This window comes from Emys orbicularis, chromosome 1 (genome assembly GCF_028017835.1).
Source record: "Emys orbicularis isolate rEmyOrb1 chromosome 1, rEmyOrb1.hap1, whole genome shotgun sequence".
NCBI classification, from domain to species: domain Eukaryota; kingdom Metazoa; phylum Chordata; order Testudines; family Emydidae; genus Emys; species Emys orbicularis.
In genome coordinates, this window is record NC_088683.1 from 166,060,467 (window position 1) to 166,123,205 (window position 62,739).

At 44.9% G+C, this 62,739-nt stretch overlaps 1 long non-coding RNA gene across 2 annotated transcripts; it reads right to left on the bottom strand.

The window, feature by feature from the left end:
- Nucleotides 1-46,775: 46,775 nt before the first annotated feature.
- Nucleotides 46,776-57,104, bottom strand: LOC135882224 (uncharacterized). 2 transcript variants are annotated; one of them, XR_010561592.1, is made up of 2 exons: nt 56,909-57,104; nt 46,776-47,679 (listed from the first exon to the last, which is right to left on the bottom strand). It is a non-coding gene; the product is annotated as an uncharacterized LOC135882224 (long non-coding RNA). The 2 variants fall into 2 exon arrangements; XR_010561591.1 differs by lacking the exon at nt 46,776-47,679 and adding an exon at nt 52,190-54,511.
- Nucleotides 57,105-62,739: the final 5,635 nt, after the last annotated feature.

Sequence of the window (62,739 nt, forward strand, 5' to 3'; positions counted from 1 at the left end):
CAGAGGGAAGCATGTCTGTACCTTGAAACCTGCCAGTGCATGACACCAGCTCTAAAATGTTCAAGGGGCCCAAGCTCTTATAGCTTTTTCAGCCTCTGTAGCTGTGCAGATTATCTACAACATGTGTCCACATGAAAGTCCAACTAACATGCACAAAACACTTCTGCTGGCATCCCCTCCCTGGATTGTAGTACTTTGTGCTTGAACTAAAGGATCAATTCAGTTAGCTCACAGGCAGTAGCAGATTCATAAACCTCTCTACATGGTCTAGCCCCTAGGGTAACAGCCATATGGGGCTAGCAAGGGTACACACTCCCCCTGCTTAGGGAAGTTTGTACTGAGCTTGAGGTCCCCAGCATTTGAACTCCCACTATACAGCTGCAGGGATTGAACCTCAGTCACACCTATAGATCCAAGTGTCAGGCTGTACTATTTGAGCTACAGCAGTGTTTCTCAATGGAGGGGTTGTGATCCCTTTGGGTGGGGGTGGGGTGTCATGAAAGGTAACTGGGGGTTGTGAAGCATTAGATTTTCTTGTTCCCCTCCTATCTGTTCCTATCAAAGTCAAGTATTCTGTCAGCCTTCTGATGATTTGTAAGTGAGTTTCCAGACTTCATAAATGTAAGGGGGGGAGGGCTGCGAAAATCTTACTTTGACTAAGGGGTTGCCAACTTGAAAAGTTTCAGAATAGCAGCCGTGTTAGTCTGTATCCGCAAAAAGAACAGGAGTACTTGTGGCACTGGCACCTTAGAGACTAACAAATTTATTTGAGCATAAGCTTTCGTGGGCTACATCCGATGAAGTACTCCTGTTCAACTTGAAAAGGTTGAGAAACACTGAATGAAAGGATCAGATCAGAGGCAGGAAGAGGTTACTAAACCAGTATCTGTCTATCTCCCTGTAGGGAGACAGCCCTACGCTGATTGTGTGAGTTGCATCCTAAACACAGTAGAATGGTAGTAACCAAAATGCCTGTTACATTGTCTTCTCTCATTGTGTTGAGAACTGATCATAGGCGTGCGCATGGGGTGTGCCGGGTGCGCACGGGCACACCCTAATGCAGGGGTGGGCAAATGGCTCCACTCTCCCGGCGCAGCAAGCCCCGGCCCCTTGCTCAACTGCTGTCTGCTGCCCCAGGGTCCTAGTGCCCCCCATCCCGTAATGGCAGGGCAGGCTGCCCTTCCGCCCTAGCCCTGAGCCTCTCCAATGCCCCAAACCCCTCAACCCCAGCCCTCACCCCCCCGCACCCTAATCCCCTGCCCCAGCCCTGAGCCCCCTCTGCATCATGAACCCCTCAGCCCTAGCCCCAGCCCTCATCCCTCCACTCCCTAATCCCCTGCCCCTGCCCTGAGCCCCTCCCACACCCCAAACCCCTCATCCCCCCACACCCTAATCCTCTGCCCCAGCCCTGAGCTCCCCCTGCATCATGAACCCCTCATCCCCAGCCAGAGCCCTCATCCCCCCCGCACCCTAATCCCTTGCCCCAGCCCTGAGCCCCCTCCTGCATCATAGAATCATAGAATATCAGAGTTGGAAGGGACCTCAGGAGGTCATCTAGTCCAATCCCCTGCTCAAAGCAGGACCAATTCCCGACTAAATCATCCCAGCCAGGGCTTTGTCAAGCCGGGCCTTAAAAACCTCTAAGGAAGGAGATTCCACCACCTCCCTAGGTAACCCATTCCAGTGCTTCACCACCCTCCTAGTGAAAAAGTTTTTCCTAATATCCAACCTAAACCTCCGCAACTGCAACTTGAGACCATTACTCCTTGTTCTGTCATCAGGTACCACTGAGAACAGTGTAGATCCATCCTCTTTGGAACCCCCTTTCAGGTAGTTGAAAGCAGCTATCAAATCCCCCCTCATTCTTCTCTTCTGCAGGCTAAACAATCCCAGTTCCCTCCGCCTCTCCTCATAAGTCATGTGCTCCAGCCCCCTAATCATTTTTGTTGCCCTCCGCTGGACTCTTTCCAATTTTTCCACATTCTTCTTGTAGTGTGGGGCCCAAAACTGGACACAGTACTCCAGATGAGGCCTCACCAATGTCAAATAGAGGGGAATGATCACGTCCCTCGATCTGCTGGCAGTGCCCCTACTTATACAGCCCAAAATGTTGTTAGCCTTCTTGGAAACAAGGGCACACTGTTGACTCATATCCAGCTTCTCGTCCACTGTGACCCCTAGGTCCTTTTCTGCAGAACTGCTTCCTAGCCATTCGGTCCCTAGTCTGTAACAGTACATGGGATTCTTCCGTCCTAAGTACAGGACTCTGCACTTGTCCTTGTTGAACCTCATCAGGTTTCTTTTGGCCCAATCCTCTAATTCTAGGTCCCTCTGTATCCTATCCCTTCCCTCCAGCGTATCTACCACTCCTCCCAGTTTAGTGTCATCAGCAAACTTGCTGAGAGTGCAGTCCACACCATCCTCCAGATCATCAATGAAGATATTGAACAAAACCGGCCCCAGGACTGACCCTTGGGGCACTCCGCTTGAAACCAGCTGCCAACTAGACATGGAGCCGTTGATCACTATCCGTTGAGCCCAACGATCTAGCCAGCTTTCTATCCACCTTATAGTCCATTCATCCAGCCCATACTTCTTTAACTTGGTGGCAAGAATACTGTGGGAGACTGTATCAAAAGCTTTGCTAAAGTCAAGGAATAACACATCTACTGCTTTCCCCTCATCCACAGAGTCAGTTATCTCCTCATAGAAGGCAATTAGGTTAGTCAGGCATGACTTGCCCTTGGTGAATCCATGCTGACTGTTCCTGATCACTTTCCTCTCCTCTAAGTGCTTCAGAATTGATTCCTTGAGGACCTGCTCCATGATTTTTCCAGGGACTGAGGTGAGGCTGACTGGCCTGTAGTTCCCCGGATCCTCCTTCTTCCCTTTTTTAAAGATGAACCCCTCAGCCCCAGCCAGAGCCCTCATCCCCCCTGCACCCTAATCCTCTCCCCCAGCCCTGAGCTCCCCCTGCATCATGAACCCCTCATCCCCCCGCACCCTAATCCTCTGCCCCAGCCCTGAGCTCCCCCTGCATCATGAACCCCTCATCCCCCCGCACCCTAATCCTCTGCCCCAGCCCTGAGCCGCCTCCTGCATCATGAACCCCTCATCCGCAGCCAGAGCCCTCATCCCCCCCACACCCTAATCCTCTGCCCCAGCCCTGAGCCCCTTCCTGCATCATGAGCCCCTCCTCCTCAGCCCCACAGCCCTCACCCCTGCACCCCCTCTTATCCCCAAACTCCCACCCAGAGTGTGCACCTCCTCCCCTTCCCACACACCCCCTCCTGCCCCCAAACTCCCTCCCAGAGCCTGTACCCCTCACCCCCTTTTACGCCCCCACCCCCAGCCCAGAGCCTGCACCCCTCACCCCCTCCTGCACACCCACCCCCTACCCCAGCCCGGAGCCTGCACCCAGCACCCAAACTCCATCCCAGAGCCTGCACGCCAGACCCCCTCCCCCACCCAAACTCCATCCCAGAGCCTTAGGCAAGTGGGGGGCGGAGTTGCGGGGGGGCGGTTTCTGGGCGCCACCAAAATTTCTACAAACCTGCCATCCATGCGTGGGGCAGTGTGTTTGGCTCTGTGTGGGCAAAACATGCTGCTAGGAGCCTCATGGTAAGGTGTCCGGGGCCAGGGGGTTGGATAAGGGATAGGGGCAGTCAGGGGACAGGGATCAGGGTGGGTTGGATAAGGGAGTGTGATCCCGGGGGGGTGGTTAGGGATGGGGGGGTCTCTGGAGGGAGCAGGGAGGGTTGGATGGGGCATGGAGGGTGCGGGGGGTGGATAGTGGTCAGGGGACAGGGAGCAAGGAGGGTCCTGGGGGGGCAGTTAGGATGGGGGGGTCTCTGGAGGGGGTGGTCAGGGGACAAGGAGCTGGGGGGGTTGGATGAGTCAGGAGTTCGGGGGGGGCTTGTCAGGAGGTAAGGGTGTGGAGAGGGGTTGGGGCAGGCAGGGAACAGGGGGCGTTGTATGGCTCGGGAGTTCTGGGGATCCTGTCGGGGTGGTTGGATAGGCGTGGGAGTCCTGGGGGCCTATCTGGGGGCGGGGGTGTGGATAAGGTTTGGGGCAGTCAGGGGACAGGTAGGGGGGTAGGGTCCTGGGGGGCAGTTAGGGGAAGGGGTCCCAGGAGATGGTAGTCAGGGGACAAGGAGCAGGGGGGGTTGGGAGTTCTGAGGTGGGCAGTCGGGGGGGGGGGAAGTAGGAGGGAGTGGATGGGGGCAGGGTGGGGGCGGGGCTAGGGCAAGGCAGGGGCAGGGCTCCCTGGGTGCACACCCTAACGAAATGTGCTGCGCACGCCTATGGAACTGATACTATCATTTGTCTTCAGCAACATTGTGCTGACAATCTATACTGCCATTATAGCTTGTCATCAGTAACCATGCTGATCTCGATCAGTTATACTGCACCAATATTGTTCAAAACAGCCACTTTTTAAAATGTAAATAGTTACCTATGCAAAGCATGTGGCAACTTTTAACATGTTCAGGCTACTCATAGCAAAGAATCTCAAACATTTAACTTTGTAGATCTGATTGAATCTTTATTTTTTAAATGCAGCAAAGAAACATCAGACATTAGAAAATATGTAATCATGCCACCTTTCTAAAATGTCATTTACCATATATTTGTCCACTATTAAATGCTACAGAAAAGCCAAGCAATTTATTAAACTCCACTTAGAGGATCAATTTCAAATGCTTAACTCAAGACACACATTTTCATACACTTTATATATCTCACTCCTGTTAAAATGGAAATCCTCATGCAACCTTCATTCTAGTGGTGCTGCTACACTGAAGATCGTGTTTTTCATCAGACTGCACATTTAGTTCTTCTTGCACTTTAAGTTAGATGCATCACAAGTGGCTGTATTTAGTCATTCAGCATTATTTAGTGGAACACATTTGGCTTAAACTACAATTTGTCCAATCCCCAATATCGGGAAGGAAAACACTCATCAGCAGTAGATAGCACCTCTTGAAACAATCTTCTTGTTTCCATTTGACACATGACTTGTTGTTGGAACAGATTTTCCAGTAAAGACACTAGACAGCATGTTCATTATTTTAAATTACTTTATTGTGGGTGGCAGGGGGGAGGGATAGCTCAGTGGTTTGAGCATTAGCCTGCTAAACCCAGGGTTGTGAGTTCAATCTTTGAGGGGGCCACTTGGGGATCTGGGGCAAAATCAGTACTTGGTCCTGCTAGTGAAGGCAAGGGGTTGGACTCGATGACCTTTCAGGGTCCCTTCCAGTTCTAGGAGATAGGATATCTCTCTATATATTATATGTAGAGCAGTTCCTCAAAGTCTTTAAAGCTGAGCTCCCTCTTCCTCTTCAGGAAAATAATCCAATTGCAACCCCCACCCCTCCCTGAAATCCTGCCATGTGGTGTTGAAGGCCTACACATCTAAATTTATAGCTTTCAACTAGTCCTTAGATTCCCTCCTCACCATCCTCCCCCCCCACACACACACACTTTGAGGAATGCTTGCATAGCTCTTCACAAAATGGCACTTCCTTTCATTTATTAAATACTTTGAACAGTGAAATAGTTAACAGTGCTGACTTCTAAAGGATCATCAGTGGCCTCTGGGTCAGGACTCATGGACATGAATGAGCCATTGATGCAGACACCACAGCATGGAATTAAGTGGCAGGCTGCAACTTTTATTAAACTTTAACACAGGGCAGGGGCACTCTCCTATATCAAGTATCAGAGGGGTAGCTGTGTTAGTCTGGATCTGTAAAAAGCAACAGTGTCCTGTGGCACCTTTAAGACTAAGAGATGTATTGGAGCATAAGCTTTCGTGGGTGAATACCCACTTTGTCAGACGCATGTAATGGCCATTACATGCGTCTGACAAAGTGGGTATTCACCCACGAAAGCTTATGCCACAGGACTCTCTGTTGCTTTCTCCTATACCAGGCATTTAACTGGTTCCAGTGTGGCCTTACAGGCTCTTCACCATAAAAGGCATAACTAGGGCTAGCCTCTCCAGCCTACCCTCCCCTCCCCTGGACTCAGCTCCTTGAGTCCTAGCACTCCCTCCCGCAATGAGGGTGCAGCAGGGTGGGGACCGTCACAAGATCTGACCTCTGCCCATGAAGGTCACAAGGTTTCACCTTCTCCCATGAGCCCAAGGCCCATCACCAAAATCCCATGTCTTTTGCCTCTGGGAACTGTTTATTTTATTATCTTAACTGCACTGAAAACTGGCCATGGAGTGCCAGTGACTAGCTTGGTCATTCCCTGCCACCTCCTTTCTGCCCCACTCCAACCATGCTGCCTGGTATATCAATTCCTGCCAATCCATTCCCTCACATCCCATAGCCATATGTCAGTACCTCCATCCAACAAATGTATATCACCACCCCTGAAATCTCTGACTGATTGTACCGGATGCCCCTATACTGTATCACTGAACCCCGGTCACTGGGAATATCTTGGTGACCTCTCTATTTGCTGTCTTTCTAGCCTTGTCCATGCAGACTGGGTCTGCAGCTCCCCACCAGACCCACCTTGTGAGCATTTCTGACCATACCAACCTTACCTCCAGCCATGATTGCTTAACCAAGGTAACCTAAGAGGCAGAATCCAAAGGGATGTTAGCTTCTGTACAGCCCCTGAGATAATTGTCCTGGTTATTCACCTCAGGGCGGTGAGGTGGGTGTGCATTGCTGGTCAGTGAGCACAGACGTGCCATGAGCTCATCCCACTGCATGCCTCTTCTGTCAAACCACTGGATGCAAATGACTTTGGCCCTGAAGCCCAGCTCAGATCCAGCTGCCCTCTTGTGGGCTCAAGACAGTGTAGAATGCCTGCAATTCCAGATATTCCATGGGCACTGGGTAGCTTCTGAAACAACCACATGGGATGAGTTACATTTTGCCATTCCTTGTCATCTTTTCCTTCATGTGGACATAAGTTCTGGACTCCCTTGACTTCCTGGGCACTGTTGCCTGCGTCTGCCGTGGGTCAAAATGCCCTAAAGCTGCTGATGTCTCTGCCCTGATCCTGAAAGAATGAGTACCAAATTCTTTTGGGTCAAGACTGTAGTAAAACAAGGTTTTTTTGTTTCCCCCCCCACCACCTCTCTCAGTACTGCACCAAATTAGTACCTTAACAGAACTGAAAGAGGTTCCATAGGCCCCTTTACCAGGTTAAATCCTGGATGCTGGGGAATGCTGGCCAATCAGCACCACTCCCCCCAGCTGGCCAATGGGTGCCAGAGACTCCTGCAGGAAGGAGCTATGTAGTGTCTATTAGCAAGGGTCTCCCTCCCTCGCTGCTGGGACTGTCCCCCTTTACTGCTGGCCCCATCGAGTTCCACTACTTCTATGGAAAAAGTAATTTTCACATCATGAAGCCAATTGGAAGCATCCCTCAAAGCAGAAGTGGCCTAAAATGCCTCTTGTGATAAATGGGGGCGGGGAGGGGGAGGAAGAGGTAGCTCCCTTTCATGGACCCAGCCTATTAGCTATAAAATCCCTCTTAGTAGCTGTTCTTTACTTGTTTTACCTGTAAAGGGTTAAAGTCTGACTGCTATGCATAGGTAAAAGGAAGTGAGTGGTCACCTGGCCAAAAGAGCCAATGGGAAGGCCTGAACTCTTTAAAATTGAAACAAGACTCCCCCTTTTGTCTGTCTGTTCTCCCAGAGAGAAGGGAAAGAGCAGCTATGCTATAAGAAGCTTTGGGCCACGTATGAAAAATCATCAGATCATACTTAGAAACTACTCATTTGAAATCCCAGATATGTAAGTAGATCAAGAAATGCCTAGGAAGACACGATTAGGTTTTTCTTTATTTTATTATAGCTAGTGGAGTCCTCTGTGCTAACCCCAAATGCTTTGGTTTTGCTTGTAACCTGGATCTCAAGAAGGTTATTCTTGATACTTAATTATTGTAAGTGGGTTTTTTAAAATCTAGCAATAACCTGAGTTTTCAAATGTAAATTTTATTAAAAAAACAAAAATACCCTTTTTTAAGCACAGGATTGGATTTTGTGTCCTAAAAGGTTTGTGCACATGTTTAATTAGCTGGTGGCAACAGCTGATTTCCTTTTTTCTCAGCTCTTCCCTGGAGAGGGGTGGGGGTGTGTGGGGGTGTGAGAAAGGTGTCCCACAGGAAGGAATTCCCAAGTGCACCTTCCTGGGTTCTCAAAGGGGTTTTTGCACTTGGGTGGTGGCAGCATCTAACCATCCAAGTTCAGAGAAAAGCTGTAACCTTGGGAGTTTAATACCAGCCCGGAGTGGCCAGTATTAATTTTTAGAATCCTTGTGGGCCCCTGCCTTTTGCACTCGAAGTGCCAGAGTGGGGAATCAGCCTTAACACCTCTTCACTCAGATGACCTCAGTGTAATTCAACAGCTTGTCTCTTTCGCCAACAGAAGTTGGTCCAATAAAAGATGTTACCTCAGCCACCTTGTCTCTTTTCACTCAGCCTTGTTCTAACAGCTGTTTAAACTAGATACATTTTGGCAAATACGTTAGAGGGAGCCCTATTCTTAGAATTGCACTTGTACTATGATAGAGGACAGGACATCAGTCTGGAAAGAGAAGATAAGGTTACTGAAAAATGCAGTTTAATGCCTCATGGTAGCCAGTGATAACACCTGCTTATTCTATTAATCACTGTCTAGTGTGTCTCATTTCTTCTTAATGTCTCCTCGTGGCAGCATTTTAAAATATTTGTTTGTGTTGGAAATTGAATTCTTGGAGGTTGTCACACTTTCTCAATCAAGGAAAATTATCCCGTATTTAAAAAAAAAAAAAATTTAGGCTAAAACAAAGATTTCTCTAGAATTTATCATGTCAAATATAGTCTGATCTATAGATTATGTATTTAATAGATTGATTACTTAAGAATCCCCACTAATCACTCTGAGGTTTGACAGGTTCTTGGCCCAGTATTAAAATTACTGTTCAGTGGGGAACCCCGATGTGCACAGTTGCACCACTCACATTTTAGGAACCCTTCTGTATGTGCAATAGTTGATCTATTTAGCCAAGTCCCAAACACTCTAACCCAGCAAGGTAGATAGAAAGAATACAGCATTTGCATCTGAAAATCCATATACTCAGACTATCCTTTGCTGAAACACCTGAAATGTCAGGCATTATTTTCCTTATCACCAGTGGCCATTATTCTGGCACCTCCCAAGCGCTATATCTTTCTCTCTCTCTCCTCTCCCCCCCCCCCCCCCCTGCACACAGGCTGGGATACAGCTTTTATAACATGTTACACTGCCACTGTGCCTAATGCATATTCAGTAGGGGTTTCTCCCCTCTTCCTTATTTGTATTTCCTCACCCTACTAATGTTAGGGTGCCCTTCTCCTATAGGTTAATATATTAATGATCTCAACTTATCCTATGTCAATTTGTTGCCATGGCCCTCTTGTGGTCAGACATCTGCAGATGTTCTAGCCGAAAGCTGGTGTTGGCTCACATTTCTGTGGTTGTCTGGTGTCGTTATGAACAAACTTCCCCTTTCCACATGCTATTTCCAATTACCTAAAAATTAGAGGTGACCGTTAGGCTACTTGGCAAAGATAAAGTTCATTGTCCTCAAGCCTTATGCTCCCTGCTAAAGCCAATGTCCTACAGGATACAGGCCTATAGGTTCTTGGCATGTCTGCTGAATAAATTAAATGCTAAAGTTCGCTCTATGGGCCACACACACAACACAGGATGAACAGGCTTTTTAAATATTTTTAGAAAAGCTTCACCACTTTTGCAATGGTTATTGCGAAATAAGTGAAAACTGGTTAGAGGGCCTGATGCTCCAATACCTTGCCCACTTACTTACATTGCTGCAGAGTGGGTGCAAAATGCCTCCACTTCAGAATGATTACATTTTTACCCCCACTTCACACTTAAATAAATGACTCTGTAGGGAGTGAGGCAATGGAAAATCAGGCCTATTAAGTTGACTTTTAATATCTTACCAGTTTTAAATTAACTTACAAGAAATATTTGTAACCTTTATTTGTCTAGCCCCTTTCATGCTGAGGGATCCAAAAGCACTCCACAATCCTAGGGCCTTAGGCATGCTTCACATGTGAAACTCCTTCACTGAGAGTTAATGGGAGTTTAATACAGTTAGTGCTTGCAGGCTTGCTTTAAACCAGTGGTTCTCAAACTTTTGTACTGGTGACCCCTTTCACATAGCAAGCCTCTGAATGAACCCGCCCTCCTATAAATTAAAAACACATTTTTATATATTTAACACCATTATAAATGCTGGAGGCAAAGTAGGGTTTGGGGTGGAGGCTGACAGATTGCAACCCCCATGTAATAGCCCTGTGACCCCCTGCGGGGTCCTGACCCCCAGTTTGAGAACCCCTACTTTAAACTGTTATGCAGACTATAGACAGGGATCATGTCCCCTACTAATAAAATGCAACTACCTCTGGAGTGACGCAGCTTCTAAACAGTACATAATGGCTTAGGAAAGGAAGTAGAAAAAAATACCTTATGCAGTAGAAACTGCAGATGGGCACAATATAAGTTTAACACATGGCCAGGGCCATGAGTCATTTCCTCAACACTTGTGAAAAGCATAGAGATTTTGAATAACCACAGTCTTGGATCTTAACTGAAAGAGAGCACAGCTGCTCTAAATGCCATGGTGGGAGACTGGTACCACATTGACTTGGGACTGGCAGCGTTTTCTCAAATGCAGCCACCAGGGGCTTTTCTTGCGGCCACAGCCTCTTGAGAGGTGATTGGGGGGAGGGGGAAGCAGCAGCAGCAGCAGCAGCTCCTGCCCCAGGGCCGCCAGCAGTGGTTGGGTCTTGCCCCTCCCCCCTGGAGAGACACAAAGCTGGAGGAGCAGGCAGCCAGTGAATTCCCCACCTTCCTGGGGGCAGTGAGGTCAGGCTTCTGCCCTGGAGTGGCGGGTGACAGGCTCCAGCCACAGGGCTTCGGGCTCCATCCCCAGCCATGCGGTAGTGGGCTCTGGCCCTGAGCTCACCCTCCGAATCATTGCTGGCCACCGCTGCCTCCCCCAGTGCCCCATCACCCCCTGGCTCTCAGTGCTTCCATATGCACTGTCCCATTCAGGACTTAATTTGTCCCCAGGCTTGCCAGTGCTGAGTGAGTCCGCTGTGAAAAGTGATAGTTGTTCGTATGTTAATATCACTTTTCACGGAAGACTTAGTAGCTAGCTAGTCTCTTTATATTTAAAAAAAAAGGGGGGAGGGGGCAAGCAAAAGAGAACATGCAAAGCAACTTATTTGTATTTCTATTTAGTTTAGGTCCAGTAAAGCCTAGAGACAACTTTACGTTATTTTTATTATTGAGTCTGCCAAAAACCTACATAAATAAATTACAATGATTTGGACATGTGTATGTGCATTTTTATTTGTTTTCCCCAAAGTTAATGAAGTATTTTAGGAAAAATTGTCAGAGCGGCCACCAACAACAGTTGGTGGCTGCACTGTGAGGCCACCTAAAAATTTGTTATGAGAACCCCTGGCTTAGAGCATCATCCATTAAATCTCAACTCTAACTTCTGCAGCACCTAGTTTTTCTTGGGAGGTCTCTCATCTTGTACTGAGCTAGCTCTATATGGCTTAGTTTGTCAGGACAAAAAGGATTCTAAGAGCCATGCTAGTTTGCTATGAGCCATTTTCTGTAACTCTTATATTATTAATGTGTAGCACTCTTATGTAGAATTCTTCCTCATAGATCTCAAAGCCGTCTTGCCTTCCTTAAAGATGGGGAAAACTGAAGCACAGAGAGGTGAAGTGACTTCCCAAAGGCCCCATACTGAGAGAACCCAAATCCCTTGACTTTCAGTCCAGAGACAGGACATCATAGAAGAAAAGTGGGAGAAAAGAAAAGAGACCAAAACCTATTCCCAAATGTGTGCTGTCTTGTTTAACTTAGGGTAAAAAAGTACCATATTCATTATACTGTAATCCTGAAGCTAACTGGCAAAGTTAAAGTAGACTAGCTTCTAGCATGCCCTATTGATACAGTCCTAGACAGGAGGTTACTGAGCCCTGTGGGGCTCTGTTGGGGATGTGGAAACATCCATTACAACCCTCAGAGGGAGGAACTTTGAGAGAGATCTTAGGGGTCTGACTGGAAGACCAAACTATTGGTCCTCTCCCAAGTTTCTGATACAATTCAAGCTCTGGCTCCTCCAATACCAATTAGACTTCACTCACAGTAGACTGAGCACACCTCTCTAATTTCTTGTGTACTCTGATTAAAAGTGAAATTGTCAACATTGTTTACATTTAAATTACCACCATTAGGTCTCAGATGCTGGAACTTGAGATAATGGCCCCAGGAAAAAGCACCACCTCAAGCCAGTCTAGTTTGACTCCTGCTCCTAGCACAAAGAGCACAGGTTAAAAATGCTTCTTGGTGACTATGTTCACAGACCCTCTTGTGTTCACTTTCTACAACTACTTGAGCAGTCAAGGTTTTCTAGTACAAATACTCATGAAAACTGAATTTTGAGACCAAAAAAGTCCAAATTTTCACTGAAAATGATATTCAAATAGTACATTTGATTGTAATAGTCAAAGTTGGTGCCATATTGGTCAGTTATATGTTTCATTCAATAGAAGGAAAAACAATCATATAGGACTTGACTCTTAACATTTGAACATCAGACATACACAATAGATCATTCATCAGCTGTTCAGAGGGGGAAAACACTGAAGTTGAATAACTTATAATAATCAAATGTAAGAACAGACAGCAAAATTAATTTAAATAAGTTACTTATTAGGAGATGCTGACTCAGCTCTAGCTACCAACAAGGAATCAAATATAAATAGACTCCAGTGTAATGTTGTTTCACTTTACCTTCCAAAATTAGAAAGGGCACAGGATTAAATTCAGGTGTCTGGAACAGTCTTTAAGGATTGGTCTCTAGGGGCCTGATCCTGCAAATATTCATAGGAGTAGTACTACTGAAGTCAGTGGGGCTATTCATCTGAGTAAGCGTTTGCTGAATCAGGTTGGGGGGGGGCAGGAAAAGAAGTGTCACACTTCAGGGCAACTGCACCTGTATTATTCCTCCATGGTCCGGCAAAGGCACCCATTTTAAGACTCCCAACTATCACCTCTCTTGGCAGAGACCCTCATCTTTCTCCCTCCTGCCTGGGGATTTTCCAGGCTGCACAGTTTCCTACTTACATTGTGTTATTCCCAGCAAGCCACATGGCCTAAACAGGCCTGCATCTGTGCTTTGCTCTCTCTTAAGAGACTATAAACCAGTGGTGGGCAACCTGTGGCCCGTCAGGGTAATCCAATGGCGGGCCGCAAGACAGTTTGTTTACATTGACCGTCAGCAGGCATGGCCGCCTGCAGCTCCCAGTGGCTGTGGTTCACCGTTCCCGGCCAAACCAGTCAATGTAAACAAACTGTCTCGTGGCCTGCCAGCAGATTACCCTGACAGGCCACAGGTTGCCCACCACTGCTATAAACAGTGTAATTGCCACAATAATTTACCATACAGGTCTTTCTAAGCAAGCACGTTTATTCTTAAGGTGAAAGCACAACAGAGACTGTATTAACAACAATGAGAGCATTTACGTGCATGCTAATAAGTTTACAAGAGATCACTCTCCTTACCCAGCTCACATAGGGGCTCTGGTAGGAGTCAGTCCTTCAAACCCCACAAAGGGGTTTTCCTGTGGTTACAAGTTCATAACAGCTTTAGCTCAGAACAAACATGCCCATGAATTGATTAATCTTTCCTTTATAGAATTTGGGCCTTTGATCTTCAAATTCCGGGAACAGATAATCAGTAGACAATCCTCCCCTCCTCAAAAGGCTCGGCTTTTGCATAACCAGAGATAGGAACTTGCATTCCACTCCTCCTAGGGATTCCCCTGGCAAACCATTTGAAAAAGTCTATTCTTACTCTGGCCCATTACTCAACATAGTCCTCTGAGGCCCATAACACTTCCCAATGCTCAGAATAATACATAACCTTTGTATGTAATACAATGGACTCCAAAGATACCTCAGCTTAATTCAGTAAGGGCTTTTCAAGAATATTGCAGACAGCTGCCATGTCAGTTTTCTTCCGTGTGACTATCAGTTCCTAAAGCTGCTGAACTAGGGCCACGTTCAATAAAAGCTGGAAACACATTTAGCCTGTGTTCCTGTCCCATGAAAATTGAACTCAATGTTTTGGTTCTCCATATGAACAATAGTCAAGTGAAGACCTCAGGAAGTTTAGTCACTACCTAGTAGATGGTGTTAACACTGTTTGGTAGGGAATCTATGCTGGGTAACAAGAAAGGGACAATGTATGCTAAATGGGAGAGGGAGTGGAAATCTATGTATCATACGAACATTGTTGGTTCATCCTGGTTTGGATGTGACTGGTATTACTCTATTCTCCTTCACTTCTACTTCTAATTTTATATTTAAATAAGTAGCAAAGAAGAGAGTATTGGATATAAAAGATAAGGAAATAAAGCAGGATCACCCTTAAGAAAAGATCCTATAGAATATAATATAGAATGGTTAAAAAACCTCAAATATATTAATCTATAGACTTAAATAGCAAATTATTACCTCTGCTACTCTTTCTATTAAATTCTATAGGTTCTAAACAAATAACCTGCAAAAAAACCTTAGCGGTCTCACCCCTATTAAATGCTTTAATCTGTAGCTTCCCTTATGAATGAGTCCCATAGTAACTTTATGTACTAGGCCAATTTTGAGACCTCCACCTAATGTTTCAGCAATTTAGAAAACATATTTACACATTCATATTACTGAATCATTTTTTCCAGCAAATGTGTAACATATATAAGGTTAAGTCTTACTCGCTTTTACCAAACAGATTAATGGTCTGCTAACTTACTGTTGGTGCCACAAATGGACTGACTGATCTTTGTATCGGATATCTTAATTGTTCTTTTGTAAAAGACAAAAGCCTTTTAAACTATCCTGTAGAATCTTATATTCTATGTATTTTAAACTATTTTATGGAAGTGTTGATTACAATTTTGACAATTCTTTCCGTAAATTATACCACCATATAAGCATCTACATATTTGATTGCCTGTTTAAATGCTCCAGCCTTTGGCGCATGAAAAATATCTGTTAATGTATAGGTTTTTAAGTTCCATGTGGCAGTATCACCACTGGGGTTTAACGTTCAAACAACGCTACCCAAAATCTCCAGTTAGTTATTCACTTTAAAATAGGGCATACAAGCTTTATTCTGCAAAGATGATTTATTAGGTTTTTTAGGACTGCGAGTATTAGCTAGGAAGTTCATGAATTGTTAATATTTACTCTTAGTTCTCTAAGTTTCTAGTGTCACATGTGCATATAATGAGCAGGTGTTTTATCTTTTGCAGGGCACAGCCCCTCCAAATCTTGCCCCTCCCCGCTCCAATTATACAATGGGACAGTACTGGTCTTACTGCTATTGGGGCCCCATGTCTCCAGGAAAGGAGAGCAGAACTCTTCCTTCATTGTGCATTTACTAGAAGTGAATAGCCAGGCTCTCAGCCAACCCACAACATGTAATATGGCAGCATTAACATGCAAGGCTAAAGCAGATGGAGACACCAGCTTGTCCTGATTCCAAAGACTACAGGCAAAAAATGCATTAGATTCTGGCTGTTCCAGAAACTAACTCAAACCAATTTCAAGCTCTTTCTAAATATGTGATGGTTTTGTTCAGCTTGATCACAAACAGACCGGGACTAGAGGAAAAGCTCATGCTTCTAGTGTAGACAAGAGCCAGGAAAGTAATCCATGATTTGTCCTTAAAAGTCCATGAGGATCATCTCAAGCATTTCCAGTGCCTATGGCATGAAGATTATGTTACAAAATCTAAGGTATTTGCCAAACCAAATAAAAACACATGTTTCTGACAAAAGCGTGGAAGCCCCCCAATCACTTACACTTGCTTCCTCCAAGATCCATGTTGGCTGCCGGCTGTCTGCGCTTCTGGTTTAACCCCGTCAGAGGCAACATAGCAGGAAAGCAAAGAACACAGACTTAGCACTGGAATTTCTCAAGCCATTGATTTATTCATAATGAACATGAGTTACAGATATTTGAAAAATAACAAAAGTCCTGAGCACACCTTCCCCTTGTCTGAGCTCACCTCTTCTGTGATTCCAGGGTCTGGCAGAGTTTCAGGCTGGGCGGGATCCCTCCTGCCCTCTCCCTCCTCCCAGTCCGCCTTACATGTGACAATGTTTGGCCCCCCTGCTTTTAAAATAGGGCTTCCATCCCTGGGCCATGTGCTCAAGCTGAGGAGCTCCAGGTCCACCTGTTGTGCTTATCCCACTGTGGGCCCCTGTGTAGAAAGATCCACAGGCATGGGCCAGTAGTTGAGTCATTCAAAGTTGATAGCTCCAGAATATTCTCTGTGATGGTCCTTCAATGAGGTGTCAAAGACTGTTCCTTGGCAGGACAGCTGTCTGGAATGCAGTACGATAGGTCACCCTTGGACAAGTCCAGACTAGGAGTACAACACAGGATTCATAACTTGATACAGACATGTCACAGCAGGAACAAGAGCTATTCAGTGGGATGGAGGAACCAAATTATTTGGAGCAGGGGTCCCATAACAGTAACACCACACTTGCAACAACCAAAAAATTGAGGGGGGGGGGAAAGAGTGTATGGGTGAGCCCCCCATCTTCTTGTCACAATCAGGTAACAGTGAGGTTGGCGAGAAGAATAGTTTCATCCTGGGGTGTGAGGGTTTGCCAAGATGAAGCAGCAGCAGATGCTAATGGCTATGATGTAGCCATGGTGGCATGTAGAATGGACTTCTATCTTGAACAGTCCCTTGCAAGTCTTCTTTCTTTGGCAAGAGTCAGTATGGGAGCATCTGGCTAGTCAGCTGAACATGAGCTCCCAGTGTGATGCTGTGGCCAAAAGAGCTAATGTAATAACCGGCAATGTTACTTTGTATTTTGCACTGATGTGACCACTGCTGGAATAGTGTGTCCAGTTCTGGTATCAACAGTTCAAGAATGATATTGATAAATTGGAGCGAGGTCAAAGAAAAGCCACAAGAATGGCTAAAGGATTAGAAGATCGTCCTTATAGTGATAGACTCAAAGAACTCAAACTATTTATCTTAACAAAGTTAAGCTGATTAGTCTAAAAGTATCTACATGGGGAACAAATATTTAATAATGGTCTCTTTAATCTAGCAGACAAAGGTCTAACATAATCCAATGGCTAGAAGTTGAAGCCAGACAAACTCAGAAAAGACAAATAATTACTCTGTTAAAAATTTACGTCTTAACTGTTGGAACAATTTACCAAAGGTCAAAGTGGAGTGTCCATTACTGATAATTTTAAAATAAATATTAGATATCTTTCTTAAAGGAATATGCTCAAGGAATTATTTTGGGGAAGTTCTATGGTTTATGCTAGACAGGAGGTCAGATTACATCAGTGTTTCTCAACCAGGGACTGGCTTGCTGCCTTCCTAAACAGTATCAGGGAGATCTCAGGGACTGTTGCCAATCCACTGGCCAGTTGATGAGAAACACTAGACTAGAGCCTGGTCTACACTAGTCAGTTATTTCGGAATTAGCTGAGTTAATTTGCGGGGGGATGGAGGGGAATGATTCCATCCACACGACCAAACCGTTGTTTTTTTTTTAATTTAAAGGGCTCTTTAATCCGATTTCTGTACTCCACCTTGGCAAGTGGAGTAGTGCCTTAAATCGAGATCGCAATCCTGGGTTAAAGGTATTGTGGACGCAATTCGATGTTATTGGCTTCCGGGAGCTATCCCAGAATGCTCCCTTGTGACCGCTCTGGACAACACTCTCAACTCCAATTCAGTAGCCAGGTGGGCAGGAAAAGCCCCGGGAACTTTTGAATTTCATTTCCTGTTTGGTCACCATCAGCACAGGTGACCATCAGCACAGTCCACCATCACAGGCAACCATGCAGAGTCCACCATCACAAGAGATCACACAATCCCAGATTCGCAGATGAGGTCCAGCATGGTCCGAACGGGAGGTACTGGATCTCATTGCATGTTGGGGAGACAAATCTGTTATGTCAGAACTGCGTTCCAAAAAAAGGAATGCAAATACGTACGCTAAAGTCTCCAGGGCCATGATGGAAAGAGGCTACTCCAGGGACACAGAGCAGTGTCGTACAAAAATCAAGGAGCTCAGGCAAGCATACCAAAAAGCCAGGGAGTCGAACGGGCGCTCTGGGTCACAGCCCCATACATTCCGCTTCTACCATGAGCTGCATGCAATTATGTGGGGTGATGCCACCACTGCCCCATCACTGTCCGTGGACACCTGCAAGGGGGGAGTTGCACGGAGTGAGGAGGAAGAGTCATTGGAGGATGAAGAGGAGGAGGACCGTGCACAGGCGGCAAGTGGGAAATCCATTTTCCCCGCTAGCCAGGAACTATTCTTAACGCTGGAGCCAATAGCCTCCCCCCAACTCCCAAGGTGGGCTCCTGGACCATGACCCTGGAGAAGGTACTTCTGGTGAGTGAGAGCCTGATCGGAGCCATGTGGTGAGGGGTAGGGGGGAAACCCAGCCGTGCTGGGCTGTTTGCGTTTAGTTTAAAGTGCTTGTCCCTGTTCAGAGCCTTATCGGAGCCACGCGGTGTGTGTGTGTGTGTGGGGGGGTGTTGTGTGAAGCGATCATCCCAGAGAGCCCGCAGGCCCTCCTTTTATATGGCAAACCCACCAGGCATTGCTTGCTATGGGAAAGGGGGCCCAGCAGTTGAAAGCATTGAAATGAAAGTAGAAGAAGCAGAACCCCACGTGCCCCTAGGCTGCCTGCAAGCTGAATTCTGTTGCCCGGCCATGTGTGATGGCTTACTCTCACACCAAAGTGGCAGGCACTTCAGTATAAGAGGCAAAATGCTAACTTGTACAGAAGGAACATGTGCTGTGTACTATGAATTGCCTGTTTCACTGAGGAGTGTCCCCTTTGTTCTCTGAAATGTATCTTTTAACTACCCTCCCTTTTTCTCCTCCCACAGGTGCAAATGTTTCAACGTGGCCCCTATCTACTCCATCCCAGAGGCTGGTCCAGATTAGAAGGCGGAAAAAATGAACTTGGGACGACATGTTCGCCAAGCTCATGCAGTCCTCCCGCACTGATAGGGCCCAGCTGAATGTGTGGAGGCAAACAATTGCGGAGTCCTATAAAGCATTACAGGAACACAAAGAGAGGAGGGATGCGCACAATGAGAGCAGGCAGGACGCTATGGTCAAGCTCATGGGGGAGCAAACTGACATGCTCCGCTGTATGGTGGATCTAATGCGGGAAAGACAGCAAGACCACAGACTGCCGCTGCAGCCCCTGTATAACCGCCCTCCCTCCTCCCCAAGTTCCATAGCCTCCTCACCCAGATGCCCAAGAACACGAGGGGGGAGGCTACGGGGATCCACACACTCAACCCCAGAGGATCACCCAAGCAGCAGAAAACTGGCAATACGAACTTTTGATTTGGTTTCTGGACTTCCCTCCTCTCCCTCCCACCCCCGTCTACCTTCTGATTTCTCTCAATGTGTTGTGAAACAAATAATAAAGAACGGTTTTTAAACAATTTTGACTTTATTTCCTTTCAGATGTAAGCAGAGTCAGGATAAGCTCTACCCTGACATCTGGTGATGAATTATGGCGAGGGTGGAAAAGAACTTCAGGGGCTGATCTTGTTTGCATAGGCACACCCACCCGCCTAGCCTAGGACAACAACAACTGAAAGTGGTTACTTTGGCTGGTGTGGGATCCCCAGTTTCTCTGTTATTGGGGCAGGAAGAATAAAGTGTTGTTACCCTGATTCTGTGAATCAAGGCCAGTGGAACTGTTGTATGACAGAGGGACTCACCAGTAACTAAGTAGCACTCGCTAGACAAGGGGCATGGGTTACAAAACCTAGTGAATTGAGAGAGGCTGGGGACAGGTATGTGTACCTGATGGTATGGGCCCCTTTTGAGGGCCTGGAACACCAATTGCACTACCCCCTCTCTCCACTGTTGAATAGCAGAGCTAAGTTTGCTTCCATTAGGAGTCTAGCTAGAAGTTGCTGAACTGAATTCACTTTGGGCCAATGGTGCACCAGCACTGGGGCTCCCCTACTACAAGCTGAAATCACTAAGAGCTGTAATCACTAAAAGAGCTAAAATTGCTGAGCTGAGATCACTGAGTGCTGTGTTAACCAGTGGGGGAGCCTGAAGATATATTGCTAAGCAGCTGGCAGAGCTGAGCAGTTTGTGGGACGGTTGGAGCGGCCTTTGGTACAGCGAGCAGAGCGGAGCTGAGCCATTTGCGAGGGCAGCTGGAGCGGTTCATGGGACGGCTGGTGGAGTGGAGCGGCTGTCAGAGCTGAGCAGTTTGTGGGATGGTTGGAGCGGCCCACGGAACGGGGAGCAGAGTGGAGCAGTGGTCGGGGACGGCTGGAGGAGCGGAGCAGAGCGACGCGGCTGGTAGACCGGAGCCATTCGTGGTAAAGGCTGCAGCAGAACTCCACGGAGAGGTGGGGCAGTCGACCTCGGACCACGTAAGGTGCCCCTTAACATCCCGTGTGTCCCCCCCCTATTTCCACCCAGGCTGGGGGGGGCAAAACTCTGCAGATAAACTTTTGGACTCTGGGGCGGCACTGACCAGGGACAGAGACTTTGGGGTTGTTGGACTTTGGGGTGATTGGACTTAAGACCCTGAGGGGAAAAGGACACTGCCAAACTTACTTGGAGGTGGGTCTTTTGCTCATGGTTTGTGTTATGAATCCTGTTTGTGGTGTTTCCCCAACATAATGCCGCATTGTTTCCCTCCTCTATTAAAAGGCTTTACTACACTCAGACTCCGTGCTTGCGAGAGGGGAAGTATTGCCTCCTAGAGGCGCCCGGGGGGGTGGTATGTAATTGTCCCAGGTCACTGGGTGGGGGCTCGAGCCGGTTTTGCATTGCATTATTGAAATGGAACCCCTAGATACTGAACCCGGCCCTTGTTGCTGCCAACTCAGAGGGGCAGAAGGGTTACACATATATATATAGGGGGCGGGTAACTTCAAAAGAAGCAAACACAACTGTCACACCGTACCCTGGCCAGTCATGAAACTGGTTTTCAAAGCTTCTCTGATGCGCAGTGCGCCCTGCTGCACTCTTCTAATCGCCCTGGTGTCTGGCTGTGCGAAATTGGCCGCCAGGCGAGTTACCTCAACCTCCCACCCCGCCATAAATGTCTCCCCCTTACTCTCACAGATATTCTGGAGCACACAACAAGCAGCAATTACAATTGGAATATTGGTTGTGCTGAGATCTAACTGAGTCCGTAAACTGTGCCAGCGTGCTTTCAAACATCCAAAAGCACATTCCACCACCATTCTGCACTTGCTCAGCCTATAGTTGAACTGCTCCTTACTACTGTCCAGGGTGCCTGTGTATGGTTTCATGAGCCATGGCATTAAGGGCTAGGCTGGGTCCCTGAGGATAACTATAGGCATTTCAACATCCCCAACACTAATTTTCTGGTCTGAGAAGTAAGTCCCTTCCTGCAGCTGTTCAAACAGACCAGAGTTCCTGAAGATGCGAGCGTCATGCACCTTTCCTGGCCATCCCACGTTGATGTCGGTGAAACATCCCTTGTGATCCACCAGTGCTTGCAGCACCATGGAAAAGTACCCGTTGCAGTTTACGTACTGACTTGCCGGGGCCAAGATAGGGATATGCGTTCCATCTATCGCCCCACCACAGTTAGGGAACCCCAGTGCATTAAAGCCCTCCACAATGGTCTGCACATTTCCCAAAGTCACTATCCTTGATAGCAGCTGGTCAATGATTGTGTTGGCTACTGGCAGCACAGCAGCTCCTACAGTAGATTTGCCCACTCCAAACTGACCGGAAGCTGTCGGGCACTGCAAGCTTCCACAGTGCTATGGCCACTCACTTCTCAACTGTGAGGGCTGCTTTCATTTTGGTGTCTTTGCGCTTCAGGGCAGGGGACAGCGAGTCACAAAGTTCCATGAAAGTGGCCCTATGCATACGAAAGTTTCGCAGCCACTGGGAATCATCCCAGACTTGCATTCCCTTCTTCCCAAGTATTTCCTAGGAACCCGACACAACTAAACATTCAGTCTTATCTGGCCCATTGTTTTCAAAGAGTCCTTTAAGGCTCATAACACTTCCTAGAATTTATATTAATCATGTCTCCTCTTTAAAGAAGTTATATACCATTTCACACTAATACAGAAACATTTACATTTTTAAAACAATGAACTCTTAAGAGTCTTAAACCTAATTCAGCAGGTTTGTCCAGCATAGTACAGGAAACTGCCATCTCTGTCACAAAATTATTCACCCATTCGGTGTCCTTGCCATCTACATGCAGCTTCGGCAGGTCATTTGTTTTGGTTTTATAGGAGATGTGCATAGCTTTGGTTTTATCACCATTGATCTTAAGTCCTATAGATGCTCCAGTTTTTCACAGCTCTTCCAGCCTTGGCTGAAAGAGCTGTGGAAAAACTGCAGCATCTATGAGACTTAAGTTGTCTCTCCAAGTAAGGCAATATCATCTACATAATCAAGATCCTCTAAAGATGAATGTTTAAAATTCACTTCTTCCTACATTGGCCTTAATAGGCTTTGTCATCAGTTTATTAGAACATTAAATAAAGTAGGTGAGAGATCACATCCCTGGCATACTCCTGATTCTGCTGAAAACCAGTCTGTAATACAACTGTTGACCCTTACACAGCTAAATGTACTGTGGCACAGTTCCTCCACAAGGCACGTTATATTGGAATAGCAATATCTACAGTGCTGATCCATGCTCTGAGTCAAAACCAACTGCAAAGTCTATACGAGCAATGTTAACTTCCTTTTGTCGCTCTAGTTGTTTTTCAATAACATTCTGGAGACGTACATCACATGGTTTGTAAATCAAAGTGTTTGGAAACCACACTCATCTCTCTTTTGGGGGGAGGGTGGAGACAGCATTTCATTTGGTTCAGTTGTATGATTGCAAACTCCTTCCACAGGACAGACAGCGGTGTTGTTACTGTAGAATTGAACAAGCTGACCACTCTCTCCTTTTTTGCAATCATCACTTCCTCTAATATCATCATTGTCCTGTTTTCTTCTGGGTTCATTTTTTTTTTTGAATTAAGTTGTAGTTCACATCTTGCCTCAATAATTCATGAAAATGCTCACACCAACGTTTTAACTTGTGCATCAATATCCTGGTAGTATTCTCCATTTTTATCCTCAGCTGGTGGAAGCCGTGAGAATGGATGTCCAAGTAGGACCTTCAAATACACATTTTTGGTCTTGTCTTCAGAGACTTCCTCAATGAACTGCGCCATACTATTCCGCCATTGATTATGATCATTCCGACAGACTCTCTTGACTGCTAGTTCAAGACATTTCCTTTTCTCTATTGCCCATTTCCTCCTCTTCACTGACTCAACTCACACCTGCCAGTGTGTCCATTCTGTATCCCACCTCTGTTTGTTTCCTCTCCCATAATTTGATGGTATCTAGTGTTGCTTTTTCATTATTCTTAGTCCCAGTTGTTCTCCAGCAATCTCTGTGAAAGAGTGGCCTTTATTTCAGGATTCTTTCTCTGCAGTAGACAACTGGTCGCACAATATGTAATATTTGTTGGAAATCACTACCAAGTAACTATTAGTGATTAGTTCATCCCGAAGCTTATCAGCATTGAAGCATTTTGATGCAATAGATACTGAACTCTGGAACCTTATTAAACAGAACATCATTGTTGGTGTTAGGAGTCAATGATCAGTTTCTAGAGCAAGATCAGCACTCTGAAATACAAATACATACTGGATGAGTTTAGTCTATGGTTTTTGAACAAGAATGTGATCCAAGGTTGCACTGTTGCCCAATGGATATCTAAATTCATACTTATGGCAATTCTTGTGTTGCAACCAGCCAGGGCCGGCTCCAGGCATCAGCCTGGCAAGCGGGTGCTTGGGGCGGCAGCTCCGGAGGGGGCGGCACGTCCAGCTATTCGGCGGCAATTCGGCGGACGGTCCCTCACTCCCGCTCGGAGCGAAGGACCTCCCACCGAACTGCCGCCGCAGATCGCGATCGTGGCTTTTTTTTTTTTTTTTTTTTTTTGGCTGCTTGGGGCGGCCAAAACCCTGGAGCCGGCCCTGCAACCAGCTAGCCATTAATAGTCCACACATGAGAGCAAATTCTAATAGACGCACAACGTTATCTGATTTCTCTACCAGTAAGCTGTGTCATCCCAGTACCGGTTCAAATCCACTTCTATCATGGCCAGTTCTCATGTTCTTATCTCCTAACACAAGGGTGGGCAAACTTTTTGGCCCGAGGGCCACATCAGAGAATAGAAATTGTATGGTGGGCCATGAATGCTCACAAAATTGGGGTTGGGGTGCAAGAAGGGGTGCAGGCTCTGGGGTGGGGCTGGGGATGAGGAGTTTGGGGTGTAGAAGGGTGTTCTGGGCTGGGACCAAGGGGTTCAGAGGGTGGAAGGGGGATCAGGGCTGGAGGAGGGGTGCAGGTTCTGGGGTGGGGCTGGGGATGAGAGGTTTGGGGTGCAGGAGGGTGCTCCAGGCTGGGATCGAGGGGTTTGGAGAGCGGGAAGTGGATCAGGGCTGGGGCAGGGGGAGAGGCTCAGGGGGTGCAGGCTCCGAGCGGTGCTTATCTCAAGCGGCTCCTGGAAGCAGTGGCATGTCCCTACGCGGAGGTGCAGCCAGGCGGCTCTGCACGCTGCCCCATCCACAGGCACCGACACTGCAGCTCCCATTGGAGCGTGTAGGAGTCGGAGCGGGGCCACGCTGTTGCTTCCAGGAACTGCGTGGTGCGGCTTCGACCCTGCACCCCGGCCAGAGTGCTGGAGTGGGGCCAAGCCACATGGTGTGGCTCACGGGCTAGCTTAAAATGGCTCGCGGGCTGCATCCGGCCTGCGGGCCATAGTTTGCCCACCCCTGTCCTAACATGACCATACAGAGTCGCAGTGACGTAGTAGATTTAATGTAATCTATCATGGCATAAAAAGGATCTTTTTCAGCATCAGATCTTGCATCATGTGGAGCATATGTACTAATAACTACCACATGTCCTACCTTCAAACTGAAAATGGATTCTATTGGGTATGGATAATAAGCCTGTCAAGTCAGTAGTGCAGATTGCACCCAGAACAAAACCAGAGCGACACTAGTGTGCCTGTCAAATGTATCATAGGCATGCAACAACTGAAAGTCAGGTTGTGCACTTGGTGTTCAACTCCCACCATGTCTCCTGCACACAACATATATCAACATTTAACTTTTTCAGTTTTTCAGCCATAAGTCATTCTTCTGACAGCTCTTAATGATTGACTATTCGAGCCCTCCTCAGATACCAATATCACTGCTGTCTGCATCTCTTTAACATTGTTAGAGAGAGAAATAGCACTAGACATTGTCATTATGGGAGACTCTTTAACTTCCCAGATATACATGGAAGAACAAATGCTACTGATAAAGGTAGAGCCCTGTTATTCCTGGATGTAACAGCTGACAGATTCCTTCACCAAATAGGCACTGAACCTACAAAGGTGATGCAATTTAGAGTTGTTTTTTGTAAGTAGTAAGGACGTTATAGAAGACTTGATCATAGAAAATAACATTGGATCAAGTGATCATGAGTTGATTTAGTTTAAATTAAATGGGAGGATAATCAAAAACAAGTCAGAAAACCAAGGTTTTTGACTTCAAAAGGGGAGACTTTAAGGGTACTAGTTAGTGAAGTCAACTGGACTGAAGAGCTCAGAGACTTGAATATGGAGGAGGCTTGGAATTTCTTTAAGTCAAAGGTGCAAAAGCTATCTGGGATATGAATCTCAAGCAAGGGGAAAATACTTGTAAGGAAGGACTCTAGACCTAACTGGATGAGTAACCACCTCATAAAGGATATTAGACATAAACTGGCAGCCTACAAAGAATGGAAGAAGGGACTGATCAGCAAAGGAAGATATGTCTTTTTGAGGTAAAAGTGTAACGATAAGGTAAGAATTGCCAAAAGTCATAAGAACATAAGAATAGCTGTTTTGGGGCAGACCGATGGTCCATCTAGCCCAGTATCCCATCTTCCAACAGTGGCTAGTGCCAAAAACATGCCTCTTCTCCTTATTGGGGAATCAAACCCCCATCTCCTTCATGACAGGCAGGGATACTCACTACTGATGAGGAAAAGTCAAGCTAAGTTAGACCTTGCATAGGAAACTAAAACAAAGAGTAAAAGGTTCTTTAGCCTTATAAATAAAAAGAATAGAAGGAAAGAGGAGGTGAGGCCACTATGCCTTGAGGATGGGGTAGAAAGTAGGGATCTTCTAGGTATGGCCCAAACACTACATGAAACCTTTGTCTCAGTTTTAATAAGAACGATGATGATGTAGAACATGGGAACAAAGGAAGGATGGCTAATGGGAATGAATATATAGAAATGGAAATGATCACATCTGTTATGGAAGCTAAACTCAGAGCTTAATGTGCTCAAATCAGAGGGAGCGGATAACTTCCCTCTCAGAATACTGAAAAAAGTGGCACATGAAATCACTAGTCTGGTAGCAAGGATTTTTAATAGATTTATCAAATTGGGGGTGGTACCCTATGACTGGAGAATAGCAAACATAGTATCTATATTTAGTAAAGGAAGGATGGAAATATGATCTGGGCATCTACAGGCCTGTTAGTCTGACCTCAATAGTATGCAGGACTTTAGAACAAATTTTGAAGGAAAAAATAATTAAAGATATGGAGGTAAATGGAAAATGGGATTAAAATACAACATGGGTTTACCAAAGGTAGACTGTGCCAGACTAACCACATATCTTTCTTTGATAAGGTGCATTAACTCTACTGCATTTCCTGCATCTAGACTTCAGTAAAGCATTTAACAAAGTGCCCTGTGAGAAATTATTAATTAAATTAGAGAAGATGGAGATTAGTACAGGAATTGTAAGGCTGGTAAGGAAACAGCTAAAGGATTGTGCTGAAAGGAGAACTATTGGGTTGGAGGGTGGTTACTAGTGGAGTTCCTGAAGGACTGGTCTTGGGACTGGTCTTACTTAATATTTGAGTTAATGGCCATGGCACAAAAAGTAGGAACTTGCTAATGAAATTTGCTGATGACCCAAAGTTGGAGGGAATCGTCAGGGCAGAGAAGGTTTAGAATATTATGTAGGAAGAACTGGATGATCTAGAGAACTGGAGTATTAGAAATGGGATGAAATTTAATAGCATGAAGTACAAGGCCATGCACTTGGGGACTAATAACAAGAATTTCTGCTATAAATTAGGGGCTCATCAGTCGGAAATGACAGAGAAGAAAGACCTGTGCGTATTAGTCAATCACAAGACCATGAGCCACAAATATGATGCTGCCATGAAAAAGGCAAATGTAATCTTAAGGTATATTAGGCAAGGCATTCCCAGTAGAGAGAGAGAGAGAAGTATTAATGCCATTGTACATGGCACTGGTGAGATTTCATCTAGAAACACTGAGTACAGCTCTGGTCACCCATGTTCAAACGAGACAAATTAAAACTGGAACAGGTGTAGAAAAGGGCTACTAGGACAATCAGGGAAATGAAGGGCCTATTTTAAAAGAGGACACTAAAAGAGCTTAATTTGTTTAGCCCAGGAAAATTAAAGCTGAGAAGGCATATGATTACCTCCCCTTCCAATGTATTTATAGAGAACAAACACCAGGGAGGGAGAAGAGCTATTTAAGCTAAAGGACAATGGTGGCACAAGAACAAATGGGTATAAACTGGCCATGAATAAATTAAGGCTGGAAATTAGAAGAAGGTGTCTAACCATCAGAGGGGTGATATTCTGGAACAGCCTCCCAATAGGAGTAGTGGGGGCAACAAACCTAACCAATCTTAAAATGGAGTTTAGTGATTTTATGAACAGGATTATATGACAATGTTGCTTGTGATCTCAGAGGACTGGACTCAATGGCCCAAGAGGTCCCTTCCAGGCCTATATTCCTGTGAAAGAAAATTGAAGGACCCTCTGTGTTTAGCTCCAAAAAGCATATGATGGATTGTAGGGTTCAGTTGTTGAGTCTTTGCTGTGGTTATTATGATTTATGGCCTAAATTTTCAAATTCTTGGGTGCCCAACATCAGGCATCTTCAGGGGGAGTCAATTTTCAGAAGCTGGGTGCTCAGCACTTTCTGAAAGTCGGCACCTTTTAAAAGAATCTCAAGTTGGACACCTAAAAATGGAGGCACCAAAAATGACACATCACCTTGGAAAATTTAGGCCTATCTGTATAGCGCCAATTGGGGATCACGGGTAAGTGTTAAAGTAGAAAACCATTTCTACAATAGAGCAAATGTACAATGCAGAATTGGCATTGTAAGTTGTAAGCAACTATATTTTATAGCTAGTGAATATAAACTACCGGTAGCTATAAACTAAAACTTGAAATGTCTGAGGCCTAAACACCTCAATTAAGTCTACCAGAGAACCTAAAAGCACTGAAGTAGGGGGCAATATACTTAAACTTCAGACAAGAAAAATTGTATCTACTCTGCCCCACTATCTACAAGTTTAAATAAATAACACCCCACCCCCCAGCCCCGTGGAGTGGCTAGGTCTCTGCACCCTGATCTCAAACTTGGGCAGGCTCACAATCCTAGTTTAAAAAGAAAAAAGGCACTATGTGAATCCAATAGCTGACTTCACAGCCTCCAACAGAGTCAAAAATTCCGCATATATCTTCGGGCATCCACAAAGGTTACAGACCTAACCCCTCTCCACAGGGAGAAAGCAAATCCATAAATCTGACTGCAAGAGGGGTTTTGTTTTTCCTCAGCCCTTAATTGGGCAAAGCACCCATTGACGTCAGTATGTTTTTTGTCTTTTGGCCAAATACACCAACATTTTCTAGAATCCCTTTGGGGATTATGTAAATTTACCCCTGATATGCAGTCTGACACTTACATCCTGATTTGCTAAACTTGGCAAAGATCATCCCTCAAACAACTCCTCCAGCCCTGTTGCATCACTCCGGGCTGACATTTAGCTAAAAGGTTGCAGCTTTCCTGTAGACTTATGCTGCTTTAGCTATCTTCGTAGTATTTAATTTAGTTTTCCAGGTGGTGTATTTTATGACATATTATTATTGATTGCTGCTGTTTGAATTGCCTAAGCAATGTCCTGAGTTCCTTGGTTGACAAGGAGGTTGTTTTATAATGAAGTTATTTCTAAAAATGTTGGGTACATCAGTTTTATGCCAGTTGATCAGTTGCTAATAATATAAAAGCAGGGGTTCTCACAACAATTTTTTTGGTGGCCTCTGACAATATTTCCTAAAATACTTAATTAACTTTAGGAAAAACAAAAAAATATGCACAGGTACATGTCCAAATCATTGTAATTTATCTATGTAGGGTTGTTCTTTTTGCAGACTCAATAAAAATAATGTACAGTTGCCGCTCTTCTTTACTGGACCTAAACAGAATAGAAACACAAATGAGGTGCTTTGAACGTTCTTGCCTTTTTTCTTGTTTCTTTCGGTTATTTTAGACTTGCTAGCTATTTGTAAGCCGGCTATGTAAAGCGATATTTTTATGTTTGTTAATATCACTTTTCACAGCAGACTTACTCAGCCCCGGCAAGCCCAGGGACAAATTAAGCCCTGGATGGGGAGTTGGGACAGAGGCAGTGGGAGAGGCAGCAGGGACAAGAGGTGATGGTGGGTGAGCTTGGGCCCACAGCCTGCCACCACACAGCCAGGGAATGGAGCCCAAAGCCCCGTGGCTGGAGCCCAACCCCACTGCTCCCAGGAAGGTGGGGAACTCACTGAGTCTGCCTGCTCCTCCAGCTTGTGTGTCTCCAGAGGGGGGCAGGGCTCAACCACTGCTGGTGGCCCCTGGGGAGGGGCTGCTGCTTCCCCCCCCAATCACTGCTCAGGAAGCTGTGGCCACAAGAAAAGTCTCTGGTGGCCGCATGCAGCACAGTGGCCACAGTTGAGAAATGCATCAAGGGTGGATGTAATAAATAATGACAATGATTATAAAGCATTAATTAATTAATCCTCACAGGACGTCAGTGTGCACTTCATTGATCACTGAACTAGGAAGAAGTTAAGGTCACTATTTTCAGAACTGTTCATTAATTTTGGGTGCCCAACTCGAGATGCCTTGTGCTTGGATTTCAAAGGTGCTGAAGACTTGCAACTGCAGTTGAAGTCAATGAGAGCTGTGGGTCCTTAGCACCTCTAAAAATCAGTGCAATCTCTCCAGTGGGATACGTGATTGTTACAGAGACTGGCAATTCTTGGGGGCAGGAACTGTCTTTCAGGGGCGGCGAGTTATATGGGCCTGTGGTGCCCGTGCTCCAGCAATATTCAGGGTCCGGGGGCCCGGCTCCACCAATGCTCGGGGCTGGGTCTCTCCCCCAGCCCCACATGCTGCCTCCCCCAAATGTCCCTGCCTGCGTCCTGGGCAGCGGGCAGCTGCCCCCTGCAGCTCCATGCTGTGCTCCGCTCTGCCGGCTCCCAGCATCAACTGCTGCTGCAGGGTCCTAGCGCCCCCAACCACTAGTGCCAGAGCAGGCTGACCCTGACCCTGCCCTTCCGCGATGGACGGACCCTTCCCCTTTCTGGTGGGACCCTCCACCAGCTCAGCCCCCCCCTCCGCCCGCAGTCACTGCTCCTACCCCACCCTGGGCAAGGGACAGCCCCACCCCCCAGTGAGGCTACGGTGAGGGGCAGCAGCAGGGGAGGAGGTGCAGATGTGATGGCAGTCCCATCCCCCCCCCCCCCGCACCCACCACAGGGGAGGTGAGGGGGCTTCCTGGACCTGAGGAGCCCTAGGAGCACGAGCAGTGACAGTGGTGCGAGGTGAGTGTGCTGGGGGGGGGGGTCCCTCCCCCAGAGCTCGCTGCTGCTGGCGGGGGGGAGTCCTCCTCTCTGGCCCCAGCTGGGAGCAGCCTACCTGCACCCCAAACTCCTCATCCCTGGCCCTGCCCCATCCCAGAGCCTGCACCCCAACCCTCTGCCTGAGCCCCTCCTACACCCCAAACCCCTCATCACCAGCCCCACCCCAGAGCCCTCACATTTTTACATTATTTTAAAAAAAAAATTGGCTTACAAGGCAGATGTGGAGGTGGGGGGGGGCAGGACTTGGACCCATGCTGGCCACCACCAAACCTGCACCCCTGCTGTCTTTCTGATCTGTGTTTGGACAGTGCCACGTGCAATGGGGTCTTGGTCCACGGCTGGAGCTCTTAGGTACTACCATAATAATTTACTGGGTGCTTCTGGCAATTTGGCTGCATGTGACTTATTCATAGTTCCACAGCAACTCAGTGCAGAGCTGGACTTAAAAATCCTGAGTTCCTGGCTCCCACCCCTATGTTCCTTCTAACAGCAGCTCAGGCTGTCTGTTGTTGGATATTCTGTTCTCTATGAGAACGTGCTAGACATTAAATGAGAATGAGATGACAAGAAGACATTTGATATCAATGTACGTTTTGCCTATTCAAATATTTATTTATATTGCAATAGCACCCAAAGGCTCCAGTAAGAAACGCGGCCCTATTGTGCTAAGTACTGTACAAACACAGTGGAAGAGACAAGCCCTTAAGAGTTTAAGCCCCATGAATTTGTATCTAAAATGATATCTTGGGTACAAGGCTACATTATGCCACACAAACCACCAGGCAAGCCCTAACAAAGCATTCAAAATTCACAATTCAGGCCCCCAAAATGTCAATATTCACTAAACAATCATGAGGTTTAAAAAATATCTTCAGGGTTTATTTGCCTTGCCCCTAGGGTTCATGTTTTCAAGCTTTAGCTCTGAAACCATGAGGGCTAAAAACTTACTTTGATGATCAGTTGGCAAGAGAAAATGGGACAAATGCCCAGTTTTGCCAAACAAGTGGGGTGTGCCTCTCTTAGGAGGGCATGGAGGGACATTTGCGGGGGAGGGGGTTGAGTGATGACACCAGATGTCATGCCACAGGCTGTTGCCCCAGCCCTGGGGGTGGGGCTTGCCCCAGCCCTGTGCTTAGGGGGAGGGGCTTGGGTGAGCCCCACACATGGGGGGCTTGGGCTGTCAGCCCTGGACAATGAAGCTCTGGCTTCAGCCCCAGCCCTGGGTGGCAGGGTTCAGGTGAACCCCACACATGGGGGTGGGGGGAGGCTCGGGCCAGCCCCAGGTGGTGTCCTGTTTTCCCTTTGGGAAATATGGTCACCCTAATGAGACTCCCAATAAAATCACAAGAGTTGGCAACCCTGCCCCCATTGCACGTTTGGCCAGTTTCTGTTCATTTTGAGCTCCGTGAGTGATGCAAAGGAGACATACTGCACAGAAGCATCAGACCCATGAAGTGCGGAATATAATTTTTTTTACTCTACCAGTTCAGAGAGTATATATTCCCACCTCAGAACTAGTAGAAATTCTTGGCTTTTTCCTCTCTTATTCTCTGTCCTCTGCCCTCTATTTCTCAACCCTCCTTCAATCTGTGTCCATTTTCCTCCTCTGCTATCACACTTCTCTGCTTCCTCCTCCTCCTCCTCATTGTCTTTCTCCTCCTCCTCACCTCAGTTCAATCTCTCTCCAATGCCTGCGCCACTTTCTTGTTACTCTATAACATTACATAAAGTTCAATATGCAAAACAAATATTAGCTATCCAGCAAATGCAGAAGAACACCAATTGAGTAAGAGACCCAGAATAGTTGGCTCTACCTGATGGAGTTAGACTTAAATGTAACCGTTTTTGTGATCTTTGTATCAATTATTTCCAAATTTGCACCAATTTAGCTAAACTGATTTACTTAAATGAGTGTCACCTCCTTAAGTGGACTCTCTTAAATGGGGTGAAGAACAGCTAATGTCGATTGAGCTTATTAGTTATTCTTAAACCGTTTTAAATGCATCTACATAAGGAGGTGGCACAGATTTAAGTAAATCAGTTTAGTCAAATCAGTGCAATTTCCATGTATGGACCAGGCCTTAGATAGCAGGGCTTTCATTGATGGAAGGTATTTGTTGCCAAGAACTTGGTACAAAGTATGGCGATAGACATCTGAATAAGGACTTTGATCCTGCTCCCATTCAAGCCAATAGAAAAACTTCATTGACTAGAATGGTGTGGGATTAAGCCCCAAGTGAGGAACTCCTACAAAATAGTATATGGCGTGGGGCTGGTTGGGACAACTGCATGGTGCCTGGTATGCTGCTTATCCATTTGTCTGTGCCCAGAGGTAAATTTTCCGCTTTGCAAAAGCATATTGTCTTTTTGGTGCTGCATTTGGAACTTTAACCATTCAAAATAAACTGTTAAAGGCAATACCAAACCACAAAGATATTAACTGTCCCTATTTCGGAGGGGGAGGGGGGAATTTTTTCACACTTATTCAGATGTCTGTCACAGAACTGCCAAGATGTTGTCTATGTCTCCCTTCTTCCTGGGGCTAACACTGGTGCAGTTCCATTGATGGTAGCAACACAAGGAGTGCTTGTGTAAATAAGGTGCCAGGGGTCACTGGCGTTTTTTACCATCATGTTAATGAGGCCTGTTCTGAGCAGGGTTATGTGACACTGTAATATGCGTTCACTGCAGCAGGAAGGTGTAATTCCCAGCATGGGGAGACAGACCCTAGCTCAGCTTGGGCGAGTGTGCTAAAACTAGCAGTGTGGATGTTGTGACATGGGCTAGCAGCTGGTGTCCAAGCCTGCCTGACCCCTGGCTCGGAGTGGTTAGCCTGAGCTGTCGCCAGTGCCTCACCTTCCAGCTGCAGTGTAGAAATACCCTGTGGTAATAACATCTGCAGCTGGCAGGCGCCTTGTCTACACTAGCCCTATCACCATTGCTACCACAAGCAGAACTGCAACTATGGCAAACTTTGCAGCAAAAACCTAATGCAGACACAGCCCAGGAGGAAAATGCAAACCTCTCTAATTTTTGCTTACGTTACTTTTCAATCATATTCCCCAAACTTACATCAAAGCAAGTATATAAACTGGAATAATAAAAGCCATAGTTTTATATCACCCTCTCATTGTACATTACATTGTACATTGTACGTAAGCAGACGTCCCGTACTTTCCCCCCACTCAGCCTGGTAGGCAGAGAATAGGGGGGCGGTGGGGGTTTGCGAGCCGCACTTTAATGGTAAAAGAGCCACATGTGGCTTGCGAACCAGTTTGGCCAGTCCTGGTATATGGGCTTACCAGCCCAAAGCTAGTACTTGCTGATTCTCAAGAATTTCTCAGTTCTTGAAAGTGGGAAGAATTCTATAAATGTGCTGACATTAAGACCGCAATCCTGCAAACAGTTGGATAACTTGATTCATGTGAGCAGTCCTATTGCACATGACAGTGCTATTCCGGTGTGCAAAGTTACTCATCTTCAAAAATGGCTGTAAGGTCAGGGTGTTAATCTATTTTTAGAGTTATTTGACCCACAAATAACTAAAAAATGGGGAAGTGGAGGGTGAGCTCTATTAATGGATGTGGTGACACTGAGTTGGAGACATTTTTATAGGCTATCATTGCTGTGCAGTGGAAACTGCCTGATTTAGCATCGTATTTCTTCTGACATATATGTTCTGTGTGGCATCTTTTTCCCATTATTTCTTTTCCTCTTAGCTTTAGGATTTTCCCTCTGTTTTCTTGTATTGTAAAGCAGTGAACAAATGTCAGATATTTGTTAAAGACATGCTGGAGTATGGCTTTAGTGCAAAGAGCACTGGACTGAGACTCAGGAGAACTGGGGTCTATTCTTGGCTTTATTGCTGGCAAGTCATTTACTTCTCCGTGCCTCAGTGTCCCATCTGTAAAATGGGGGTGATGGTACAGACTGCTTTTGTAAAGCACTTGGAGTTCTACAGATGTAAAGGACTATATAAGAGCTAGGTTTTATTATTTATATTGCATTTATCTTTGTATTTTCTTAATGCACCACCAAAGCCCATGGAAGGCAATGGAAAGGCTTCCATGGACTTAAGTGGGCTTTGGATCAGGCTCATCGTTCTTTTGTACACTTCAGACAATAAAAAACTCATTATGCTTCCTTTGTGTTTCTCATTTGGCATTCAGAGACTGCTGTGTTTTATAGGTTTCAGAGTAGCAGCCGTGTTAGTCTGTATCCGCAAAAAGAACAGGAGTACTTGTAGCACCTTAGAGACTAACAAATTTATTTGAGCATAAGCTTTCGTGGGCTACAGCCCACTTCATCGGACACATAGAATGGAACATATAGTGAGGGGATATATGTACACATACCGAGAACATGAAAAGGTGGGAGTTGCCCAACCAACTCTAAGAGGCTAATTAATTAAGATGAACTGTTGTCAGCAGGAGAAAAAAAACTTTTGTAGTGATAATCAAGATAACCCATTTAAGACAGTTTGACAAGAAGCTGTGAGGATACTTAACATGGGGGGAAATAGATTCAATGTGTGTAATGGCTCAGCCATTCCCAGTCTCTATTTAACCTAAGTTGATAGTATCTAGTTGGCATATCAATTCAAGTTCAGCAGTTTCTCGTTGGAGTCTGTTTTTGAAGCTTTTCTGTTGCAAAATTGCCACTTTTAAATCTGCTACTGAATGGCCAGAGAGGTTGAAGTGTTCTCTTACTGGTTTTTGAATGTTATGATTCCTGCTGTCAGATTTCTGTCCATTTATTCTTTTGTGTAGAGACTGTCAGGTTTGGCCAATGTACATGGCAGAGGGGCATTGCTGGCACATGATGGCATATATCACGTTGGTAGATGTGCAGGTGAATGAGCCCCTGATGATGTGGCTGATGTGATTAGGTCCTATGATGATGTCACTTGAATAGATATGTGGACAGAGTTGGCATCGGGCTTTGTTGCAAGGATAGGTTTCTGGGTTAGTGTTTTTGTTCTGTGGTGTGTGGTTGCTGGTGAGTATTTGCTTCAGGTTGGGGGGCTGTCTGTAAGCGAGGACAGGTCTGTCTCCCAAGATCTGTGAGAGTGAGGGATCATCTTTCAGGATCGGTTGTAGATTTTTGATGACGCGCTGGAGAGGTTTTAGTTGGGGGTTGAAGGTGACAGCTAGTGGTGTTCTGTTATTTTCTTTGTTGGGCCTGTCTTGTAGGAGGTGACTTCTGGGTACTCGTCTGGCTCTGTCAATCTGTTTTTTCACTTCAGCAGGTGGGTATTGTAGTTTTAAGAATGCTTGATAGAGATCTTGTAGGTGCTTGTCTCTGTCTGAGGGATTGGAGCAAATGCGGTTATATCTTAGAGCTTGGCTGTAGACAATGGATCGTGTGGTGTGTCCTGGATGGAAGCTGGAGGCATGTAGGTAAGTGTAGCGGTCAGTAGGTTTCCGGTATAGGGTGGTATTTATGTGACCATCGCTTATTAGCACAGTAGTGTCCAGGAAATGGACCGCTTGTGTGGATTGATCTAGGCTGAGGTTGATGGTGGGATGGAAATTATTGAAATCATGGTGGAATTCCTCAAGGGCTTCTTTTCCATGGGTCCAGATGATGAAGATGTCATCAATGTAGCGCAAGTAGAGTAGGGGCATTAGGGGACGAGAGCTAAGGAAGCGTTGTTCTAAGTCAGCCATAAAAATGTTGGCATACTGTGGGGCCATGTGGGTACCCATAGCAGTGCCGCTGACTTGAAGGTATATATTGTCCCCAAATGTGAAATAGTTGTGGGTGAGGACAAAGTCACAAAGTTCAGCCACCAGGTTAGCTGTGACATTATCGGGGATACTGTTCCTGATAGCTTGTAGTCCATCTTTGTGTGGAATATTGGTGTAGAGGGCTTCTACGTCCATAGTGGCCAGGATGGTGTTTTCTGGAAGATCACCGATGGATTGCAGTTTCCTCAGGAAATCAGTGGTGTCTTGAAGATAGCTGGGAGTGCTGGTAGCGTAGGGCCTGAGGAGAGAGTCCACATAACCAGACAAGCCTGATGTTAGGGTGCCAATGCCTGAGATGATGGGGCATCCAGGATTTCCAGGTTTATGGATCTTGGGTAGCAAATAGAATACCCCTGGTCGGGGTTCTAGGTATGTATCTGTACAGATTTGTTCCTGTGCTTTGTCAGGGAGTTTTTTTAGCAGATGGTGTAGTTTCTTTAGGTAATCCTCAGTGGGATCAGAGGATAATGGCCTGTAGAATGTGGTGTTAGAGAGCTGTCTAGCAGCCTCTTGGTCATATTCCAATTTATTCATGATGACTACAGCACCTCCTTTGTCAGCCTTTTTGATTATGATGTCAGAGTTGTTTCTGAGGCTGTAGATGGCGTTGTGTTCAGCATGGCTGAGGTTATGGGGCAAGTGATGTTGCTTTTCCACAATTTCAGCCTTTGCACGTTGACGGAAGCAATCTATGTAGAAGTCCAGTCTGTTGTTTCGACCGTCCGGAGGAGTCCACGCAGAATCCTTTTTTTTTTTGTAATGCTGGTAGGGGGGATTCTGTGGGTTAGTATGCTGTTCAGAGGTATGTTGCAAATATTCTTTGAGTCGGAGATGTCGAAAGTAGGATTCTAGGTCACCGCAGAACTGTGATTGCTTTTAAATGTGTGCCTGAAAATGCAGTATTACTGTAACAATGGCATAATGATTTGGTTTTATTGCTCCTCAACTTCTCTATCAAATGTGCTCCTTTTATAAGTGAAAAGGCATTTTTTTTCTAATTGCCATCCCTGCAAACTCAATCTGGGCTCTAAGGGCTATTCACAAGGGGGATTTAGGCACCTGACTGCCCCTTTAGGTGCCTGTGACACTCTGTACCCCAAAGTAGCACCCTGGAACCCCCATATTCACCACTGTCATATGGTTATGATATGTTTTGTACAAAGTATACCTTGTGGAGTATCATTTTAAAAGTCGTTATTGGTTGAGCTTTAATATCCTGTTGGATCATATGTGCTATAATTGTATATGAAGTTATGAAGTTTTGCTATGTGTGTGTTACTGTAATATCTTGTGAGGTTGGGAGACACCCACAGCCAGCCTTTCAGCTACAACAAAGGAGTAGCCATCCGGGCCTTAATGGGGTCAGTATCACATAAACAAACAAGAACTAGCAATGGAGACTTTTTGGGAGTGGACAAGGGAGAAGCAGTAACAAATTTGTAGCAGAGGAAGTCTGCTGGGCTTTTCTCCAGAGGTGCTCTGAGAGGTGTGAACCAGAGTGGGAAACTGGTGAGACAGCCAGCAGTAAAGGAATCAAGGGTGGACGGCGACCATGGAACCAGTAGCGGGTGAGATTCTCAAAGATGCCTACATGGCTTAGGAGTGCAAGTCCCACTGGGGCGGGAGGCTCCTGAAAAAACGTGGGACGGGACTAAGAACTGGAGAGGAAGGAAGCAGACAATGATAAAAGAAGGACTGAATGATATAGCTGGGGGGAGTGAAAGAGCAAGTGGCCTTAATAGGGATCCAGAAAGGGGAAACAAATTGGAATGTTGTGTGGAATTTTTTCTTCTTCTATGATTTATACAAAACAAACTTTTCAAGCTTTTTTTTACATTAGAAATTCAGGTCTCATCTGTCCTGTTTTCCCTGAAAAACTCTGTGGATAACTGGAGAACTAGTAGAATGATGATATGACTGGTACCTAGGAAATGAAACATAACTCAGTGGGAAAGTGATTTTATTCAGGCTCTTTAAAGCATTTTGTTTTTGTTTGATTTTGCTTAATACCCACAACTCAAAGACTTGGGAGAAAATCCTTTGTAAGTGTTCAGAAACCTACCTCTTCATTTAATGGCTGTGAAAACTCCATTACATGTTTCTGAGTCATCCAAAAACAACAACAAAAATAAAAAACAACCACAAAAGAGAAGATTAAACTTGACATTTCTAATATTTCCAAAGGGGGGAAAAGTGAAAAAAACACTATTTTACTTTCAGGCCGTGTCATAACTATAAAGGGAAGGGTGACAGCTCTCCTGTGTACAGTGCTATGGAATCCCTCCTAGCCAGAGACTCCAAATCCTTTTACCTGTAAAGAGTTAAGAAGCTTGGGTAACCTGGATGACACCTGACCCCAAGGACCAATAAGGGGACAAGATACTTTCAGATCTTGGGGGAGGAAAGGCTTTTGTGTGTGTCCTTTGTTTAAGGGGTTGTTCGCTCTTGGGACTGAGAGGGACCAGACATCAATCCAGGTTCTCCCCATCTTTCTAAACAAGTCTCTCTTATTTCAAAATTGTAAGTAAAAGCCAGGCAAGGCGTCTTAGATTTACTTTGTTTTTCTCAACTTGTAAATGTACCTTTTACCAGAGTGTTTATTTTTGTTTGCTGTACTTTGAACCTAAGACAGAAGAGGGGGGTCCTCTGAGCTCTTTAAGTTTGATTACCCTGTAAAGTTATTTTCCATACTGATTTTACAGAGATGATTTTTACCTTTTTCTTTAATTAAAAGCCTTCTTTTTAAGAACCTGATTGATTTCTCCTTGTTTTAAGATCCAAAGGGGGTTTGGATCTGTATTCACCAGGAGTTGGTGAAAGGAAAGAGGGGGGAAGGGTCAATTTCTCCTTGTTTTAAGATCCAAAAGGGGTTTGGATCTGTATTCACCAGGGGTTGGTGAAAGGAAGGAGGGGGGAAGGGTCAATTTCTCCTTATTTAAGATCCAAGGAGTTTGGATCTGTATTCACCAGGGAATTGGTGAAGGTCTCTCAAGGCTACCCAGGAAAGGGAATTAGCTTTGGGATGGTGGCAGCGGACCAGAACTAAGCTGGTAGTTAAGCTTAGAAGTCTTCATGCAGGCCCCTACATTTGTACCCTAAAGTTCAAAGTAGGGATACAGCTTTGACATGGTGGCAGAGGTGGGATCGTTTTAAACCCAAAAGCCAGTAAGAGATTTTTTTTTTCCTTCTAGCTGCTTGGAGAGCAGAGCTGAAGGTAGATGCATATCTTATCTCTCCTTGCCTGAAGGCAGAGGTGTTAAGTTTTTTTAACAAGGTCCTTTGTTAAGAGAAGTGTTCAAATAAGTGAGCGAACTTTGATCTGGTAAAGGTAATTTACAAGCTGAATTGTTTTTTTTTCTTTTTACATCCTCGGAAGTAGCTAGTTAAAAAGTCTCTGTTAACTCAGCAGCACTCAGCAGGAGCCTAAGCTAAATACATCCCAGTTTCAGTCAACTGCAGAGGGTGTGACCCAGCACAAGAAAACAGGAAAATGACTACCAAAAACGCAGCTAACAAAATAGAACTGGCCAGACTAGAAGCAGAAGAAAATGAGAGAAAACATCAGAGACTGCTTGAAATTAAAAAACTCAAGAAAGAAGCTCATGGGGTGAATCACTTGGTTGCCACCCCTCATCACCATCAAACCAATGGTCTGGTGGAGAGGTTTAATGGAACTTTGGGGGCCATGATACGTAAATTCGTAAATGAACACTCCAATGATTGGGACCTAGTGTTGCAGCAGTTGCTTTTTGCCTACAGGGCTGTACCACATCCCAGTTTAGGGTTTTCACCATTTGAACTTGTGTATGGCCGCGAGGTTAAGGGGCCATTACAGTTGGTGAAGCAGCAATGGGAGGGGTTTACGCCTTCTCCAGGAACTAACATTCTAGACTTTGTAAGCAACCTACAAAACACCCTCCGACACTCTTTAGCCCTTGCTAAAGAAAACCTAAAGGATGCTCAGGAAGAGCAAAAGGCCTGGTATAATAAACATTCCAGAGAACGGTCCTTCAAAGTAGGAGACCAAGTCATGGTCTTAAAGGCGCTCCAGGCCCATAAAATGGAAGCGTCGTGGGAAGGACCATTCACGGTCCAGGAGCGCCTAGGAGCTGTTAACTATCTCATAGCCTCCCCCACCTCCAACATAAAGCCTAAGGTATACCATGTTAATTCTCTTAAGCCCTTTTATTCTAGAGAATTAAACGTTTGCCAGTTTACAGCCCAGGAAACTGATGACGCGGAGTGGCCTGCAGGTGTCTACTATGAAGGAAAAAGGAATGGTGGCGTGGAAGAGGTGAACCTCTCCACGACCCTGGGACGTCTTCAGCGACAGCAAATAAAGGAGCTGTGCACAAGCTTTGCACCGATTTTCTCAGCCACTCCAGGACGGACCGAACGGGCATACCACTCCATTGACACAGGTAATGCTCACCCAATTAGAACCCCACCCTACCGGGAGTCACCTCATGCCCAAGCGGCTATACAAAGGGAGATCCAGGACATGCTACAGATGGGTATAATCCGCCCCTCTAGCAGTGCATGGGCATCTCCAGTGGTTCTAGTTCCCAAACCAGATGGGGAAATACGCTTTTGCGTGGACTACCGTAAGCTAAATGCTGTAACTCGTCCTGACAACTATCCAATGCCACGCACAGATAAGCTATTGGAGAAATTGGGACATGCCCAATTCATCTCTACTTTAAACTTAACCAAGGGGTACTGGCAAGTACCACTAGATGAACCCGCTAAGGAAAGGTCCGCTTTCATCACCCAGGCAGGGGTGTATGAATTCAATGTACTCCCTTTCGGGTTGCGAAATGCACCCGCCACCTTCCAAAGACTTGTAGATGGTCTCTTAGCGGGATTGGGAGAATCTGCAGTTGCCTATCTCGATGATGTGGCCATTTTTTCTGATTCATGGACAGAACACCTGGAGCACCTGAAAAAAGTCTTCGAGCGCATCCGGCAGGCAGGACTAACTGTTAAGGCTAAAAAGTGTCAAATAGGCCAAAACAAAGTGACGTACCTGGGGCACCAGGTGGGTCAAGGAACTATAAATCCCCTACAGGCCAAAGTGGATGCTATCCAAAAGTGGCCGGTTCCAAAGTCAAAAAAACAGGTCCAATCCTTCTTAGACTTGGCCGGATATTATAGGCGATTTGTACCACACTACAGCCAAATCGCCGCCCCGCTGACAGACCTAACCAGAAAAAAACAGCCAAATGCAGTTCAGTGGACTAATAAGTGTCAAAAGGCCTTTAACCAGCTTAAGGCAACACTCATGTCTGACCCTGTGCTAAGGGCCCCAGACTTTAACAAACCGTTCCTAGTAACCACAGATGCGTCCGAGCGAGGCGTGGGAGCAGTTTTAATGCAGGAAGGACCGGATCAAGAATTCCATCCTGTCGTGTTTCTCGGCAAAAAACTGTCTGAGAGGGAAAGCCACTGGTCAATCAGCGAAAAGAAATGCTACGCCATTGTGTACGCGCTGGAAAAGCTACGCCCATATGTTTGGGAACGGCGGTTCCAACTACAAACAGACCATGCTGCGCTACAGTGGCTTCATACCGCCAAGGGAAATAACAAAAAACTTCTTCGGTGAAGTTTAGCTCTCCAAGATTTTGATTTTGAAATACAACACATTTCGGGAGCTTCTAACAAAGTGGCTGATGCACTCTCCCGGGAAAGTTTCCCAGAGTTAGCTGGTTAACAATTGTTCTTAAAATAAAACATATTGTTAGTTTTTATATAATCAGTAGTATGTCTAAAGGTACATGTGTTTTATTAACTCTGTTTTCTCCTAGAGCTCCAGGAAGAAATCACAGCCAGTGTGGAACCGGACGTCCAACACTATCTGTGATTTGGGGGGCGTGTCATAACTATAAAGGGAAGGGTGACAGCTCTCCTGTGTACAGTGCTATGGAATCCCTCCTAGCCAGAGACTCCAAATCCTTTTACCTGTAAAGGGTTAAGAAGCTCGGGTAACCTGGCTGACACCTGACCCCAAGGACCAATAAGGGGACAAAATACTTTCAAATCTTGGGGGGGGAAAGGCTTTTGTGTGTGTCCTTTGTTTAAGGGGTTGTTCGCTCTTGGGACTGAGAGGGACCAGACATCAATCCAGGTTCTCCACATCTTTCTAAACAAGTCTCTCTTATTTCAAAATTGTAAGTAAAAGCCAGGCAAGGCGTCTTAGATTTACTTTGTTTTTCTCAACTTGTAAATGTACCTTTTACCAGAGTGTTTATTTTTGTTTGCTGTACTTTGAACCTAAGACAGAAGAGGGGGGTCCTCTGAGCTCTTTAAGTTTGATTACCCTGTAAAGTTATTTTCCATACTGATTTTACAGAGATAATTTTTACCTTTTTCTTTAATTAAAAGCCTTCTTTTTAAGAACCTGATTGATTTCTCCTTGTTTTAAGATCCAAAGGGGGTTTGGATCTGTATTCACCAGGGGTTGGTAAAAAGAAGGAGGGGGGAAGGGTCAATTTCTCCTTGTTTAAAATCCAAGAAGTTTGGATCTGTATTCACCAGGGAATTGGTAAAGGTCTCTCAAGGCTACCCAGGAAAGGGAATTAGCTTTGGGATGGTGGCAGCAGACCAAAACTAAGCTGGTAGTTAAGCTTAAAAGTCTTCATGCAGGCCCCTACATTTGTACCCTAAAGTTCAAAGTAGGGATACAGCCTTAACAGGCCGCCTTAATATGTCAAAGCAAGCAAAGGACAAAGACTCATTTCCACACCTTTAGAGGTCACTTCTAAAAAAAAATTAGGAGCTGATCAGGCAGAGGGAGCTCAGTGAGAAAGAGCGGGAGTGAAGTGAAGACACATAAAGAGAGACCAGGGCAGCGAATGGAAATGCGCCAGAGCAGCAGGTGAAACAAGGAAGGTTAGGAAGAGGAAGTGAGAGACAGCAGGGTCAGCCACGTGGGAAAATGAAGTCACCCAGGATAAGGGCTGTGTTCAAAGCAGGTTGATTTGTATTGCTTTCGAAAGCATTGCCTTGAAACACAGATTAGGGAAAACCTCATGTTTCCACGCGAAAGAAACTGAAACTACTCTTAATTCAAAGGCAAAAGCAGCAGGGCATGTTGAGGAGACAAACAGATTGAACTCCGTTATTTAACCATTATGATTTTAATTATATTGCATATTTGTCTGTATTTGTATCTTGCCCCAAGGGGAATGACAACTAAATACCAGCCAACCTACAGCAGTTTTGCCAAAATTACTTCATTACTCCCCCGGGCCCCTTCAAAAAGATTGTGTAAATCTGTTGCTAATTAGAAGTGGGCAAAGCTGTTGCTCTTGTTAGGAAAATCCACGTTTGCAGTGTTATCCAAATAAGTCTTCCCCCACGCTCCAAAACAAAAATCATTTTGCATGAGTCTTCAACCCCCTGAATTTTTTGAGGGGGGGAGGAGAGGTGCAGGGGGCGGTGGGGGGTAGCAGTGGGGACAAAATCATGGGAGAATAAATGAATTGCAATAGAACATAGGGAAATTAAAGCCATTTTTATGGGGGGGAAATGAATCTCTGAGTTTTGCAAAAAGCTGCTGGGAGGGCTGGTGCTTCCCTAAAGACGCTTGATTTTGTGGATGAAGCACAAGACTGGGAAGGAGAAGATTCTGAACTCTAATCCTCCTGCTGATCAGCCTTAACATTTTGCACTTTGCTAGTGTTTGACTTACATTATTTAGCAGGTAAATATCATTTTGCAGATGAGGAAACTGAGGCTTGGAAGTTAAATAACATGTTCACAGCAGTTCAGCCTTGGTAAACTAGGTCTCTGGATTCACATTCCTATGCCCATGAATCAGCTAGATCAGGGATCTCAAACTTTAGCAACCTGAGAACCCTCATTTTGATTTTAATTTTTTTCACAGCCCCCACTCAGCCCCAGGCCCTGCCCCCACTCCACCCCTTCCCCTAAGGCCCCACCCCTGCCTCTCCTCTTTCCTCCCCCTCCCTCGAACGGGCCCTGTTCCCGCTCCTCCCCTCCCTCCCAGCACCTCCTGCACGCTGCTGAACAGCTGTTCCCCGGCATGCAGGAAGAAGGGCGGGAGGGGGTGGAATTGATCAGCGGGGCCCGTGGACCCCCTAGAGTGCCCTTGCAGACCCCCAGGGGTCCGTGGACCCCAGTTTGAGAAACACTGTGCTAGATGACAGTGCCTCTCAGGCAGGTGAGTTAACTGTTCGGAGAATGAGTTTTCCAAGCTGTAAAATAAGAATAATATTTAGCTACACCTGCCTCTGAACATCTTAAATGCTGTATATTCGCAGTGTTGGTTTATGGGGACAATTACTACCCCCATCCTTTCCTTGGGAGACAGCGTGTCCCACAGTGGGCTAGGTACAGGATGGGAATTGGTAAACCAGGGTTGTAATCTAGTTTCTGACACAGAGATAAAGTCTCAGAAGAGCTGGGATTGTTATTCGTATTTCCGTAGCACCTAGGAGCCCTAATCATGGACCAGGCCGCCATTATGCTAGGCCCTGTACAGTGTTATTACCATTCAGACCAGTGCGCAAGAATAAGATTGACAGATGCTGCTGCTTCATGAATAGAAATGTCTGTCATCATCAGAGAAACCAGTTAGCACAATGGATAGGGCTATGACAGCACTTCACTTGTAGAAATACTGACTCAGCAATTTGCCATGTCAGCGCTGACGGTATGGGGGCAGGCCATCTCCTAGAACGGCATTGCCAGACTGATCTGTGGTCTCTTGTCTCACAATATGACTGAGAAGATTGTGAGGTAATATCTTTTATTAGACCAACTTCTGTTGGTGAGAGAGACAGGCTTTCAGGTCACACAGAGCTCTTCCTCAGAGCTGTGTGGCTTGAAAGCTTGCCTCTCTCACTAACACCAGTTGGTCTAATAAAAGGTATTCCCCACCTTGTCTCTCTAATATCCTGGGACCAACATGGCTCCAACTACACTGCGTATGAGAAGACTGTGACACACGGGCTGTGCTTATGAGAGGAGGGTCAAGAGAAAGAGTGAGTGTAGGGGAACGGTTCCTGCAGTGTGCATAGCTGACCGTGCCCCATGGGAGGGTTTCGATGGTGTGGTTATAGGGGCTTTCAAAATGCCTAAGATAGAAGATAAGATATACAGAGGGGGTTTAATGCCCTTCTTGGGCTATCTGCTTTAGTTGTTTGAAGCCAGCTGCTTATTGTGTAGAGAGCTTTGAAGTTCCCACTCAATGTGTACATCTCTCTCCAAAACCACCAGGTCTTTCAGAGGACAGACTGCATCAGGGACATGACCGGAAGATGACCTAATAAAACACAGTGAGGTAGAGAGACTGTTTCACAGCACTTCATATCAGGTTGTGAATGCTTTAGGACAGGGTGCCCAAGAAAAATGCAGTGTCCTACGGGGGGAGAGATGGCTCCCTTCTCTCTGCAGTTCCTCATCCTTTAAGAAAAGCAATTGGGATTTGGGATCTGTTGCACCCAGGGAGAGGGGAGGGGAGGGGAGGGAAGAGGAAAGTAGGCTGGTCCTAGTTCTTTATTCAAAGCCCAAAATTAAAAAGAAAAAGAAAAAGAAAAAAGAAGATAATCAATTAAAGTTACTTTTTTAGAAATGTCACCAAAATAAATGTGAATGAATTTCATAACAATTTATATTAGTAATGTATTCATTATTCAAATGAGGAACTAGGTTTTGACTGGTTATGACAGGATACTTCTTGGGTCACCCCACATGACACATCCCTGCACTCAGAGGGTTCTAAAGTAGCTGGGACATGTCACCTCTGACCTGAAGCTTTGTCACACCCCCACCCCACTTCCTTTTTGTACATGGAATTTGAATAAGGAACTGAGTTTTAGCTGGTTACATATATGCCAAAATACTTCTCTGGTCACCTCCAGGGTCACATCCTTGCTACTGTTATGAAGAGATGATGCCATGCCACTCCCAGAGCCAAAGCTTCATTTCTGGGCAACACTCTGCTAAATGTTGTATTCCCATTTTTATTTTGCTTTTCCTTTGTTAGTAAACATACAAGAGACATGTAAAATCACCCAAAAACAACATTCAACCAACTTGTTGCAAATCCAGCTGTTATGTTTTCACAGACCTTATGTAGACAGTTAAAATTAGGAAGTCGATAGGAACACTAATCACAGACAAGGAACATGGTTACATTTATCAATTTATTTAATGGTGTTACAAATATTTTTTAGAATGACTGTTGTGTCTTTTGCTCTTTCCAAAACAAAAATGAGATGAAACTACACAGGCACAACTAGCTTAAAAACATACAAGGATACAGTTTAATGCATACTGCTCCTCTGACTGGTTTTTGATGGATTCTAAAACATATAACACCAAAGGGGGGGGTCACTGACTACTTAGGGGTTACTCCCTTATTCTTATACACTACAGTTAATTGAAGCAGCTAGTGTCTTCTGAATTGCTGTGAGACTTATGCAGTATCAATATGTCTTGGTGCCCTTTCCTTTTCAAGGAAGAACTCTTCATCTGTGATTGGAATATCTCCTGTTCCTTTCCTTCGTAAGTCCAAGGTTCCATCATAGAAATGCCACCTCTGTTTGGCAACTTTGTGGAAAAATACAAAACATTTCCCCCTGTTGTATGTGATCCTAACAACTTTGTAGCTGTAATGACAACACCTTTGCTTTAATAAACGCTAATGCTTATGCAAATAACTTTGATGTCCTCTGCTGAACTAATCAATATTTGAAATATTTTAAATAATAAGGGTACATTCAAATTGCATGATCAGATGAAGGGTTTTTCTTGGACAGGATTGTTTCATTCTCTGAATAGTCAGTGAATAGTATTTGAAAAGATGCAATTCAGTACTTTGCTATAACAATCAAGATGCATCTTGTTTTCTTTCAACTTACTTGCTATCATACATGGAAATCTCTGATGGACATAGTTAAGGGTCAACGTTCTGATTTTTGCTGTGCTCTGACTTAAATGCAAGTATAATGAGTAAGATGCATGGTTCACCATTAATGAAAATATGTTTTCTCAATTGATGTATTCCATTGCATCTGTTCACTTTCACTCTGAAATTGTAAAATAAGTAAAGAAGTTACTATTTCTTATAACCAAAAATATTTTAGTAGACAGCAGTTGTTGTTGTTAATGCTGATCATTGGTGACACCCACAGATAAGCATTCCTAAGAATTTGTATTTTAAGACCCTGTTTAGCACAAAAGGGAAGATTTTTCATGAGTTCCTGCATAGAATTCCCATATAATTTTGGACTGTCTGCCTCTCCATAAGGAAGCTTTTATGATCTGTAATCCTGACACAACCAACTACTACACCAAATATCCACACGGAGGGAGAAACTTTGATAACAGTGCATGTGCAGAAGGGCCAATAAAATGGTTTCATAGATTCACGAAGACTAAGCTGTACCTAATGTTGGATTTTCAGACAGTGGGTGTGTGTGACTTATACCTTGATGCCACAGGGTCACTAGCTGTCAAGAGACCCCCATCAGGCAGACACTGAATCTTACATTATGTTTTTATGTGCTAAGTGCCCTTCAAACTCAATGTACATACTACCGGCAGCAGAGTTACTAACAGCAGACCAAAGCACTCCAGCAATTTCATATTGGCTGGCCTGACTTTCTCCTGATACCCTTAGGATAACTGGTCAATGTCACAGACCACAAAAAGTGGAATATGACTTTAGCTGGTCTTGAATTATGCTACTACAAAGTTTTCAACCAGATGTCTCGTATATATTAACTCAGTGCTTGTTTTGAAGTCTGTTGTGTGTGTGAAAACCAAGTGATTTTGCAATATCACATTTGTGCAGTGCATTGAATAAAAATACTATGTGAAGATGATTCTAAAGTAAGGGTTTCCACTGATCGCAAGAAGTTTTTCTAGTATGTTTTTGCATTATTGCAAAATGGGAAAACTATGCATGAATGCAGCTAAATGATTAGCAAACTCAGCCTGATTTTCAGTACAGCACATCTCATCAAACAGCTCAAGGACATAATAACTAGGGTAAAACATGTGCAGAAACAACAGCTATCCTTCGCTAAAAACGTTCTTGAATTTGACAAGAAAATAGTGATTGAGAATAAACAGGAAATTTGAATAAATTTATCTTTTTGTTAAATCAATTCTCACATGCCTGGAAAAAGATGAGCAGGAGAATGTGAATTCTCCTCCAAACATACATTATAGTACTCAGCTGTAGGCAGGCCTGTTCAATTATGTCCCAAAATCACCATTATGGAGAGGCATTATGCTACAAGAGATGGAGAGCCCCTAATCAGGAACAGCAAAGCCGGTGCTGAAAACTCATACAGAATTGTTAAAAAAGCACTTTCTGAATGACAAGCTCCATTACAGAGCTTCAGAGTTTGTGGAAGTTATGAGAGACACCGTTCAAGGTTAACCATGTGCAAATGTAATAAGCATATTGCAGGACAGTAACAGGAAGAGATCAAATAAGGTAGCTGATAATGTTGTTGATTCAATACACAACATTCTATGCAGTGTGAAAGGGGAAATATCAATGAATTGCAAATAGGAGTGGGCTGTTTTATATGATTATTTCAGAGGCATCTTGTTTTTCCTGGGTGTTAATTCAGTCCTGGTAGATACTGCAATCAGTTCTTCCTTCCTTCCTTCACAAGCTATTTTTTTAAAAACAGTACTGGATTTTACTTCACTAAAGTTACTGGCTGTTAGTGCACTAGAGTCAGTTTGATTTGTTTTCTTAATTCTCTCCTTTCTGGCAGATGTTTGTGCTCTTGGCCACTGTTGTGTTTTATTTCTCCTGTCCCTTTGACAGTTATGTGAACATCGTGATCCTGCTTTCTCAGTCTCTTTTTAATAGTCATATCTAACCAAAACACACACCCGTTAAATTTACATTTTGCTTTCCCATGCCAAAACGGAGCATTTTTCTTCCTAGATGTCTTTGCTTTAACATGATCCTGTTTAAAGGCAAAAGCAAAGAACTTACTTTCTGTTCTTTTTTGTCAAAATACACGACCATCCATTTTCCAAACAATATTGTGCTAATGTTGATGACCGATATATCTGGTTCCACTAATTTTTACACAAATATATTAAATGTAGATATATGGAATAATAATAATCCCTAGCTGTGATATAGCACTTGTCATTAGCAGATCTCAAAGCCCTTTACCAAGGAAGTTGGTATAATTATCCCCATTGTACAGAGGGGGAAACTGAAGAACAGAGAGGTGAAGTGATTGGCACAAGGTCACCCAGAAGCCCAGTGGCAGAACCAAGAATTGAACTGAGTTCTTAGACTCATAGACTTTAAGGTAAGAAGGGACCATCATGAGCATTTAGTCCAGTGGTTCTCAACCAGGAATGTGCATATCCCTGCGGGTACGCAGAGGTCTTCCAGGGGGTACATCAACTCATTTAGATATTTGCCTAGTTTTACAACAGGCTACATAAAAAGCACTAGCAAAGTCAGTACAAACTCAAATTTCATACAGACAATGACTTGTTTATACGGCTCTATAGTCTATACACTGAAATGTAAGTACAATATTTATATTCCAATTAATTTATGTTATAATGAAATAACAATGAGAAAGTAAGCAATTTCTTAGTAATAAGGTGCTGTAACAATTTTTTTTTTAATGTCTGATTTTGTAAGCAAGTAGTTTCTGGGTGAGGTGAAACTTGGGGGTACACAAGACAAATCAGACTCTTGAAAGGGGTACAGTAGTCTGAAAAGGTTGAGAGCCACTGATCTAGTCTGACTTCTTACACATTGCAGGCTATAGAATCTCACCAACCCACTCCTGTAATAGACCCCTAACATTTATTGAATCTTCCAAGACCCAAAGCAGTGTTCTAGGCACTAGGCAATGCTGCCTCATTGTTGACAGGAAATGCAGCACAGACCCCTTTCTGCAGTGTTTGAATTTTCCTCCATTTTCTCTTTATCACTCTCGTCAGTTACAGAGTAGTGGTAACTGATGATTGCTTATGAATACCCTGACCCAGTTCTACCCCATGGGAGTATTTAGACTACAGATCTCAGAATCATCAGATTTTGATTCCGTTTGGTTATACTATTTAAAACCAGCTTCATCACCATAGAAAACTATTTCCTCATCCTTTGAATGTTTGTGAAAACTCCCTATTGCAGAGACATCAATGGACAGAACAGAATCTTTGATCTCTCTATTAAATACGGGCTTATAACCAGTAAAGGTTGGAGTCTTAGGGTATGTCTACACTTGCAGAGTTTTTGCACTGTAAGTTTCACCGGCGATAGGGAACTGGTGAAAGAAAAGCGCTGGCTTGTGTATTCACTTAATTCCTCAGGCGTCAGAGAGTGTTTACCCTAGTAGCACTTCCATCGCAGATGAGAGCAGCGCTGTAGGGCAGCTATCCTACAGTGCAGCTCTCTCAATAGGTCTTGTGGGAAGGAGGATGAGAGGAAGGCATTCTGGGTCCCTGCTCAGTGCCCCGTGATGCACTGCTTCATGTCCCAGCAGCCCCATTACTTCCTTGTTTCTTTCGTGACTTTTTTTTTTTTTAAACCCCCCTACTGTCTGGCTGCTTTCCCCACCACATCTACAAGCAAAGGGAAAGGGAGTTTCAACCTTCCCGGGGCCTACAGGGGGAGGGGTGGATGTCCCCTATACCTGGCATCAGAGCAGCGGAGATGCTGGCCAGAGCGGTCACTTTGGGAACTGTGGGATATCCTCTGGAGGCCAAAAGGTGTTTACACAGGTAGAACATGTCATCACTTTCACAACAGTGCAAAAAGAACAGTGGAAAGAGCTATATGCCTCTTGTGAAGGTGGTTTTCTTTTTGCGGTGAAACTTCTGCGTTTCACTGCAAAAAGTCATTAACACGTGTAGACGCTCCTGCAGTTTTAGTGCAAAAAAGGGACTTTTTGCGCTTTAAATGGCAAGTATAGACATAGCCTTAGAAACTATTCCTGAATCAAAGGCATCCTCTTTGTCTATTTCTCTTTGGGGAAAGCCATGGACCAGGCTGCCATTATGCTAGGCCCTGTACAGTGTTAATACCATTCAGACCAGTGCGCAAGAATAAGATTGACAGATGCTGCTGCTTCATGAATAGAAATGTCTGTCATCATAAGAGAAACCAGTTGGCACAATGGACAGGGCTATGACAGCACTTCACTTGTAAAAATACAGACTCAGCAATTTGCCATGCCAGCGCTGATGATATGGGGGCAGACTATCTCCTAGAACGGCCCTGCCAGACTGATCTATGGTATCTTGTCTCACAATATGACTGAGAAGATTGTGAGGTAATATCTTTTATTAGACCAACTTCTGTTGGTGAGAGAGACAGGCTTTCAAGTCACACAGAGCTCTTCCTCAGAGCTGTGTGGCTTGAAAGCTTGCCTCTCTCACTAACACCAGTTGGTCTAATAAAAGGTATTCCCCACCTTGTCTCTCTAATATCCTGGGACCAACATGGCTCCAACTACACTGCGTATGAGAAGACTGTGACACACGAGCTATGTTTATGAGAAGAGGGTCAAGAGAAAGAGAACGAGGAGTCCCTGTGGCACCGTAGAGGCTAACAAATTTATTTGGGCATAAGCTTTCATGGGCTATAACCCACTTCATCAGATGCATGGAGTGGAAAATACAGTAAGCAGGTATAAATATACAGCACATGAAAACATGGGAGTTGTCTTACCAAGTGGGGGGTCAGTGCTAACGAGGCCAATTCAATTAGGGTGGATGTGGCCCATTCCCAACAGTTGACAAGAAGGGGTGAATATCAACAGAGGGAAAATTATTTTTTATAGTGACCCAGCCACTCCCAGTCTTTATTCAGGCCTAATTTAATGGTGTCAAGTTTGCAAATTAATTCCAGCTCTGCAGTTTCTCATTGAAGTCTGGTTTGGAATTTTTTTGTTGAAGAATGGTGACTTTTAAGTCTGTTATTGAGTATCCAGGCAGATAGAAGTGCTCTTCTACTGGTTTTTGAATGTTACAATTCTTGATGTCTGATTTGTGTCCATTTATTCTTTTGCGTGGAGACTGTCTGGCTTGGCTAATGTACATGGCAGAGGGGCATTGCTGGCACACGATGGCATATATCACATTGGTAGATGTGCAGGTGAATGAGCCCTTGATGGTGTGGCTGATGTGGTTAGGCCCTATGATGATGTCCCTTGAATAGATATGTGGACAGAATTGGCAACGGGGTTTGTTGCATGGGTTGGTTCCTGGGTTAGTGTTTCTGTTGTGTGGTGTGTAGTTGCTGGTGAGTATTTGCTTCGGGTTGGGAGGCTGTCTGTAAGTGAGGACTGGCCTGCCTCCCAAGGTCTGTGAAAGTGAGGGATCGTCCTTCAGGATAGGTTGTAGATCCTTGATGATGTGCTGAAGAGGTTTTAGTTGGGGGCTGACGGTGATAGCTAGTGGCATTGTTACTTTCTTTGTTGGGCCTGTCCTGTAGTAGGTGACTTCTGGGTACCTTTCTGGCTCTGTCAATCTGTTTCTTCACTTCCCCAGATGGGTATTGTAGTTTTAAGAACGCTTGATAGAGATCCTGTAGGTGTTTGTCTCTGTCTGAGGGATTGGAGCAAATGTGGTTGTATCTTAGGGCTTGGCTGTAGACAATGGATTGTGTGATGTGGTCTGGATGAAAGCTGGAGACATGTAGGCAAGTATATCAGTCAGTAGGTTTCTGGTACAGGGTGGTGTTTATGTGACCATCATTTATTTGTACTATAGTGTCCAGGAAGTAGATCTCTTGTGTGGACTGGTCCAGGCTGAGGTTGATCGTGGGGTGGAAATTGTTGAAATCCAGGTAGAATTCCTCAAGGGCCTCCTTCCCGTGGGTCCAGATGATGAAGATGTCATCAATGTAGCTCAAGTAGAGTAGGGGCGCTAGGGGACGAGAGCTGAGGAAGCGTTGTTCTAAGTCAGCCATAAAAATGTTGGCATATTGAGGTGCCATGCGGGTACCCATAGCAGTGCAGCTGACTTGAAGGTATCAATCGTCCCCAAATGTGAAATAGTTGTGGGTGAGGACAAAGTCACAAAGCTCAGCCATCAGGTTTGCGGTAACATTATCAGGGATACTGTTCCTGATGGCTTGTAGTCCATCTTTGTGTGGAATGTTGGTGTAGAGAACTTATACATCCATAGTGACTAGGAGGGTGTTTTCTGGAAGACCACCAATGGATTGTAGTTTCCTCAGGAAGTCAGTGGTGTCTCGAAGATAGCTGGGAGTGCTGGTAGCGTAGGGCCTGAGGAGAGAGTCCACATAGCCAGATAATCCTGCTGTCAGGATGCCAATGCCTGAGATGATGGGGCGTCCAGGATTCCCAGGTTTATGGATCTTGGGTAGCAGATAGAATACCTCTGGTCGGGGCTCTAGGGGGTGTGTCTGTGTAGATTTGTTCCTGTGCTTCTTCAAGGAGTTTCTTGAGCAGATGGTGTAGTTTCTTTTGGTACCCCTCAGTGGGATCTGAAGGTAATGGCCTGTAGAATGTGGTGTCAGAGAGAGTTGTCTAGCAGCCTCTCGTTCATACTCTGACCTAATCATGATGACTACAGCACCTCCTTTGTCAGCTTTTTTGATTATAGTGTCAGAATTGTTTCTGAGGCTGTGGATGGCGTTGTGTTCTGCACGGCTGAGGTTATGGGGCAAGTGATGCTGCTTTTCCACAATTTCAGCTCATGCACTTCGGCGGAAGCACTCTATGTAGAAGTCCAGTCTGTTGTTTCAACCATCAGGAGGAGTCCATGCAGAATCCTTCATCTTGTAGCAAGTTTTCTGTGGGTTAGTGTGCTGTTCAGTGGTGTTGTGGAAATATTCCTTGAGTCGGAGATGGCGAAAGTAGGATTCCAGGTCACCGCAGAACTGTATCATGACTAGAGAAAGAGGGGTTTTGAAAAAGATAAATCCTCTTGGGGCCAAATTGCCAGTAAGATTAATCAAAATACACTGAGATTCAGAAAATGGTTCTGCAATCTTTGGCATGAGGACAAAAAGGGCTTAAAAACAAAAAACATTAAAGGAAGGCTTCGTGAAAAATTGTGTGTGCCAGAAGAGCGAGGTTTTCTGGTCTTATATATAATGTGACCATTGTGATATTTGCAACAGCTGGTGAGGGGACAGTAGATGGGGAGGGCTCTGAGTTACTACAGTGCATTAGGAGTCACATGGCCATGGTGCATCATGGGAGATATAGTCCAGTTTAGGAGCCCAGCCCATGCAGGAGAATTGAGCCATGATGCACCTGAACTACAATTGCCATGATGCACCATAAAAGCATTTCCAAATAAAAATTATCAGCCTAATTTCTTGGTTTTCAGGTGATCTTCTTGGACAAAAGTCAAAATTATCTGCAGAAAGCAAACACTTTGTGTGAAAAATTTTGTTTAGTTTTAAACCTAAATTTTATGTCAAGAAACAACTTTAATGGATAACTTTTGACCAGCCCTAGTTGTTCACTCTAAAATGTATAGTGCTTCTCCCCTCGCAGCCCCATCCCTTCCCCAGACTGGAAATACCAAGCAGAAGAGTGTAGTAGGGGTACTCTTCAGTACAGTGTAATGGTTAAAAGGACTTGTCACTTTGGGGTGGCCCAAGCAATATTTTGTCATTTACGGGGGGTTGAAATCAAGTGTGTATGTGTGTGTGTTGAGGGGCTGGCTATAGTGACATGGGTCAGCACTTTTTGCAAAGAAAAAAGCTTTGGGCCAGGGAGTGACATGGCCCAGGTACAGGTACTTCAGAACAGTCTAGTGGTTGCAGGGACATGTCACTTGAGATGACCCAAGTAGTATTTTGTTACTTGTTACCAGTCAAAACCCAGTTCTTTATTCAAAAAACTTCTGCAAAATGGAAGGTGGAGGGGGTGAGTTTGTGATGTGTCACCAGATTGCTCAGGAATAAAGGTTCAAGTCAGGAACTGACATGTTTCAGTGAATTCAGAACGAGCTAATGGTTGCAGGGACGTGTCACTTGGGGGGATTCAAAAAGTATTTTGTTGTCACTGTGACAGGTTGGATCACAGAAACCCCCTGGGGGCTGCCAACTAATGTGCCAAGACTACTTCTGCCCCTGCTTTCCCTGCCAGCTTGGGACTCCAGCACCCTGTCTTATTGAGCCAGACACAATAGTCTGCTCCAACACAGACCCAGGGTCTGAACCACATGCCCCAAAGCTGCAGACTTAACTGAAAGCAACTTGAGAAGTGTTCCTGTCTTTAACATTCAGATGCCCAACTCCCAATGGGGTCCAAACCCCAAATAAATCCATTTTACCCTGTATAAAGCTTATGCAGGGTAAACTCATAAATTGTTCGTCCTCTATAACACTGATCGAGAGATATCCACAGCTGTTTCCCCCCCCCCTCAGGTATTAATACATACTCTGGGTTAATTAATAAGTAAAAAGTGATTTTATTAAATAAATCCTACTTTCTGTAAGTGGTTTCACTTAAGTGAATTACTAAGCAAAATAAAATAGAACACGCAAGTCTATGTCTAAGAAAACTGAATACAGATAAAACCTCACCCTCAGAGGAATTCCAGTAAGCTTCCTTTTACAGACTAGTCTCCTTCTAGTCTGGGTCCAGCAATCACTCACACCTCCTGTAGTTACTGTCCTTTGTTCCAGTTTCTTTCAGGTATCCTTGAGGGTGGAGAGGTTCTCTCTTTAGCCAGTTGAAGACAGGATGGAGGGGTCTCCCATGGGCTTAAATAGACTTTTTCTTGTGGGTGGAGACCCTCTCCTCCCTCCTATGCAAAGTCCAGCTCCAAGATGGAGTTTTGGAGTCACCTGGGCAAGTCACATGTCCATGCATGACTCAGTTTTTACAGGCAGCAGCGATTGCTCATATGCTACCTTGAACGTCCTCATGTAGACTTCTTATTTGGATTGGAGCCTTCCAAGATCCATTGTCCGTTACGTGCTTCTTGATTGGGCACTTAATTTGCACATTCCTTTCTCAAGAAGCCGACCAAATGCTTTACAAAGGCTACTTAAAAATCAAGCAAGTACACAGCCAATATTCATAACTTCAAATACAAAAATGATACATGCATACAAATAGGATTAATAGATCCTGTAGATCATAACCTTTACAGAGATCTGTTACGTGGCATATGTAGCATAAAACATATTCTAGTTATATCATATACATTCATAAGCATATTTCCATAAAGCCTTATGGGGGGCACCATCACAGTCACATTTAGCCACTCAAAGCACGGTTCCTTATTCTAATAATCCATTAATAAATAAACATTTTAATAACTCACCTACATAAGAACGGCCATGCTGGGTCAGACCAATGATCCATCTAGCCCAGTATCCTGTCTTCTGACAGCGGCCAATGCCAGGTGTTTCAGGGGGTATGACATTCCAGGGTGGAGTCCAGATCACTGAGTGTCACCACTTGCACTGCAACTTGAAGTGCCTCACAATGCTTCGCTATTGTAGGTTGCAACTTGGGTCACTCACAAACAGCCTGCCAGCATGCAGATCACACCCTGAGTATCTGTGTATAGTCACAGCCTGGTCCAGCAGATATGACCCCAGCAGCTTATCAGCAAACACCAGCCGCAATCTGGCTTCTAGCAGCCTTGGTTACTTACTTGCAGCCTTGGTTACTTACTTGCAGGGTGACCCCAACACAATTCCACTCCTGGATTTTCATTTAAAAAAAAAAAAAAAAAGTGTTTTGCACTGTCCAGCCCTCTCCTGGACAGTCCAGATATACTAGGTCCGTTGCCCCTCTAAGGAGATCAATACATAACAGCTTATCACCTTAAATGGAATTACCCAAACAATTCACAACACTGGATTAATTTTAACTACAAGAACAAAACAAGTTTATTTAATTACAGATAGAAGATTTTAAGTGAGTACAAGCAATGAGGCATTAAAGTCAGAAACGGTTACAAGATAAAATGCTTCATAAACTTACCAAACTAGACTTGGTTCAAGGTGGAATTCTTACCACATGTTTTCAGTACAGTGCTGACTCCCGTAGTCCAGCAGCTGTTTCTTTTGTCATCTTAGGTGAAAAGAAAGATGGATAGGAAGAGAACTTGGGGTGTCTTTGCCCCTACTTTTATAATTCAGTCATCTGTTTAAATGCCTTTTCCTGAGTGTGACCCCTAGATAAAAGTTCTTTCCAGCTGAGAGCAAGGAAACGTGGAATCTGGTGAATGAAGGAGGCTTCATGCTATTTTTTTTCCAACCTATGTATGCTGAAATACAGATTTTCTTTGGCTTCTTTCTTCCCCCACACTTTCACTGTCTGAGGACTCTGTTTAACACATACAAATTGAGGTAAACACACATCCCTTTGTTTAAGACAGGCCTGCTTGGCCTGTTCTACCTAATCTGGGCTATGTGAGTTTGAACATGTGCCCTTAACATCATACAGGGGGAATTTCATAACTTTACACTTAATATCATGGTAAAATGTATGTAGCAACATTATTGACCACTGAGTTATCTTTCAAATGATACCTCACCAGGCATATTTTATACAGACATTACTACAGTAGTGTGTAGGATGTGAATACAGAGGTGCATTTGGTCACAGAGGGAATGAACAGAATGGCAATTATCAAGTGACTCATCCACTGTCGTCCAGTCCCAGCATCCGGCAGTCAGAGGCTAGAGATACCCAGAGCTTGGGGTTGCATCTTTGACTATCTTGGCTAATAGCCTCCATGAACTTATCTTATTTCTTTTTTAACCCAGTTATGCTTTTGGCCTTCACAACATCCTCTGGCAAGGAGTTCCACAGGTTGACTGTGTGTTGTGTGAAGAAAATTTAATCTAATTAATTTTGGTGATATTTCTAAATATTTTAAAACTTAAAGTTTCTTAACAAAAAAAAAGTGACTGTTGAACAAGGAACTGAGAACAGTGAATAAGGAACTAGGAATAAAGACCACATCTCACCCTGCTGAAGAACACACTTTTTGTTTCATAAGGAGTAGGCTGGCTGGACAACCCCTTGAAAATCCTGCAGAAGGAATGGAATATCCTTTGAAAAAATCCTATGTGCTGGCCTCCAACCCCATCTCAAGAAGACCTGCCACGAGGTAAGCAACTTATACATACATGTTTGCAGACAGTGGAGGAGGGTACAGAAGCCATCTTGGGAGTTCCCCCATCTCCCTCAGAGAAATGTGGGGGAGGAGAGGTGCTAAACCACAACATCTCAAAACTCTAAAAAAAAAATGTTCAGTTTTAATTCAGCTCTAGCAATGAGTAAAGCATTATGTTTATATATATAACGGGATGGGGGAATTTCATGAATCAGTCACCCATCTCTGCTTGGACTATATACCATGCATTTGCACAAGTGCACAGAGATGCCAGGGCTCATCACGAGAGGAAGAACCTCTGGTGGTAGTGCAGCTGTAGCAGCAAATAAATTCTTTGGGAAGGGCAGCAGGAATGACTGACAGAAGGGACTACTAGAGCTTGCTGGAATAAGTGGGATACAAAGTTGATATATCCAGAAAAGGTCAGAAGATGTCAGAAGCCCCCTTCCTTTGAAAACACGTCTTTCCTCCTCTGTTTGACTTCTTAAGGGAAGACAACTTGCTTTCCAACTCCACAGCAATTTTTGTTAACGTGAACTATTCATGAGGATACAAGATTCTGCTTGACTATCTGATAGACCTTTTCCTTTGAGATAAAAATTTGGGTGATAGTGAGAAACGACCCTGGAAGTAATCAGTACTGATTTAACCAATGAGCTATGTACATTTTGGCTGCAAGCTCATTTTAGCAGCTAGTTACCAAGCACTTCTCATCCACATATAAAAAAAATGCTTTACAAAGGTGGGCAAGTATCATTATCCTCATTTTACAGATGAAGAAATGGAAGCACAGAGATGTAAGCACCGGTTTTTCCAAAAGTAGCCACTGCTTTTGGGTAGACCATTTGAGGCACTTTTGGACCCAATTTTCAGAAGTGATGAAGAACTACAACTAGAGCTGGTCAGAAATGTTTTAATCAAAAAACATCAATTAATCAAAACCAAAACTTTTTGCAGGAAAGAATTGGTTTCACTGAATTTCTCAACTCAAAAGATTTTTGGAAAATAAGTTTTACAACATCCTATTTGGTTCCATTTTGACATTTTTAAATGAAAAAAAAATCTATTTTTCTGTTTTTAAATGACTTTTTATTCTGAAATTTAAGATAATTATAATACACGCTTTTTAAAAAAAAAAAAAAGGATCAAAATTGAAATGAAACATTTAAAAATGATGGAAATGAAATATTTTTGATTGACCTGAACTTTTTGTTGTTGATGTTGATATTTCATTTGTGAACATTTTTGAAATGTTAACTTTTCACCCTGTTCTGTGACAGGAAACATTTCTGATATTTTGAGAATTTTCAAGAGACGGAAAAACTACATCCTGCTACGCTCTACCTATTCCTCTATTTGAAGAGAATGGAATCTGTAGGTTCTTGTCACCAGAAGTGGATTTACAGTAAAACACAGAGTGCCCCCAACAACAGGGGGCCCCCCCAAGGCTGGGCAGTTGCGGGGGCAGAAGCTTGGTTCTGCCAGCTCCTGGGGTTCCTGCAGCAGGCTCCACACCCACCAGCAGCCAAGCACCCCCCTCCCCTGCCTCCTCCCCAGAGCGTGCCGTGTTCCCGCCCCGCCCTCTCCCTCCCAGAGCTTCCCCCTCCGCCAAACAGCTGTTTGCCAGTGCTCAGGTTGCTCTGGGAAGGAGGGAGGGGGAGGAGCGGGGCCGCAGCGCACTCGGGGGAGGAGGCAGGGAGGAGGCAGGGGAGGGGCCTTGGGGAAGGGGGTGGAATCAGGGCAGGGCGGAGCAAAGGCACCCCCCCTACACATACCTCACCCAGCCGCCTGCCGTGAGCTGCTCGGGGCTGGGAGCACCCCCTTCCCACGACCCCAGCCCACACCCTTAGCCCCCTGCCTTGACTCCTGCACCCCCTCACACTCCCCCAGCCCTCCCTGACTCCTGAACCCCCCACACATACCCAATCTCCCCACACCCCATGCCCTGACTCCTGCACCCCCCGCATATCCCCAGCCCCTCCTGAGCACCAAATGGGAGCTCCTGCACCCCCCCCCCCCACATTCCCACTTGCACCCCTCCCACCAAATGGGAGCTGCCCCAGGTAAGCGCTCTACACCCCAACCTCCTGCCCCAACCCTGAGCCCCCTCCTGCACCTTAACTCCTGGCCAGACCCTACACCCCCAACCCTGACTCCTGCACCCCTCTCACACACCCCCAGCCCTCCCTGATTCCTACACCCCCCCCCCCCCCACACACACACCCAGCCCCCCTGCCCTCCCGGACTCCTACACCCTATCACACACTCCTAGACATGACTCCTGCACCATCCCCCAGCCACCTGCCCTCCCTGACTGCTCCACCCCCCCCATCCCCACCTGCACCCCTTGCACCAAATGGGAGCTGCCCCAGGTAAGTGCTCCACACCCCAACCCCCTGCCCCAGCCCTGAGCCCCCTCCTGCACCTTAACTCCTGGCCAGACCCTGCACCCCCCAACCCCCTCCTGCACCCTAAGTCCTGGCCAGACCCCGCACCCCAACATTTTTTTACTTTTTTTTTTATAAAGCACTCTTATCCAAAGCGCTTTACAATAGTTAGCTAACAGTACAAACAATATTTGGAAAGATCATTAAGTGGTCTGCAGAGACCCTCAGCGATTTTCAAGTGGTCTGTAGAAAAATAAGTTAGACTACAAAAACAATCAAGGTACCTCACTTTATTTTCATTTACTTCCTATTACTTGTAGGAGGAGGATGAAGAAAAAAAAAGAATGAAAAACAGGGGCACGGGGGGGAAGATAAGGGAGAAATGTTCTTTTTCTTGGCTGGGTCACAAGAAGGGGCCCCAAAAATGAAGCTGAGCACAGGGCCTCACTAACTCTAAATCCACCACTGCTTGTCACCCTTTGAAAGCCATCCATCAGCAGCATTACACTGTATATTGAGATAGTTCTGAATTAAGTTTTAATTTCCTGGGCCAAATTTTGCTCTTGGTTCTGCATATGCAGAACTCACTAAAACCAGTGGGAATTGTAAGCACATAGCCAAATAGAGAATTTGGATTCCTCTATCTTGTTGGTTATAAATTCAACTAAACATTGTCTGAAAGACACTCCCTTTTTATAAATCATACTGTACTGTGAACTGAATAAGGCTGTAACCATTTACAGGTAAGATAAGACTCTTGGCAATGATGCACCTAACTTTCTGTCTTTTTGCTGCAATGGTACAAAGATGAGGTTTTAGAAATGTGGTAAATAATATTCAATAAGCAGTGCTGATTTTAATATATTTTGCAAGATATTAGTTGATTACCTGGTGTTCTATATGATCTCATTGCTTGTGTTTATAGGACAACTGACAAACCAGGGCTATTTGGCTTAGGTAATATTAAAACAATAATTATTGTTGTCTCTTCCTTCAGGGCAAGATTTGGCTGTGGTTAAAGAATATTCACAGGAATAGGATAATAGATCACTGCGTGCACTTGCCTTACCTTCTCAACTCTAGAAAAAACTAATCTTGGTGAGAAGACCAATCACATCATGTTTGTCAAAACAAACAATGGGACAGATTCTGCTCTTAGCTAGGCTGGTTTAAATCCAAAGTAGCTCCCCTCAAGTCAGATGACTCCAGATTTACACCATTGTAACTGAGGAGCAGAATTTGGTTTATTGTGTATTTTGCAATGGCAGTTGTTTCCCTGGTCTTCCACTGAGTTAGTTTATTAAAAACACCACAAAGCGTATAGTTAAGGTTTAACCAACAAATCTAATATAGAAGAAATAATGCAATCTTCATCAGTGCCAGCAAGAGGGTAAGAGCCAAAAGGATGTTACTTAATTGTAGCCATAGAGAAGGGAGGGAAAATGCAGAGTTTGCAGTCTCTTCTCAGCCAGCTCTGTTTTAAAAAGAAAAAAAATGGCCCACAACCACATGTATGACTTTGTTTGAAGATAGTTGATGTTCTACAGCATCAGAAAAAGCTGCCTCTGATCTCAAAAAGAACAGCAAGGTTCTTAATCCGGCCTGGACCCACTGAGTGATACCAGTCACCTATCC